General features: G+C 38.7%; 1 protein-coding gene across 1 annotated transcript; it reads left to right on the top strand.

The window, feature by feature from the left end:
• The first annotated feature begins 27,819 nt into the window (after window positions 1–27,819).
• Window positions 27,820–68,525, top strand: LOC140226264 (uncharacterized). The gene is made up of 12 exons (XM_072306755.1): window positions 27,820–27,898; window positions 37,376–37,491; window positions 40,954–41,004; window positions 44,817–45,488; window positions 47,332–47,535; window positions 48,085–48,227; window positions 51,674–51,758; window positions 57,802–58,057; window positions 63,595–63,788; window positions 65,430–65,595; window positions 67,106–67,212; window positions 68,112–68,525. The coding sequence occupies exons 1-12, from the start codon at window positions 27,829–27,831 to the stop codon at window positions 68,448–68,450; spliced, it is 2,403 nt and encodes an 800-aa protein (XP_072162856.1). The 5' UTR covers window positions 27,820–27,828; the 3' UTR covers window positions 68,451–68,525.
• The last annotated feature ends 3,564 nt before the right edge of the window (window positions 68,526–72,089 follow it).

Below are 72,089 nucleotides of genomic sequence, written 5' to 3'. Positions count from 1 at the left end.
AGATGTTCTAAAGACTGTTGGACTGAGTGTATCACAGCCAAGTCACTTCCACCTCTGCATCATAGGAAACATCCATGGCTCGTTGTGGCACACAAATTCACTGGTGGCCAGGAAAGGTTGGTCTGACAGCACCAGGACTTTCCTGGTATCAGGGTCCTAATGTCTTCTCTTGCCTGTCTGCACCTGCATCATGACTCAAGGTGCAACCTATGTACAAGACACAAAGAATGCAATGATAATTATACAGAACAAGGAATGTATTATGACTGTTAAAGCTCAAAGGTCAATAAACTATAGAGCAAACATTCATAATTCCATAAACACATGGTTAAAACCATCGGTGAGATGTGTAACTATGGCAATGTAACTTCAAGCCTCAATATTTTACCTTACTGGCTTTGTGCAACAGAAAACATAGTATAGAAATGATAAGGGTTTAAAGTTGTTAGTTTTTACAGATCTCTAGTTTGGAATACTGAACAGTCTAATGAATGTCTGCTGCTGTGCATAGCTAATGAGTACTATCTAGTACCACATTAGATTACTTTGTACACAAGACACACTTGCACAACTAAAAACTTTCATCATTTGGGGAAAGTAAGGAGTTTGTTCGCAAAAACCAATAAGTCCATTTTGTTCAATTCTTTTAAATCATGATTTTTCGTTACACTCTGTTGGCGTAGCATGTGAATGATGTACAGATCATATATGAATGTCGGTTTCCTACATAATAGAAGATTTAATTTTTAGAAATCTACACAAAGAAGAAAACTGGAAATTTTGTACTTTTCAATGTGTTTTGCGGCAAAAACCGAAAAGTCCACCGCTCGCAGTATAAAATTGGTGAGTTGCAAGTCTTCTCAAGTTTTAAGCAATGCTCATGAAGTTTAGCACACACACATTGGTTTTGGGATGGAGGTGTGCAAGAGATTGTATATTTTTCGCATGTATTGGAAACTGCATTGCCATGGTAATGGCATATTATGGCCATAAATCACGGAATAGCTTTTGGTAATCAAGGTACTTCCCATTTTTCAAACAATGATCATAAAATTTGGCATGCACATTGGCCTTTGGTAAATGTGAGAGTCACATTCTTTCATGGCTCAAAAACTGCATTGCCATGGTAACAGCATAATTATTACAGCGATTGATCGGGAAAATATAAGGGATTGAGAAAGTTCCTCATTTTTCACGCAAAATGCTTACGAAGCTTGGCACACATATATTAGTGTCTGGATGAAAATGTGCAAGACATTTTTCAAATATGTTGGAAACTACTTTGCCATGGTAACAACACATGGTAATATGTAAGCAGTGCAATATTATGGCAATGAATCAGGAATATATTGTAGATCGCAGAATTCCCTAATTTTTACAAGCAAAATGCTCATGAACTTTGGTACACACACATTGGTGTGGTGGTGAAGACATTTTTTGAATGTGTTGGAAACTACATTGCTATGGTACTGTAAAAGTGGATATTTTCACGCGACTGATTTTTTGCACTTGGCCAGGCAAGAAGACTTTCGCATGTTTTTAATTCCGCGGAATCAAGACGTCAACTACTAGAACATACGGGCAGCAAAAATATTTGTGTGCTTTTATTTTCGTGCCAGTTTCTGGTTGCGCGAAATGCGCAAAAAATTTCAACACCCATAAATTTCCACTTATACAGTAACCAAATATCATGAAAATAAATCAGGACAAAATATTTAGATCAAACTACTTCATGTTTTGTAGCAATGCTCATGCAATTCGGCACACGTGCTGTTCTTTGGAATAAGGGAAGCAGGACAGCATGTTTCGAATGTGTGGAAACTGCATGGCCATAGTAACGGCATATCTTATTTCTTGCACTCCCGTTTTTGTCCTGGGTTGGACGAAAGCTGGGCAGCCTGTAGAAGGTTACTGTCATACACAATTATTTAGATCAGCACACAGTAGCCGCCACGCTGGCTCTGCAGCCTGCCTGCTTATAGCGAAGTCTGTATCATGCACGTCTGTAGTTCTACATAGTTACTGTACAGCATGCATAACATAGCGTAATCAATGAAATCACCCGACACGTATACAACATGCTGATTGGTTAATGTGGACTTATCGGTTTTTGTCGCAAAACACTTTGATTCTAGATTGAAATAATCTGAGCTACAACATTGTGTTTTGTTATAAACTGATTATATCTTCAGACTGGACCAACAATACCTTAAATCACAGTAGTATATGTCAATTGATCTTTATGAAAAATTGACTGAGCGGTTTTTGCAAACAAACTCTTCATATACAATGTATATTGCACTGCCACCGCCAATAACAACAAAATCACAGCTTCAACCAACCTTCATATTTCCCTGGCTTGCTTCCATCAACCACTATGAACTGTCTCAAGCTGAATGATTCTTCTCTCTGATTGACTGCCTGTTCAGTGTTGCTTTGGGATGGCTGGAGCATAGATCTATAGGTGACAATGCATATCCAGAGTCCTAGTTCAGAGTAGGATCAGTCTTTCTGAGCCAGACCACTTTTTTGGGGCCTTCCTTGGCCACAGCTGGATTCTGAGTAAATTGTGCAAGCATAATTCCATTATTTGCTGTGATATCTAATACTATATGAACTTTTCTTTAGAATACACACAGCTAGTAAGCAATTAGTAAAATTATTCACTGTTGAACTACGTTAATATAAACACATTTTTTTATCTTTTATTTTTTTGCATTATATGCACATTTTAGAGCAAACAGTTCTGCAGGCATACCATAAACTCATTGATGTCCACGGTAATTAAACAATCATTGAAACTTGGCAATGTATCAATCTGGCCACCGACATGAACTGTGATGCGATATTGAACGTTGTGGCATCAATGCCTACATGCAAATAAAAGTGCCCAAAGCATGAAGTATGATTTTGGAATCTTTTATTGCCATACACAGGAAATTACTGTCATCTACTGTCAGTGAGAGCTACAGTATGTTGGGTAGTTTCGACAATTCATGCTAATCAGAATAATTATGTTTTTATTCAAGCGTTTTCATTTTCATTGGTAAATAAACATACATGTAATTCATGAATATTCTAGTTTGTGGTTCTAGCCTAGCGGAAGTTTGCTTTCATGGAAATTTCCACAAGCTTGGCCTGATTGGCATGGGTGTCAAATTTCTGTTATCTTCTGTCATTAATGTCCTTCCTATTCTTTATTAAGGACATTTTTCAATAAATAACAAGAGATGTACATTGCAGATATGTACTGGCTGCCAGCATGTGGTTTTTGTTTTGTGGCAGCGTACAGAACTTTTTTTTTCCCCGTCATTCAAGGGATCGGGATGGAGCTAGGGAGAGGAAAGATCAGTTATCTAAGGGGAGGAAAGGGGAAAGAGTAGAAGGAATCGTCTACTCATCAAGCTGTCTCTTACACCAGCAAATTGTCTCTTACACCAACAACTTGTTATTACCATCGTTAATCAAATCAATTGTTTTCGTCATCTGCCTAACAAGTAAATAACAAACACACGTACCAACAACTCTGGTGGCTGCAAATGCAAGACAAGAATGTGTGAACCACAAATGATTGGGGGAAATGTCCAATAGTATGCCACAGTGATGGAACTGGAATCATAACTTTGCTCAAAATACTGTTCACAGTAAACAGAGAAATTACTGATACAGAAATACAGAGGGCATTTGAAAGTACTTAACATCATGTATAAAAGGAACAGATGAAGTGACAAAGCAAGAGACTAGTGAGTCTTGCTCTCAACTGAGTGTCACTAGTTCACCTTCCATGCATTTTTGGAGACTCTTACCTAAGAACATTGCAACCTTGGGGAGCGGAGGACAGCTTTGAGAGCTTCTAATGGGGTATGGCTTCCATTTGTGACCCTGCACCACAAAACCAACAAAAAGTCGCCAGACATGGATTTTTAGTTAGGGACAGATTCTGAAAGAGCAGACTGTAAGCTTTAAAATGATGTATAACTCAATTCAAATTGACTCCCCTAACCGATCTAAATACTGGAAAGAAAGCACACACTCTGGAAAAGTGGGAACTGAGAAAAGAGGCTCTGAAGTACAGGGTCTTAATTCAAGTGCTTAATCCTTTACCAAGCTGTGCTAGCTGTGCAGCGAAAGGGACAAAACACAGGATGCAAACCACTGGAGCAACAACAATGAAGGGATTATCAGATTAAGCTGAAATTGAGTATGTTCTATCAACACATTATGTTCATGATTAATGCCAACTTTCAAAGCAGTAGCTTTATCCTTTCACAAGTTATTAGACTTGAAAGTGAAGAGTGTGCAAATGATTTTAAGAAATGAAAAGGGGCCTCTAAGACATAACTGAATAATCATTCTACTCTCCCCCAAAAAAGGTTGTAGAAAAACTGCTGAAAACACACTTTCCCATTCATGTAATGATCCCAAACTAAAGAATAGTGTAGAAGGATAGCTCTTTCAGAAAATATAACTCAAGATTGACTCGGTTGACTCATTTGACCTTTTTTTGAGTCCTCACGTAAAATCAATGGGTGCGACTTTTGTTTGTTTTGTGATGCACAGTCACATTTGGACTCCTCCTACCCCCCGGGTGCCAAGGGGGGGGGGGGGGGGGGTGATGGGTACCCCTTGATTAGCCATAAAAAACTTGTAACTACAGTCATCAATGTACTACATGTATCTCATAGTATTAACTAAGCTCTATCACTTCTGGTTCTAGAGAAGAAGATATTTAAAGATGCTACCAATGGGGGGGGGGGGGGGGTGGTGCATATTTGAACAAATTGAGATCCTATCCATCTAGGGGTGCTACCTGCCAAGTTTAGTAAAAAGCTAGGTTTGAAAAGTCCAGGTGAAAGGTCCAGGACAGGTGAAAAGTTATTGCATTCTGCCAGACAATTATTCTCTTGGGAATTTGGGGGTTATGGGGTAAAAGATCAAGGGTCAAAAGTCAGGTTAAATGCCAAAATTCTACTGAAATTACACTTTTTCTTCATAACTTGAAGATAACTCAATGCATCAACTATTATCAAACTACACGAGTATGTATAATACATGCATTACTGCACAATGGCTCTGCAGGAAAAGATTTTGGCCTTGGGGTCAAAGGTCAGGTGAAAATGTTAGAATGTCACATTTTCCCCCAATTTTGAAAACAGCTGAAAGCATTGTCATGAAAATGGATGTTACCAGTTTGGTAATTATATGAAGAATTGCGGGCTTGCTAACAAACCATCCCCAGGTCAAGTCTTTCATACAGAGGTATATTTGAAGATTTCTTTGTTTAAAAAAGAATATTGCAGGAAAGCTGAATAGATGAACAAATTCTGGTAGTTTTACCCTAGAAACTAGGCCTACTTTATATATTCTTGATATCATTCTACACATGTGACATCACAAGCTGTAGAACCCAAGTGGTTTTCTCGTCCAGCAGTGACTGAGTAGAAACATTAAAAATTTGAATGGATTGTCCAATTTTCCTCAAACTCTCACTGATGTGTTCTACTTAAAGGACACGTTCACCTTTATAAACATAAGGATTGAGAGAATGTAGCAACATTAGTAGAACACATCATTGAAAGTTTGAGGAAAATCAGACCATCGGTTCAAAAGTTATGAATTTTTGAAGTTTTTGTGCAGTACCCGCTGGATGAGAAGACTACTGCAACGCATGAATAACTTAGATGTCACATGCGTACAACAATATAAGGAAAATATAAAGAGAATTTCACAAAATTCCATCTTTTGAAAAAAGTACATATTCCCCTGACTCCTTACCGACAAATGTTATGGGTAATATCATTCCCCCTGCCTTTAGAAAGAGGCAAGTCAAGTGCTCTTTTATTATGCGAAAAAAGTGAAAATATGTTGAATTTTCTTTTACATTTTCTTTATACTGCTGTACGCATATGACTCACAAGCTGAATAGTCTCCTCATCCAGCGGTTCCAACACAAAAATTTAAAAAATTCATAACTTTTGCATCGATTGTCCGATTTTCCTCAAACTTTCACTGATGTGTTCTACTGATATTGTTGCATTTTCTCAATCCTTATGTTTATGAAGGTGAACTTGTCCTTTAACTGCATTCACTCAATCCACATGTCTATGAAGGTGAACTTGCCCTTCTAAGCAATCTCGGTATTTACGTGTGAATGCTCGGAATAATAATGGGGGGGGGGGTGAACTGGGACACAGGAGAAGTGGGATACCTATCTCATATATCTCGTATCTCATTGAAAAGTTTTGAACTAATCAGCCTTCAAGTCTTCCCTTATTAGCCATTTGGCATCAGAGTACAATCACATGGTAACAGCTCTGCAACAACTTAGCTTATGGAGTGTTTAATGACACATTAAAGTGCTTTCTGAATTCATTGCATAGCCTTAGCAGACACTATTAGTATAGCATGCGATTTGTAGGCCTTATGAGTTCAAAAAATTGCATCAAAGCAAAAGATTTTGCAAAAATTTGCTCAATTGGGATGTTACCCACAATTTTGAATTTTTTTGGGGTGCAGGGGTAAACTGGGACATCATCACTGTCCCACATCTTCCTTTATTCAAAGTTTGAATGTGATAAAAATATCACAGATTTTCTTATCATTTTCTTTAAATTTAAATGTAACTCTTTCTGAGGGACCATAATTGATATATCACATATTGCAATGAAACTCTTTGTGTAAATATTTACACTCTCAAACACATTGGGCCTATGCACACACACACACACACACACACACACACACACACACGACATGCTTGTAATATTGTCTTGCCTATAGTTACCGTTTGTACCACTTTACCCCAACCAATATCCCACTTCTCCCAGGGACGGAGGTAGCCCAATTCATCCCGTTCAGAAGCTTTAAAAAAAAAAAATCAATAACACCATGAGATTTGTAGGAATATGAAGCCATCATGTGGCCTAGCATCAGTAGTCTTTGGGTGTGAGGCGCGAGTGCCCCATTCTAAATATCAGAAAAGTTATATGAGAAAATTTATAAAATCACAATTTTTGTCCAACTTATCCCCACTCTCCCCTATAGTCCATGGGCCAAGGCCAAATTTCTGGTATATTGGTCTCACTTAAAGGGACAAATTCTGCTTTACGTATAAATGCATTTTTAAATGGCATGTATCTTTAGATGATATTTTGCTATGGTAGCAATTCCAGAGAGGTAGCTTAGTCTCAGTATCAGCCATTAAAGGTAGGGGATACCTTTTACAGAACTCCCAAAATGCAGCAAAACATTAACATGAACCTCAGGGGACTTGTTTAGGCCACTGCTTAGAAATTTGGAAGTCAACAGTTATCTACAATTTGAATAATGCACAAAACTCAACTACTCAGTAGTTCTGTGTGTCAGCCACACTTAAGCCTTTTTGTTGCAGTCTTCTGTATTTTTCATCTATAAATACAAATCTAAAAGTATAAGAGCTGATGTAATAACATATAGAGTGTGTGGCAAGAATGTATATAGAAATGTTTGTAAGTTTTGATAAACTTTATTCACAAAATATACATGATGGACACACATGCAGTGCATGGGTCTGCAAAGGTAGCCTAGTAATGTACTGGAATTTATGGTGAGCCCCGAAAAAAAATTCAATTCAAAATCTAACGGTCAATAAAAATGTACTAAATGTTACCTTCCACTTTCAATACTTTATGGGAGTTTCTAAAATGATACTCTCTGTGTTTACAAAACTCTTCATTTAAGGCATGCAAATGGGATTCCCTACCTTTAGAGGACAAGTTCACTTTCATTAACATAAGGATTGAGAGAATGTAGCAATATTAGTAGAACACATCATTGAAAGTTTGAGGAAAATCGGACAATCCGTTCAAAAGTTATGAATTTTTGAAGTTTTTGTGCAGTCACCACTGGATGAGAAGACTACTGCAGTGTATGATGTCACATGCGTACAACAACATAAGGAAAATATAAAGAAAATTTCACAAAATTTCATCTTTTGAAAAAAGTACACATTCCCTTGACTCGTTACTGACATACAGTATGTGACCCTGCACCACAAAACAAACAAAAGTCGCCAGACGTGGATTTTTAGTTAAGACTTGATTCTGAAAGAGCAGACTCTAAGCTTTAATATGATGTATAACTCAATTCAAATGGATTCTCCTAACCTATATAAATACCGGAAAGAAAGCACACACTCTGGAAAGTGTGAACTGAGAAAAGAGGCTCTGAAGTACAGGGTATATTCAAGTGCTTAATCTTTACTAAGCCGTGCTACCATTGCCATGAATGGGACAAAAAACATGATGTTGACCACTGTAGCACCAACAATTACGGGATTATCAGATAGGCTGAAATTGAGAATGCTTTATTACCACATTCTGACTATAATAAATGTAAACTTTCAGAGCAGTAGCATCATCCTTTCAAAAGTTATTAGAGTTGAAAGTGAAGAGGGTGCAAAGGATTTTCAAGAAATGATAAGGGGCCTTTAAGAAAAACCTGATCACAATACTCTACGAAAAAAGGGGTTGCAGAAAATCTGCTAAAAACCCACTTTCCCATTCAATTTATGATCCCAAACTCAAGAATAATGCAGAAGAATAGCTCTTTCAGAAAATATGAAAAACTCAAAATTGACTAATTTTACCAATTTCACCTTGTTTGAGTCCTCAAGCAAAATCATGGGGTGCGACTTTTTGTTTGCTTTGTGATGCACGGTCACATATGTTATGGGTAATATCATTCCCATTGCCTTTAGAAAGAGGCCAAGTCAAGTGCTCTTTTATTATGTGAAGAAAGTGAAAATATGTTGAATTTTCTTTGCATTTTCTTTATACTGTTGCACTCATATGACATCACGAGCCTTAGTAGTCTCCTCAACCAGCGGTTCCAACACAAAAATTTAAAAAATTCTTAGCTTTTGCATTGATTGTCCAATTTTCCTCAAACTTTCACTGATGTGTTCTACTAATATTGCTGCATTCTCTCAATCCTCATGTTTATGAAGGTGAACTTGTCCCTAAACCGTCATAACCCCAAATACCTTTTTTTTTTAAGCTCCGTAAACCATGGAGGGCACAATCTGTTCCCTCTATAATTTCAATATTTTTCCATCGATTGCTCTGAAATGTGGCACAAATGTAAAACAAGACATACTCTACAAAATGGAACCATCAAAATTTTACTGGGAAACCATGAAGAGGGAGCAATTTGTCAAAATACAAGACAAAGAGAATCCCATGAAATAATATTCAATTAACTAATTCTAAGACATATGTTGGGCAGTTGAGGCGAGAATACAACTACGTACATGTAGTTTTTGCTGGTGATTTCTATCTAGACATTTGAACTTCATTTTGACCTTTTCAGAGTATTTACAGGTCCAATTCTTAAGAAAAATGGTGTTTACCAACAGGAAAAAAAAAATAAGACAAAACACAAGATGGCACTGTAACTATTTCAAAAATAATTGAATACCGTACTTCCTTTAAAAATATACTCTTTTATGTTATGAATAATTTGGATACATTATTCTGAGGAAGCTTAAACTTTGTAGGCACGTGTTAAATGCACAGGCTGTTCAAAATATACATTTTACTCAAATATATCAATTTGAAGAAAAAAAGCACAATAGTTGCAGCTGTCATGTAAAGAATACTTGTACAAAGTCTGCTGACTTCATCAGTTATACATAATATCATAAATAACAAGAAACTAAGACTGGGTCAAAATGTGAAATAGAACTTGCTTATGTTTAACTGCTGCCATGGTAACCAGAATGCTTTAATAGAAATTAAACATATCATCTTATGCGTAATAAGTTCTAGGAAACAACATCAAATTTGGAGGTGATCAGAAAAGAGGTCAAGGACATTATGGTGACCTAAATTTGATTTTCGGTATCAGCGGAGCACCTCCCTCTCCATTCTTAGAGTTGAAATTCAACAATGTGATCAACACTTTGGGGAATATTGAAGGGAAAAGAGTTAATGATAAAAAAAAAAAACAGCATTCAAACACAATATCAACGGCAAAATTGTATCTGTCACCTTTTAAAAAAAAATCATGATTACTATATTCACGATCAAATAACTCCGTCCTCCAAATAACCAGAGCCACTATCATCACCAACATTTCGATATCATTTGACCAAGACACCTTAACAAACTCCCAAGTACCAACACGCCAATAGCGAGATATCTACATATCCAGCAAAGAGCGCAATGAGAGATACCAAAACATCCTTCTTAAATAAATAATACCATACTAGTAATTCTGCAAAACATGTGAGTTAATGATACTAAAACATACGAAACACTTATAGAGCAAATTTACTTCGACACTTAAAGGAAAAGGATAAAGTGACATGAAATAGGATAGATACAAGTAGGATAGACAATCATACCAAAAGATATATGAAAAACGAACATTGAAACAAAATAATGAGCAAACACAAAACAGGCACGCAGATGTATATTATGAGCGTTAATCCAAACCAGAGAGTTTGGGGGCGGCTTTATTCTTCTCTTTTGTTTTTGTTGGTCACTGCCATGCAAATTCAGAAAGTCATCAAGCCTCGATATAGCTGGGGAGTACCGTAGCAAATTAGTGTTTGTTGCGGAGTACTTGTCAGAATTTTCAGAGCAATTGCATTTTGGTGGAGTTTCATAAGTCTGGAACCGGGAAGAATTATAACAATCCCCTCTGACACGAGGTAGCTCCTCATCGTTTTAGATTTGAAAATTAACGATCTAATGCAAACTTTTGGTGATACTTTCAGAAATTTTGCAATTAAAAAGTAAAAAAAAAAAAAATCCAAGTAGATACTGAGGAACAAATAGTTACCACGTAGACCCATCTACTGAGAAAGAAAAAAATACTATAATGCTCAGCATGGGACTTAAAAAACAGCCCTAGATCTAGTAGATCGACTTTTTTTTTTTTTATATTAGTAGAGGCTCTAACCGCATTATTAAGACAACTAGTAGACAGAAAAATCCGCCTGTCCAGAGGAGTCTTATCATTTTTTGAAACTATCGCAATATCAGCTCTCCAAAGAGGGGATCCAAGAAACCACATGCAGTCTCCACGGAACACATCCTCCCCGACAACCAGATACAGACCAATCTTTCCGTCAAATATCTAACCTACTAGTAGACATCTAGATGTCTAATCCGGTCCGGTCTGTTATTTTATGTGTTTTTTTTTTTCACACGTTTCCTAAACAATAACAACTGGCACATTGCATAGACCCCGGACGGGCCACTCTCATCTGCATTTGGAACCAGTTGCCTGCCAACCATGACGGTTACTGCCCTAACCAACAGTAAAATTAGCTGCCTTCCAGGAGGCTGCCGATCCTGTCATCAGAGCCTTAACATTTAACATAGAATAACATAACAAACGTTAGTTCACTTGAGGGCTGAAACCTCCTGTGTGCCCCGTGCCCGTGGCCGTGGGTTCCATCACCATGGCATGTTGGTGTAAAAAGCTTACAGAATTTTTAGTGTGCACATCACTAATTTTATTGTAAATAGACCATGCTACGGGTACGAGTACGACAGCATCAGTGGCGTCACCTACACAGCACATGACCCAATTGCGACAAGCCGGCCCGAACGCGAAGCGTTCGCACAGTGTAACTACAAATACAGCACATGTAGATAATTTCTATGGAGCGCCCCGGGGTACACAGTCCCATACATGATTATGTGTGTAGCTTAGGCAGGTGATCCTCCGAGTTAGTGATTTGCTTGAAAGTTATGCTGGCGTAGTGGAATCTACGGTAGGTCTCATCCCGACTTTACTGCTTTATTTTTGTTATGGTCTTAGTACGGCCTTATCGCCGGCAAATATGGTATACGTACTATAGTATGCATGGCGTGCTTTGAGGAGAGTTTCCCAAACTAAGGGTCCCAGAGCTCTTTGGTGTTTCCCTAGAACTGTAGAAGCTAAACCATACAGTAGAACACGAGTGTCGCGTCGGAGGACGCTCGCTGGGCCGTGGCAGTACGGTAGGTCCTGGGTGGTGTTTCATCAACGATTTCGTCGGAGTTTTCACCGACAAATTTGCTATCAGCCAATCAGACGCAAGGATTTCATTAGCTTTTAACAGTTGTCAGTGTAAATCCTTGCGTCTGATTGGCTGATAGCAAATTTGTCGGTGAAAACCTCCGACGAACTCGTTGATGAAACACCCCCCAGGGCGGTGACACCTCGATCGTCCCTGCAAGGTCTACTAACAACAATAAACACGCCTTTTGTGGTCGGTCGGCGCTGTGTCACTGAAGGGAAACATGGACAGCTGACGGTTACTGAAAAGACATTTTTTTTTTAACTTACCTATAGCATGCTGATAGAAATTGACCTGACCAAGCAGTCTTGTTGAATAACAGTCAGTATAGACTTAATATTTGTCCGTACAGTACAAAATCACGACGTCCAACCTCCGATCATATAGCCTGCCCGTCGTCGCGCACGTGTACGTGTCACGGGCGATCGATCATCAGCTAGCTGTGCACGCGTGATACATTCTTGCAGCATAAAAAATGCATGCAGCATGCATGCATGCAGGAGGCAGCAGTGCAAGTAAAGTGCTGCGGCTTTTGGATTTCATGCGATCGCGATTTTTTATTTATTATTTTTTCTTTTTAATCGATCGGGGGATTCGACACTAAATATAAGTCGTATTTTGGCGGTTAAATATGTCATTTGCATATGTACGAACTTTGAACCAATCATATAGCGTTTATGAAAGGAGCTTTCCAATTGGCCTAGTGTTTGTTTATAATATGCATAGCGGTCTAACGTCTAGTTGCTCTCTCTCTGTCTCTCCCTCTCTCTCTCACCCCCCCCCCCCGAATTTGTGGTAATTGATTTTTTTTTTTTTTTTTTTTTTTTTTTTTTTTGCAGGGATCGAGTAGGTTACCGGAACAATTTTGGTGGCAACATTACCTAAGAAGAGATATTTGACAATATATTATTGATTTTAAGATATCGGATTTACAACGAACAATTTGGGAGACATTATAATTATCTAATAAACCCTGTATCACCGTGATCTCTAAACTATCCTTTCTTTTATTCCTCTGCTTCTTTTCTCTCTCCTTCATTCTGCTACTTACTCTTTCTGCTTCTCTCATACATTTCCACAGACTGAATGTGACTTGATATCTTCCATGCAGTCTGCATCACCTTGCTCCTGCCATTATCTATACAATCCTTTGGCGCACACTTTTACATTCATAATGTATTCCACCCATTATCTTTAGAGTGGTGGCTGCGAAGTAAAATTCACATTCCCATACACGTTAACGTACTTACCATGTTACGATACCAAACTAAAAAAAGAATAATAAAAAGTTATAAAAAATGAGAAAAAGAAAAACACCAACACCATATATATATATATATATATATATATATATATATATATATATATATATATACACACACACAAACACACATCCCACACGATAAAGATGCATAAAATCACATAAAACTGTAAAATCTAAGCACACACACACAACAACAAAACAGAAGACGGATTGTTGTTTTGCTAGTGTAGAATATGGCTGAATCTGCATTCTTGTAATCATCATTTCATGATACATTAACTAGGCCTACAAGTTTATTTTCTTGCTTTCTTTTTGCCGGGAAGTGATACACTGGCTTTAGGCAGATTGACTCAAGATGGGTAAGGTTCAAATGAATTCAGACAATGAAGATAATGAACGACATGACCAATCAAACGGTCAATCACAATGATGACTATCATACAAACAAAATGACACTTCGTCTTTTCTTTTCCCATCCTAACAATCAGTCTTTTCCTCCATTTTATGCAACAGACGAAAAACATTATATTGGTATAAGACTCTAATTTTGAAAATTTCTTTAATGAAGGGCGCATTTCAATTCCTAACTTATACTTGGCATCGTCCATATGCAAAAAAAAACAAACAAACAAACAAACAAGACAAAGCAAACAAAAACAACAAACACAAACACAAATCTATTTTTTTTTCTATATGAAAACTTTTTTTTTTTTCAATGACCCGACTGTCTTGGTGTATCATGCCTGTTTTGGGTATGTCTTCTTCTTCTTCTTCTTCTTCTTCTTGGCCGTGTAAGGGACTTTTTTTTTTAAATTGATGGTTGAAGGGGAGTCTTTTCGCCACAAACGAGTGACGTCAATTGGAAGGGCACAAAGTTTGTATTCGAGTCTTTATAACTAATGGAAACTTTTGTTCAGAGCTTTTTTTTTTTGCTCGAGATGACAATCATGATTGAGAAATAATTATGAAGATTAGACTCGGTGTCGAGACTGAAAGGTATGGTCATAGTGTTAGAAGGGATATCTTTCATTGTATCACTTGTATGTATATGAGCCGCGACTCGAGACAAGGGCCTTTATAGGATATAGAATACCGAAATTGAGTTTTCACCGCCCCAGTGTAGAATGAATTCTGACCTTCTTTAGATTGTGCAAACCACTTTTGAAATTCAACTCCTATATATCCCCACTGTTAGATTAAAAAGCATGTTTTGTCCAAATCCTGCCACTTTTGACCCGTTTATGCATCTCCCGCGTGAGTCATGGACAGGGAAAACATATATATGCAACTCATATTACAGTCCCAAAGTTTTGGTCCGTTAATCACCAAAGTTGGTGTCTTTCCCCTGTGTCTTATGGATGGTTATGATGCAATAATTAGGTATTCTATGAAATCTTCGTTGCCATGAAAACTTTAGAATTGGAGTTGTATTTCAAATTCTGAACGAATGTATAATTATGTTTTGAGTCTAAAACACGCATTAGATAAATTATGTTGCGGGATATGGCAACAGAATGTATCCGATTTAGAAGTGGATGTGTGTGTGTACGTGTGTGTGTAGATTGTGTCTGTCTGTCTGTCTGTGTCAGTGTGTGTGTGTGGTGAGTCAGGAGGAGGATATAGGGGATCATGTTGTTTGTCTTCCATATAGGGAGCCTAAACGGGTGCATACGCCAAGAGACCGACACCCATACGAGTCATACAGCCCACGAGTCATAACAGCTCACAAGTCATACAGCCCATTATTTTGTTCGACATTAAGCTATCAACAAGGCCCACGAGACTGACACTTTAAGCCCCGTGTTGTATCTGTCGAACTCGTGGGCTATTTAGTCGAACTAATGGGCATTATTTGCCTAATGTCTATGTGCTGTATGACTCGTGAGCTGTATGACTCATGGATCTGTTTTCAATGTTGAACTCTTGGGCTGTATGACTCGTGGGTCAGTCTAGTGGGATCGCTCCGCCTACACCTGTAAATAATAATGTTTGCATACGTGTTTGACTGTACGTGATGTTAAGCAGTTGTGTTTCACCATCTTCACCAATGTGTCTAGTGTCTTTAAAAAGTTAATTCATTTAGATAAGTTTGGATGTTTCCAAAAATATTTCTTAAGCACTTTATTGTTTACGAGAATTTTCAAAAAGCGGACATTGGAACAAAATAATAATGAAATTCATCACCAATCTGACCTAAAGAAAAAATTTCACTATTTTTTTCATTTCTTAAAAGCCAAAGAAGTTTGCTTTCATGTAGGTCCCATCATACTTCTCCTTTTACAACCCCATTTCGATTCATTTGACCATTTATCATTATAATTACTTTTCCATGCATGTATTTTTAATTGTTGACAAGGTAAAAGAACTTGTGCTGTTATTTTTTGATGTAATATTGTGTAACTGGATGGTTTTCAGCAATGCCGCATTCTCAGCACACTGGCGTACCTTTCACGCTCAACAACCACACGATGACACTTTGAAGAACTTCGAAGCAGACAGTGATGTACAATATGTACAAAGATGGTCGTTTATTGTCTTGTAGATGAAGTTCACAAGTCTTCCGGTGGGGTATAAGAGAGTGGGTATCTCCCACTCAATGAGTGACCGATGAATACATGAATGCTCGAATCAACTATAACTTCAAAGAACAAAATCATTCTATTTATAATGATTCTGAGGGTGCAGCACATGGTGCTATGGAAAATTTTGTCTAGCACCACCTAGCAACACCTAGCAACAACATAATGAATATAATAGCATTTGCATGCTCCACCCCTTAATAATTTATGCAAACCATCCTCCAATCAGTTGTCGGTTACATGGCTTTAGGCCATGATCATGCCTGTTCAAAAGTGACCATCAGGCTGACCACTAGACTACACTCTACTTTGTCTTAGCGACTGTCCACTACCATCTGGCTGGTCATGATGGAAAATCCCATGTATATATGTGTGGTGCTTCTCCCTCCTCTCTGGGGCTAGCACCCTTCCCAAAACTTTCCATAAGTTTCCCCAGACTCGACATTTCTTATATATTTGATTGTAACAGTTTGTACTGGGGAAACAGCCGAAACTTTCCACAAATTTCCAAAGACTCAACATCTTCTTTGTATTTCTTTATGTTATGGTTTGCGAACTCAACAGTTTCTTTGTATCCTTTAATGTTATGGTTTGCAAAGGAGAAAACAGTTTTCTGCTGAATGATCACCTTTTATACCTAGAGCCAATATGGCGGCTGCAGTATTGCTGCACTAACTATATGCTGTAAAATGAAATGTCATCCTTTCAAATGACTGATATTCAATATCATCAATTTGTGGTGCATGTATGACACAGGATTGATCCACTCGCTCTGTCACATATTGATATACGAGATATATGTAATGAATTTAAACTGAATTTAAAAGTAGGACATATTTAATGAAGACCGCATATAGCTATATATGTCATAACAAAACTACTATGGAGTATAGACATACATTGATTTTGTTTCATGTTGAATAGGCTACGTGGAGGACGAGGAGTTTATATGCTTCCAGGGAGGTGCTCACCTCCCTGTATGCTTCTTAGTCAGAGATGTAGATATCTTGTGAGAAATAGAGAACACCAACCGTGATTGTGTCAAGCAGTGCATTTTCCCAATATGACTTGCATCTGATTTTTTTTTTTAATATTTGGAAAATAAAAACTGAATCAACGATAAAAAAAGATAATTGTTATTAAAATTTGTATTGCGAAATAGGTCTAAGTTTACACTTTGTCGAAGTGCTTTTATCTGTGCAGACGTTGTTCTCATAAAAATTCCCGGATCACTACCAAAATTTAATCATCATAATTCTGTTCCGTAATTGTGTCATTATCGACTTTTCCTGTATATAGGGCCTTAGTTTCATCCAAATCCGTTCCCGACTTTTGAGTTATTTTGCAAACAAACAGACAAACCAACACCAACAAAAACAAACTCAGTCCTTGTTTGACGGAGGTAACAAACAAGCCAACGCCGATGAAAACTAGAGCACTCGCACAGGAGACCCGTTCGAGCGCATGAGGGTGTATCCCCCGAACCCGTCTCCCACACCCCATCTGGATTACTTTTTAGGCCAGAATGTTGTATAATATGGCAACTGTCGGAGGATACAATAAAATCTGATGAAAAATGAAGCTGGTATATAGCACATACAAGGAATAAGACACATGTCATCCTATAAAAGTTTGAACAATGAGAGCGCTATAGCAATGAAAACTTTTGTTACCTAGAATAAGTATACCCATAAACCTCAATTGCAAGTTCGAACAAAATACGACAAGAAATGTGGTTGATAGAGCATGCACAAGAAATATGACTGGCATCCACGTTTGAGCACTGAGGGCACCACCACCACAAACTGTTTTGTCCTACATGTACATGTAGAATGACCATCCGTTCACCGATCCTTAGCAAGTCTGAATAATATACCATGAGAAATGAGGTTAGTAGCACATACAAGAATATTATGACATGACATCCTTAAAAGTCTGAACAATGAGGGCGCTGTCAATGGAAACTTTTGTAACCTAGAATAACCCCCACACACCTCCACAGCAAGTTTGAATAAAATCCGACAAGAAATGTGGCTTATAGAGCATATACAAGAAATGTGACATGGCCTCCAAGTCGGAACACTGAGGGCGCCGTCACCACAAAATGTTGTGTCCTTCATGTAGAATGACCATCCATACACCTCCTTAGCAAGTCTGAGTAAAATCCAGTGAGTAACAATCAAGTTATTGCATAAGCATTTTTGCATATTTTGACATGATCAGGGTGACCTTTGACCATGTGAAAGGTGGAACAGTGAGGGCAGCATTATCAATAGGTATAGGTGTATAGATTTGACTATGATACATTTACATACCAAATAAAAAAAAAAAATCGGTCGCACACCCAAGCAGACCTTGTTAAATTGACCTTTTCATGTATAAAGACGGAACAAGCGAGGGCGCCACCACCAAAAACAATAGGCATCTTTATTTCACTATGATGCACCTTTTTGCCAAATTTGAAGAAAATCTGATTAGAAATGTGGCTGATAGAGCGCACACAAGAAATGTGACATGGCATCCAAAGTCGGAACACTGAGGGCGCCGTCACCACAAACTGTTGTGTCCTTCGTGTGGAATGACCATACATACACCTCCTTAGCAAGTCAATTTAATTTTATCAGCATGTAATTTCATGCGTTTCTCACCTAAAGGTGTAAATAGGGCATTGAAATTAAAAATTCAAGTGCAACGAATTCAAATTCACATCTGTCGCACTGCCGTGGAGAGCGTTAAGAAATTCATATTCACGATAAGGCAAACAACTACAAAGTATGGGCAGTCTTATATTCGTTGTTGTTTTTATTGTTTGTACTTACTCAGCTGTTTGAATATACAAACCTAATATACCTTGAAATGTGATTTTTTTTTTACTCATACTAACTAAATGACTCATCAAAACCCCACTTTCAGACACATGCATTTACACTTTATTCATACACGATTTTAGCCGCTGTTATACAATACAGAGTATGCGTGAACATCTCGAATGTGGACAGACTTAGTGGATGAAGCATAACCTTGACTACCAACAAAACTGGCGAAATAACCCTTTGTTGAAATAGGTCTCGTTACAGCTGATCCGATTGCGGCAACTTATGAGATGGACACGGGAAACTAAGGAATGGAATAAAAAAAGAATCAATATGGATTCGGACATACATGTAGGACCCCTAAGATATTGTGAGATATGGCTATTTCCAAAATGTTGCATCCATACTGTTAGGGATGAATTGAAAATGAAAGAAAGGTCGATAGGAAAGAAAATACAATATAGAAACATGTAATTAAGATGATTGAAATGAGATTTTGAAATGACAATGAAATTGTATCAACCAATATGAAAGTAAAAAAAAAAAAAAAAAAAAAAAAAACGGCCCGTAGAAATTGTGTTTGTTGATTGAATTCGAACGTTAAAAGTGCGAAGTTGTGTTCCTATAAATGAAATTGAAACTTGGCGAGAATTTGAACATTCTATCCAGCTGGCGCGAAACTGAATGACAACTTTGAGCCGTTAAAATGAATTGAATGAAATAAAATCTAAAAAGCATGACATGAAATGAAATTGAATACTCAAAGAATCAAAATGAACCGTGAGAGTAGAGCAGTGACCAAAATCGCTTGAATTTGAACGCCTTGTCATTAATTCGAATGCAAATCTTATGAAATTGGGCGGGAAAACCTGTAGTAATTGTGGTTACCGAGATACACGTGTACTAGCTATATCATGTTTTGTATATTTTACTCTGGTTTCCAGACCCTTTTCCAACTGGACTCCACGGTTTTGTCGCCGCCTTTTCGGCAAAGGCGCTGCAGGACACTCCAGTTTTCGACGTTGAGGGCGTCAGTATCCCGTATAGCAAAATAATACGAGCAGAGGGTCTGGAAGCCAGACTACTTTTGTACACACGTGCACGCTCATCCTCTCAGTTTCAAAGGTATATGGCAAACAATAAAGAGGCTAAACGGAATCCCTGTGAAACATAAAAACATGCACGCTAAGTTACACTCCGAAGAGGACATTATCGTTAGCGATAAATGTATAGCACAGATTTTTGGAAAATATTTCGGTAGCGTAGGCGGAGAAGAGGAGAATGATAAGAATTATCAGGATATGTGAAGTTTTGGGAAGGGTGAGGACAGATTCTGACAGTAGTCGTGAATTAGTTTATAATGAGCCTCTTCAGCTCCGGGAATTAGAGAGAACGCTTAGCTCAAGAAAATGCAATACGCCTGGATTGGACGGAATAGGATACTAGTGTGGTTTAGTGCAACATGCCCAAACCTTCTAAAGAACGTTTATTATTAATTTACAATCGAATTTGGGAAACTGGTATTATACCACAAGCATGCAAACACTCAACATTGATTCCAATTTTGGAAGCAAATACCCCCCCCCCACAGAAGTGAGTTCTTACCGACCAATTATATTATTACTCTGCTTCATGAAAATCATGGAAATTATGGCTAAAGAGAGGATAATTTTTTTTTTGTGTGGAAAAGAATAATTTATTATCACCGATGCAGAGTAGATTCCGTGAAGGTAGAAGCTGTGTGGATGATATAATTCACCTGGAAAATGAAATACAGAAAAATCTGAAAGTGAATATTAAAACAATCGCAGTATTTATTGATCTATAGTCAAGGCATATGATATAGGCTGTGGCCCGAAGTCGTCCTGGGTACCGTTTCATGAAAGTTGTCAGCACTGACAAGTTGTCAGTCACTGACAATCACCATGGTAACAGTCAGTGACCAGAGCATCTCAGCCAATCAAAACCAAGGATTTTGCTGAAATTGTCAGAGACTGACAACTTGTCAGCGCTGACTAAATTGATGAAACACCCCCTGGTTAAACTGTGAAATACAAACATTCGCGGGGATTTGCAATACTTTTTACAGCAAACATACTGTCGAAGCGCACCTTTCAGGTGCCTGTGGGCAATGCACTATATGAAAAAATGGAGATGGTTAACGGCTGTTTTGAGCCCAATTCTGTTCTACCTGATGCCCAGGGATGTTCCAGTTAGGCCCAGCCCCAAACTTCTATTACACCCCGACGATTGCGTAATGTGGCAATCATGCCAGGTAACGACATCGAGGTGACCTCATGCTTACAATATTAAGGACAAGATGGGGCATGCTCATCTCATCCCCAAAAACAGTTCCAATACTGTTTTCACGCTCCAACAAAGGAGAACCCGTTCTACTCTATCTAGACTGACAACAACTTTTTTTTTTTCCGAGAAAATTACACCGATATCTCGGAGTTATATTAGACACGAAATTAATGTGGAAATCTTATATACAAGACTTTGCATGTAGAAGTAAAAAGAAAATAAATATAATGTTTGGCATATGTAAAATGGAGAGGCGGAATAAATGACTTGATAACAGTCTATAAATCCCTTATAAGCCAGTTCGGAGATACCTCACATGCACATTTGGGTACCAAATTTAATGACCTTTCATTTTTCTCAGTTGGTTAGGCACTTCACTCAATTCAAAGTGACATAATGCATCAGTTTGCCTAACATAGCAATTTATGGAACTCGTCATATTCAAACAAAGAATCAACCTGCGTAGATGAAGTGATCAGAATGGTTCGTCAACCAACACTCTGGGAAGCATCCATTTCATTGTGCTGTTTTGAATGCATTAACACTTTTTTTTTTCTGTTAACATTGCCAAATACCAGGCTTGCTGTCAGGTGGATGTACTGGCAGGCACAATAAATTATAAGGATTACATGAATAATCACAGCATTACAGATGCTTATCTCAGTGAATTAAAAAAACCAACCTGTCTCTCAGTACAAATGACCCTTTTCTGCTCATGCTCAAACTGAACCCCGAACTGGCTTATTCTTTCCTTACTGAATTATGGATGCGTAGGCATATGACTCGGCATCTGATCATGTCAAAAATATACCCAACTCAGTTCAATATCAGGCTCTGTCAATTTGTCTGGGTAGCTAAGTCGGAAACTCCTTGAGAACTCTCCAAACAGAGTCAGGAGAGATGCCTTTAGATAATAGAGAAAATTAATAGCTGTGTGCAAGGTATAATCACTCCCCGACCACCCTTTGCTGGAAGATGTCAGGGACTGTTGGCAATACAGATTTTATGATAACAAAACTTGTTCAAGTAACTATTTTGGAAACAGGGTTATGCAGTTGAAAGAGGAAGTTTACCTCGATATGCCGGTCGAGCCGGTAACTCCCTTAACCCATCCCATACTGAATTCTGAAACCCCCATAAACTTGATACACAGGCCACCAGGTTCCCGTATGGAATAGGTTAACTATCCCACTTTGGCATATCCCCAAAATGAATGTCTCAACTGAATTAAGTAGGTTAATATCGAAGTCAGACTGATAATCCATTGTTTCAAAATCAAATGAGCTTAGAAATTATACAAAAGAAATGGAGTTATCATTTTGCATGTATACGGATGGATCCAGAAGTCAAACAGGCATGGTGGGAACTGTTTACTGCGCTCCCTATATACATGTATTACAAACTGAATCGAAACGACTGCAGGATTTCACGTCATCATAGGTCGGAACTTGCTGCAATTCTTGTGGCGTTAACCTGGTTGAGACAACTATAGGCTACGGTCACAACCCCGAAAATCAGCCTGCTCGGCGACCGGTCGGCGAGTTTTTAGCCAAAACCGGTCGGACAACGACCGGTGACCGACTAGTGATCGACCAGGCGCCAATGATTTTTAGGGCATCGGTCGGTCGCCGCTGAAGTTTTAACGCGGAGTTAAAATTTCAGCGGCGACCGACCAGTTTTCACTCGCTGCCCAAAATACGTTCGGTGTCCGAGCGGGAACTGCCCAGGCACTGACCTAATCGAGCGGTCGCTGCCGAGCGATTTAGGGAACAAAAATAATAGAGACAAAAATGACAACAGTTAACCAAGAAAATAGATCGAGCGGTCGCCGTCGAGCGATTTAGGGACTAAAAATGTTAAGATAAAAATGACAGAAGCAACCAGGGACTAGATGGAGAAGGTAATCTAGCGCAATGTGGAAGAAGCAGGGAGAGGCATAAGAGGCGAGGAAACCCCACCAACATCTCAGCATCTCAAGATATCGGCAACCATCATGAGGGACATGTAAGTCAGAGGCAACCACTTTGGGGCAAAAGAGATGAAAGCTAAAAGTTAGTGTCGATATGTTGACGTAGTAAAATATGGTTTGATTACCTTATCATTCATTAAAGGCCTATTGATTGAAGAAGAAATGAATGACAAGAGATGGGGAAAATTAAAATATGAAATCAAATAGGAATAGAAAAATAGTGTGAAGTATAGAAGCAAACAGGATATTTTGGAAAATTCTATTATAATCTTTGTTCCATCTTGGGTGTTCCTCCCTTTTGTTTTATTTTCTAATTTCTAGTTATCTGTGGTATCAATAGCTGCATGAGGTTTTCTAGTTGATAATTTAACTCTTAGATCTTTTTCCTCGAGTCTTATCTTAATTCATTGATTAACTAACACATCACAAATCATATAGGTACAATAATAAACACAGGTAGCTCGTGAGAAATTTCCGGCAGAGACCGGCGGGTGGCCGCCGGTACGCATACGGGTCACCGGTAGATGACCTATCGATCACCCGTCGGTCGCTGAGCGATTTCGTAAAAATCGGCCGGTGGCCAGTGGGAGATCGTCGAGTTGCCGATGGGGCATCGCTCGGTGACTGCTCGGACTCTGCGTGTTGCAGATCCCCATATTTCGCCAAAATTTTACTGAAAATCGATCGGTGACCGACGGGAAATCGACATGGCACTGCTCGGTCATCACAAGGGTTTTACAGCCTGCTCAACATCTCCAAAAACTGCTGAGCGGTGCCGAAATTTCAGCAGCGACCGAGCAGGCTACAAATCGGTCGGTCGCCGCTCTGACTTGTGACCGTATAGCCTAGTAATGTGTATATAATTATACAGGAGTTGTAATTTTTGCTGACAGTTTAAGTGCTCTCCGGGCCCTTGAAAATGTAAATTTGAGGGTGCTTTGTGAAAGAAATACACATTCTTTGGATGCACTTGCTGTTCCCGGGTAGGATAATGCATCTGTGCCCGGCCACTGTGGCATCATGGGCAATGTGACAGATGAAGCGGCAAAAACAGCTCTCTTATACAAGAGAAACATATCGGAATCAACAATGAGCTCAATATACACCAAGACGGAAGTACTTGAACAAGAAATGGCAAAAAAAGATGGGAAAGTACAGAAGTGTGTTTTTGGAAAATTTGAATGCAGATTAAAAAGAAACAGTAATGAACAAATCCTTATGAATTGGGCAGCCCGATTAGTGTTTCAGGTTTCTAGGGACTACCCATCTCAGCCACTTCTGAAGTCGTTGCACTGGCTTCCTTTGAAGCAACGGATAATTTTCAAATTAGTTTTGTTTGTTTATAAAATCCTTAACGATCAAGCTCCGAAATATTTAGACGCCTGTTTGACTTTATATACACCTACTAGAAATTTGAGGTCATCTAGTGATCCGCTTCGTCTCACATATTCTGTTACTCGCACCTTATAGCCGGTGATAGGACATTTACTGTGTCTGCTTCAAAGCACTGGAACAATTTACCACTTACCGTTAGACAGTCTCCATCAGTCAGTGTGTTCAAAAAAGCCTTGAAAACACATCTTTTCACTAGCAACTAGTTCGTAGCTGTATATATAACATTTATCCAATTATACATACTGTCGTACATGTTTTGAATTGATTGTAAGCGCTTTGGGCCTTGTGGGAAAAGCGCACTATAAATAATAGTAATAATAACAATAATATGAATTATGAAAAGTAAATTTGCATGAAACAGGCAACTGCTCCAATTGCCCGGAAAGAGAAAACTTAAGTCATTAACATTTTATACTTATATGATTGTCCAAAATATTTGAGAGAGATCCATATTGATTGCAGACATTGGAGGCAAATATCAACGGGATATAAGAAAATATTATTCACAGGAAATTAATGACAACCATTTAAAGACATTAATTTCATATGTGAAGAGAACCAGAAGATTTTCCAAAAGACCTAAGCCTGATAGATTTATGTAGATAATTATGTATTCGAGTTTTATCTAATTTAAACCTGCACATTGCACAACCGGATGTTTGCTTATTACATATATATGACATTAGAAGTATTGTAAATTATACATTATGAAACGTATGAAGATTGTTTGTAGACATCTTGCGGAGTAGCTGGATTGGGCCAGGTCGGGTGGTGGGTAATTTACATCTACATTTACATTTACAGGGTATGTGTGTGGGGTGTGAGTGTGTTGGGATGAGGATGTCTGGGGTGTGTGTGTGTGTGGGGGGGGGGGGGGGAGGTGTGGAAGTTCAAGTTATGTTTGGGTAACGTGGATCTCCGGCATCGCCCCCTGGTTTTGCTTGTTCCAGTCTCTGCGGTATACACATTTTTGTTGCTTGTCGTGCGTGACCCGTTTGACGTTCGCTGTATCCGCTAGCTGTTAGTAGAGATTCGCAGAGATCCGCCGGAGCCAAATTTTGATTTTGGACACCGGTCCAAAATCCTGAGCGGATGACAAACGGAATGACAATCCGCTTTGTGTTCGTTAAGCATCCGCTGATCGAAAGTTATAGCTCGGCTCTGTATGCGTTCGTTTCTCATTCGTCCGCCGTTCGTCCAAATTCGCCCAGAAAGTCTGCACAGCAACACACGTCAATTAAACGTGTCACAAAAATGTACACACTAGTAGTTATGTACATGTATGATGTACTGCATGCATGGTTGTTTTAATGTGTATACGTACACAGGTGGACCAGATTAATGGAGAACATTCTATATGATATAGATATAGTACATACAGGCTGACCAGATCAGTGGAGAATTTTCTAGGTGGTACAAGCTGTATACAATGTAACTACAGCACATGCATGTGACAGGAAATACATTATAGCTCACTCAATCTAGAATTATTTATTCACCCATTCCAGAATATTCTAGGAAGTGCTTACCATATTGGCTGAGTGAGGCACTGTCCCTGTAGCCCAATGTGATTGGTACTTATTTTTGGCAATGATGTTATGCACATAGTTAGGTAGTGAGTCATCCAGGATTCCTGGAACGAACTTGGACTTGCTAGTATGTTCAAGTGTGTAGCCCCAGGTTGGAGAAAATTACAGAATGTACTAGAAAGGGGTGAATGGATAGTATATAAGCCGGAGAAATTCTGAGGTAGGCAGAGTACCCAACACCTCTCAGCTCTGCTCTGAGAGTTACGTCACTTCTGGCTCTAAAGCGACTTGTTATAGTCAGTCCTGTGTTACCTGCTGACCTGTTACGTTTGTGGAGATACGGCCTGGGAGACATTTTGCCTGCAGAGAATTAATTTGCCTACATTGGAGATAGACTCCATATTTTAGTGTCAACGGACATTGTTACGGCAAGGCTGTGACGGGCTGGATTCCTTGCTGGACATTTATTTGAAGAATCATCATTCAACGCATCGACTGGACGTGGTCGTCATAACGTTGGATTCTGCACATTTCGCTCAACGTGGATTATTGCAACCAGTGTCTCTGGATTTACGTTGGAGGAATCATTCATCGGTGCATCATAGGATCATTCATTTGTGCATCGAACATCGTAGTTGGACATCACCAAGGGACTATATGGACCTTGTGATTTAAGATGTGGATGTAACACGTGTAAGTGATTTCATTACCGATTCATGATTGTTTCTATTGATCATTGGATTGTACTGATGTAAAAACCGATTACGAGTCTGTACCCACAATATCACTGTTTATAAATCGCCTGAACATTAGTTGATGGTTTCTTTTGTGCGATCATTCTCAGAGGGATTTTGGTCGTAACAAACGCAGTAGAAAAAAGAAAAAAAGAAAAGAAAAACAGATATATTCATAGCGCACATGACATGTCACTACACGTATTCTGGCATTGAGTAATAAATGATAGATAATAACCTCACTTGCAGTGCTTGTATCGAGAACATTCTAAACCGCTGCTATAAAAGTAAACATGTAGTAAATGGGAATGTAATCTCTGCATGGAAATTAGGAATTGTGAAAGATCGACTCCCGTTATCATAGGATGATTTATATCAACTGGTGAATTTAATGCTAAACGTGGTTAAAGGACTTTACCTTGTACAAATGGTATGCATTCGATGCTTAAACCTACTGATTCTATTGATAAAACTTACAAAAAGGTGAGTTTTGAAAGATATGGACTCTAAGCAATAAACATTGAATCTCCGATGCACATTATGTGCAATACAACATATTAACACATATCGACAATGTTACTGTGATTTTTCCATTGTTATTGGTGCTGAATCTGTCCTGTAATTGATCAGCAAGGCCCACTTTATTCATGATGCGAACAAGCATGCTGAAAGAGCTCTAGCGGGATGAGATGAATTACCTGCGAGGGAGCTATATGACTGTCGTGAGGAGACATGAGGTCATACCTTTTTTCTTCAGTATAGACCTAGTATTTATTTTGATGATCTTTGATTATTCGCCCAGTTATCACCATCAAGCTAGTGAGACGGGGCCTGAAAATCTGAAAGGAAGGCTCAAACTTACGCGCCTCAAGCACAACAACAGCAACAACAACAACAACAACAGTCAGTCATGACAATGGAGCGGCGGAGCGAGCGGTCCACCAATCACACGTACGCTTAGATCAGCATGAGCATGTACATGTACGTACTGATACGGTACCGTAATCCGGAGCATGGAGCTGGAGCTCCATGTCCGGAGTTTCGATGGAACAGCTGCGCACTCTCAACTAGACCGCCTATAATGCCGCGTGTACTCCAGTGCAAAGATCGTGCCTGGCTGCTATGTGTGTACACACGTGCGAGTGTACATCCGTGCTAGCTAGTACTTGATTGATCCCCCGTGAAAATGGCGGACGCGTTTGTGCGGGACAAATTGCGTCGATGGAATCTCGGAATACTTTTAGACGCTTTCGAAGGTGAGTAGGAATGTATTACATGTATTGGGAAGAATCGCAGGAGTTCTTTCATACTAATCAGTATCGAATAGACTCACGTTAATTGTACAAGGCCACGTCAAGGGGATTAAATACGGTAGAAAAGAGTTCTAATTTTGAAGTCGCTCGAGATCGCGAGAGTTGCACCAGCACTGCAGTGTGTGTTGTCAAATGAACTGCATAACTGCATGATGCGAAGTCCGCATCAGCACTGGCGTATCGTACACGAACGAACGAAATCGACCGTGTTTCAGTTTAGTCCCCACAAGATGTCAGTGCGTGCAGTTTATGATCTAGCTACAGGTGTATTAAACTTAAAGTCACACTGTTACTATTATAACAGAGAGTAGAATGGTCGCATTACGAAGTAGAGGTCTAGAATTCTAGACTATACATATAGGCCTAACGTTTAATACGTCTTTCAATCTCCGCTTGTATTAAAAGTTACTCAGTATCGAGTTCTGGCACGGCGTTAGCCGATAGTCTAAATCAAAGAGTATAGAAGCTACGCTAAAAGGGCGTACTCTCGCGATTTCGCACGCTAGGGTGTAGTACGCCATGGAGCCCCACATGGCTGATGGAGCCCAACAACGGCGGCCATTTTAGTAATATTATAATACCGCGATCATGCAGGCGAGGCATGCACCTTCAAAGTGGGGAACCACAACACAACTACAAAACTTATGAAAATTTATACGTTTCTTATAAAAAATGATACGTTACTCACCTTAAGACTATAGTGCATGCTTGTATTACAGAAGGTTCGTAAGTCCATAAAGAGCCCTCGTGATACATCAGTGGAACAAGAAAATGACACTTTCTGGTGGAATCCCTGACTGTCGGGTTCATTGTTGCAGAATTCAAAATGGCGCCGTGACCTCTGCAAATTATGCGCATGTGTGACCAGAAGTGCTCCAAAGCGAGCACGGCGTATGCGCTTGAGAATGTATACTGAACCTATATTGTATGGAGTACACTATGTACTGCCCAACGTATATTTTTGAAAATATATATTTTTTTCGTACAGTTTTGGAACGCCGAATACTGTATGTTAAAAATATATTTTTTGAATATTTTTTTGTCATCATGTTGTGCTGCTACAGCAAAAAAAATACTGTAAAAATATGTTTTCTAGCTATTTTTAATGCCCTTATGATTTGGGGCGACAAAAATACTGCAAAAATATATATTTCAAATATCTTTGTTTTCCATGTTCGAGCTTGGACAAAATAAATATCATTTTCTTGAGTTATGTTGATATATTTCACTGTATCCCAGAACATATATTCTGTATATGTGAAGACATCATCAATATCCAAATTAACCTTTCACAATCATACCCCTATAGCTAGTCTTAGAGCCTACATGTAGGCCTACTGTATGTAAACCTATGTATCTACACCCTATGGATACCTAGGTGGTACCAGACACATCACACTCACTTATATAGTGCGATTTTGTTATAATGTTTTAAGGCATGGTTACCACGTAAATTACACTTTTGATATTGAAAAATTAAAATGCCGCCTCATAACACAGGTTGAAATTATGAATAACACAATAATATTGAGTGAACTTTTTAACATAGTACAAAGCTTATTGTAATCATAATAACAATACAAGAAGTATATATTTCTTTTTTCCATTCCAAGAGAATTTGAATAGCTTATGAATGTATGACCAGTAGAAACCAGTAAAAACCAACTGGAATCAACTGGCATTATGGTTAGTGGGTTTTAATCTGGAATGAACTGGCAAGCAAGCCCAGTCAGGTACATAGCTTTCAAGTGTCAACAAACTGTTTACACACAAATTAACACACACAAACACACACAAGAGTATTATACATACCTGGGCCCTGTTTCATAAAACTTGTCATCAGTGACAAGTTGTCAGAGATGTGACAAGCTCCTGAAATCCTTGCATCTGATTGGCTTAGAGCAAATTTGTCATAGAAATGTGGCAGTTGTCACTGATAACAAGTTTTATGACAAGGGCCCCTAGTCTACATAATAGTTTGCTAGTTGGAATGTCACCTGACTTCATTTTGTACCAACTGAATCCACTTTTACCCCAATTTTAGCACATTTTAAATTAAAGCTTATTTTAATGCTTTTTTATTAGTTTGTTTAATTAAGCTGAAAAAAAATACAGAAAAATATAAATTGTATTTCAAATTTGACAAAAATATCCCAAAAATATCCTATTTTTAGAGTATTTTTACAAACTGACAAGAACGTTTATAGGGAAGATGAAAAAATATAGAAAAAATATTCATCTCATCTGAAGACTCGAAAAAATACCCCCAAAATATGCTATTTTCAGAATATAAAAAAAAAAATGAATGAAATATGCTATTTTTAGAGTGTTTTTCCAAAAAATATCGCAAAAATATGCATCTTTAAAGAAAATACTCAAAAAATATCCGAAAGATGTAAAAAATATATTTTTCAGTTGGGAAAAACGACTGGGGTACAGCCCTGTCGCACTATGTACAGCGACTGGGCTGTGTATAGTTAGCACATGCGCACAAAGGGTCGATTTGGTATTCTGAAAGTCTTCCCAAGTCTTTTCCTACTGTAAGTCAGAAACTTGGGAAGTGCCTAGGAATAGGTTTCTTCATCCTTGGACTTCTTAATGCAAATTAGGCCATCCTTAGAAGAAACTTGGGAAGATTTTCAGAATAGGTACCACGTAGGAAAAAATCCTGACTTAGGAAGAAATTTCTTCCTAGGGAGGGTTTCAAAATACCACCCTTGGTCTGAATGTAGCCACACAACGGCTTTTGTATGGTGTCATTTAAAAGCTAAAATTTGTTTTTCTCTTTTCCTTCCCCAAGTCTTACATTAGCTATTGTAGCTTTGATTAAGCCTGTGGTTGAGCGCACATTTGCGAGTGTGTGCTGCCATGCACTTATCTTGCTTTCTTTTCTATCTTTTCTTCTTTCATTTTCAGATAATCTAGGCCTCAACCTCAATTTCCCCTTCCTTCCTATCAATCATATCTTTGTGGTTTTCCTCTTGTCTAACTTTCTCAATTTCCTATTTAACTGTACCTTCTGCCTAATTGTTCTTTGTTTCCTTCATGGGTTGTTTTTTCACTCCAACTACAAGGGTCTGTCGTTTCTTTCCTCTCCAATATCTTTTTCTTATTTGTTGTTCTATTAAATCCTTTTCTTTATTACTTTTTCAACCCGTATAATTCTTTCTTTTCTTCCTATTCATCTTTGCTTTCATCCAGTTTTGATTCATCTCTCATTCTATTTGTATCTAAGATAGTGCTTTTTTTGTTTTCAATCATATTTTTCTCTTTGCTTTCCTCTTTTCTTTTCAAACATATAGATATCCATCCCTCCCTTGCTTTCCTTTATAATGCAAGTTTCTCTTTTTTTTTTCTTCCATTATCTTTTAGTGTACTCTCTGTTTTGTAAACCTTTTTTATGTATCCGCCACGAAATGTCGCCGTAGGCATTAAATGTTTTCGGGTTGTCCGTCCTTAAATCCGTCCATCCGTCCATCTGTAATCAGTTTTGTGGACAGCATAACTAAAAATCCATTTGAGGTATAACCTAATGAAACTTGGCAGGTATATGTTTGAGGGGTGAAGTTGTGCCTATCAGCTTTTGGGTCCAGATGCTCAAGGTCAAAGGTCAAGGTCAAATGCTCAAAATTTCACTATTTCTCCCATATCTATGCAATGCCGTATTAAAGGTATTTTCTTGAAACTTAGTGCATACATGTATTACCTAATTAAGATTCTCTAGTGAGAGTTTCTGGTCATGAGGTCAAAGGTCAAGTGAAAAGGGTTTTTTTTTTCCTCCATATCTCGCAAATGGCTCCAGATATCTTCATGGAACATAGTACATATTTGACTGGCAGTGATTATCTAGGGAATTTGGGGGTCATGAGGTCAAAGATCAGGGGTCAAAGGTCAAGGTCCACTCATTAAATTTCACTTTTTCCATCATATTTATGCAATTTTCTCAAAACTTGGTGTACACATGTATTACCCAGTAGAGATTCTCTGGGAAGTTTTTTTGGCTGAGAAGGTCAAAGGTCAAGTGAAACTGCTAACTTTCACTTCTTCCTCCATATCTCGGGAGTGTTGGAAGGTATCATCATGGAACTAATATTTATGCATGTTCTGTCTCACAGTAATTCTCTTGGGAATTTTAAGGTCAAAGGGTCAAAGGTCAAGGGTCAAAGGCCAGGTAAACATTCTAACAATTACAACACTCCACAGAAATTACACTTTTTCTCTATACCTTTAAATTGCCCAATGCATAGACTTATAAAAGGGTTAAAAGTCCTCAAATCCCCAAATACATGTTCTCGTAGGGTGCGTTCGAGCACTCTAAAGCGAACCAAAGCGAACTGAACCAAAGCGTACCATACCGAACTGTGCCAGATTTGAAGTGTTTGAGCGCTCTGTCGAGCAAGCGTACCTCATGAGTTATTTTTAGAAAAGGTCACACATTTTGCAGCAAGAACGTCATCCACCTGACGCTTGAACTACTTGCAGCTGTTCCAAACAAAGAGAATTATGTTTTTTGCATTGTGACGTATGCGCATGATACATGTACGTGCATGCTTTATAGCGAACTTTTGGTACGCTTTGGTACGCTTTTGGAGCACATCGGGAAGTGGTCCACTTTTGGCTCGGTACAGTACGGTACGGTACGGTACACTTTAGGAGTGTTCGAGTGCTCCTCTAGTGTGGGTACGGTATGGTACAGTTCGCTTTAGGAGAGCGCTAAAGCACCCTTAGAAAATGTAGCCATTCATCCAATTAAATCTTAGAGTTCAAGGAAAGTGAATACTTAACACATAACATGTCATTTTAATATTTTGCTAACTAGATGAAACTGTCATCACACATTGTCAAGATGTAATATAGACCTACATTGTATTAGGAGAATCATACATTATGGTGGAGGCATACCAGTCGCCATAGCGACATTTCTAGTATTTTCATTTTTCCAGGGTTTTTTAATATAATAATTCTTTCAATCATTTCCTTTTCCCCCTTTTCCTAGCCTTACAGGCTTTATGTTTTTTCACCCTTGTATTATAACCACATTTTTCACATTCTTTCATTCACACACACACACACACACACAATTTTACCATTTTAAAGATTTGTACCATAGAAGAACTTGCTCTGATCGCTACGTCTGTATGAGACAGCTACATTCAGATCAACGGCCATGCTCGCTGCCGTGAAGGTGTTTTGTACACTGTGCTGCACTGTCTGCTCCTGTGCAACGCGGTTATCGCAGAGCGAACTAGCTGTGATCGACATATTCTGACAAGTGTAAAAGTGTGGAAAAGGTGAAAATTCCTCATCTTCTGGCCATGAATCTCACTCAGATGCAAATATTCAAGGCTGTTGGATATTTAGAGTGAGTTTGTGCATGTTTGGAGATCATTTGATAAACAGGTGCGAAAGTACACTAGCGCCACCCAGAGAATCTGCTACAACTGTAGACCACTTCTTCTTCTTTTGTTGACTTGCCTCCAGTCCTGGAGAACTGCGTTTGATTCGCAGAAAGAAATTTTAGTGATACAATAAATCGTCATATATTAATGTGGTCAGGAGTTTATCAGAGACAACAGACAAGAACCAACAGAGTACAAGTAAACAAAAGCAAAGAGCAGAAAAGATAAGGAAGACAGGGGTTTGATCACGCAGCAGGAATGAAGAGGTTGCAACATCATAGATGAAGGAATCACATGTATACAAAGTGTATCAACAAGGAAGCGAAGGGGAGTTGACATGGAGATACGCAGATTCTTCCAGGGAAATATTGAGGTCACATTGACCCCGTTTACAGTGCGGGGCTGGGCCAGCCGCGGCTGAGCCCAGCCTCAATTGCGGGGCCAAGCCCTGCAATTTTGTCCGTTTACACTGCCGGGCTCGGCCGCGCTTTTAATTCAAACCTTTCAATATTTTGTCGTAGTGGCGCTCTGCTTGTAAACAAACGCAATTTGGTATAGCCTGGTTTTCAGACCCTTTGCCAACTGGATTCCGGGTTCGGGCAAAGGCCTTTGCCGAAGGAAAAATCCTTTGCAGGACAAAACCACCTTAAACTATACTAGTTTTCGACGTTGAGGGGGTTAATATCGGGAATAGCAAAATAGTACGGGCAGAGAAGAGGCAGAGAAGAGGCCGGGCTCAGCACTAATTCATCACGTATGGAATAAAATAATAAGTAAAACACGCTCAAATGAGTTTGACAAATATGGAAAAAAATTGTATCTACTTCTATTATTTGCATTGTTGAATGAGAAAACATTAAAAGTTTCATATCACTGTTTGGCTAGAAAAAGAAAAAAAGAAAAAGGAATAGGCCTAAACTATCATTCCACAAACTTTTTAAAAATTGTTATTCAGGGAATAATTTTCCTGGTATCGCATCGCATTTCGCTACGCATTTTTATACTATTGCTACACAAACTAACTTTTGTGTAGCAGTTTTCTTCCATAGAAGTATCAGCTCAAATTGCTAGTCAAATTTGAGTTGGAAAATTATTCCCTGCTATTACAGTAACAAATTACCCCTAATATAAAACAACACAGATCTAGAACTTAATTAAGGACTTACTCAATAGATACTACAGGTATATGATCCCACAGAGTCTGATTGATTCTAACTTTTCATGATTATGTTTACTAACTATAGTGTAGGCCTATTATCGCATTTGCTTTCTTAAAGAGATAAATCAAGATAGATTATAATTGAAAAATAGAATTTACCATTAAACTAGGCCCAATGTTGTAGGCCTATAGACCGAAAGGCCGATGCAGGTTGCCTACATATGATGCACTACAGTTTGACCTCGATTATCTGGCCATGTCGGGACCAGCACTCATCCGGATAAGCGATTTGGCCAGATGTGGGAGACACAATGTTAAAGGTGCATAGTCCTGGTAGTGTAGAGGGCACTGTTATGATACTGCTGATCACCGTTAGCATTGATACTCGCGAAAATTACCGAAGTTGAGCTGTCATCAAGAGTAAAGTGCTTTGGTGTTGCTAAGTAATGTTGCCTTCATTGTCTTCTCTGCGCATCGCGCAGTCTGTAGTAATGCCAGGGTGAGTGCATTATATGTGCTTCTTATTATGACATCACAAAAGAAGTTTGCTGAAGCTGTCATCCCCCTCAGCCAAATCATGAGCCGAACTGTAATCGGACCACTGACTACAGTGGATCGGACTTCTTCGGACTCGGGGAATTGGGCCACAGCATGAGCGCCAAAGAAGAGTCGATAGCATAGGTCTCTTATAGGAAACTTGCGCCGTGCGCCCGAGTATGCATTTGATTAAAACACCGGGACCATGCACCTTTAAAGCCCAAACAAAGTTCTGGTACGCCTGCAGAAGTTGTCAAATTTTGCTCCAAAATGTGAACGTATGCCTAGGAAATGTGCAGAATAACGCTGTAATAACAAGATATTCGATGGGTAACGACGAAAATGGGAAATATTAACCAAAAACGTTCAGTCTCAGAACTTACCCGAACGGGGTCAGGCTAGACTCGGACTCAGGGATAACTCGGCCTCGCTTTGCTTGACGGCGGGATGAGTTGTATTGTCCCTCTGGATTGTACAGCGTTGTACTATGCATATAAGTGGGAGCGGCCTGTATAAACTACATTGTAGCGTTCTGGCTACTCGCAGTAATGGTCCGAGTTGTTACAACGCGCGCATCAAAAACCTCTTTGGCGCGCATGCAAAATTAGTGTGCGCCTCTCAAGCACCTCTAAAAACAGTCAAAGACGCTTGATAAACAACAACAAAAACTTCAAACACCACGCGTCTCAGCAACTGAGGTGATGTGCGTATACTATATAGGCTTGAGGACCGTGCGCTGTCCATTTGTTTTGTACAGGATTAGCACGCACTTTCCTGTCTGCTCATCAAGGCCTCGTTTGGTACCCGTAGTATAGAGTACTGATGAACAAGGGCGATCACGAACTGTGTGTAAATTGTCTGAAATAGGGTTGAGTTTTCCCTGAGACCGAGTTAGTCTGGAGCCTTGTGGAATAAAAGTCGGTCTACCGACTTTTATTATTTTTCTCAAAATACTCCAAAACGACTCATCATTCCGGCAAACCGCGTCAGGCAGGTAAGTTTCTTTGTAGACTCTTTCGATATATTGCAAGCAAATATGAAATGGTGCCAGACGGGTTTTCAGGCCCTTACCAGAACTTTGTTTTCACTTTAATGTATAACGATATAGCTGCCGTCCAAGCTACCGTCCCAGTGCACTGGCAGCTAGGCAGGTAGTGTACCTCACAACGGTGGTGTAATCTACTGTACGAGCTGAAATTTTCGCGGTGGTTTTATTTTCGCGAATTTCGCGAATCGCCTTTGAACCGCGAAAATAACAACACGCGAAAATAACAACGCGCTAATAGCTAAGTTCAGTTAGACCCTCGCAACCGCGAAATTAACAACATGCGAAAATGTCCTCCAAGTAGCAATTCGCGAAAATATCTGTACGCGAAAATTTCAGCTCGTACAGTATGCTAACCTGCACAAACTTGTAGTCCCTTCTTCACAAAAATAAAGTATATCTTTATGTGAAAATCATACATGTTTTACCTCAGTAGATATTGAGAAACCTATTATTTAATTGAGTTTAAGTCACTGTTTTTTCTCAATTTTTGGATGAAAAAAAAACCCAGTCCTTCACTGCGTGAATGCGTCCGGATAAAAGGAGGCTGGATAATTGAAGTCGAACTGTGTTTATGTACAAAAGTACATGTATGTAACATATGTTTGATGTAATCTATTCATTATATATGACTTTTGAACAGATTTTTCAAATTTTCATGAATAGATTGTTTTAGTGGAGTTGTATAGTATATATGTGAGAATTCTGATTTAAAATTGCTTTTATTTTTTGTTTTGTTTTTACTCTGCCCAAATGCATTGAAATGTGCACAGTGTATACATGTAATGCACTTCAGACTTTTTGTTTTTGTACGTGTGATTTCTTTCAGATTTATTTATTTTATCATCATTTTTTTTTTTTTACTGCACATACTCTCAACATCTGTTCATCAATGAGTGTTTCATGAATATTTTTTGCATACAACTGGTATACATGCCAAAATGTTTAGAGTATCTTGTGAAAATAATCCTCATGTTTACATACACATAGCTGCACATGAGATGGTAGATCAGACCCCTAAGAGATAGTATGGCTCTGCAAGTAGCTGGTCAGTGCTGTCAGAAAAGTTTTGAATCAAATTGGAGGGATGAATGTTTATAAATGTTTAATAGGAGAAGCACCTTGAGTTGGTTCCATTATCCACAAGTCAAGAGTTCCATGCCTGTGCTGTCATGATATACTTGCACTGGGTATTCTCCCCGAAGATCCCTCCTATCTGAATTGTATCATACTATAGGCATATTCACAACAGACTGCTTGTGATTGATTGAATTTTGCAGAAAATGCTATTGATTATGAGAGTTTTCACCTTCTGGATTTTGAGTCAATCAAGGAGATGATCCCCAAAGTTGGGCTTCGACTGAAATTTCTCAACCATCACAAGACTTACATGGAGGTAAGTGACATTTTGCCTAACATTTCATTCGCTGGCAAGTATTAATAAAGAACCTTTGACTTAAATGTCAATTTGTGTTGTTGTAGTTGTTATCATTTCTCATTGGTTTTTGGTTTTCAAAGGTTGATTACATGTAATACACTGTACATGGATTAACAAGTCACAAGTAACAAGTTCATGAACTATTTGGGAAATTATTTTTTCGTAATGTATTTGTTAACAATATGGAGAACATCTCAGTTGATTGTGCATCATTTTATTCACACAATTAATGTACTGTACTGTTGTAACAGCTATATTTTGTCCGCGAAGTTGCTTTCTATATCGTATATATCAAAATATGATTTTTCAGGACAGCAAAAAACAAAACAAAACAACCCTTTCTCTCATGGCATCACTGCATGAAGTAGTGTAGAAACATCATTTTTGAATCTGTAGATGATAAGCACGATCAGGGTGTGCAATTATGGTTTTCTCACTTTAAACTGTTGTAACTTTTAAAATAATGTACCAACTGACTTCAAAATTCACATGCAGCATGTTTAGACACCAGTTGTCACATGTGGACAGAGAATTGATGATTTTCTCTCATTTACTGAATGTTAACTACCAAAAAGTCTCCAAAAACCCATGTAATGCATGACAAACAAACAAACAAACAAACCTGTTTTACGACTTACATAAAATGAAGATTTGAGGTCTGAATTTTAAGACTTCCCATATGAGTTTGGTATCAAATTAATGGATTTTTTCCTTGCATTCCTTAAATGCATTCAAAAACAGTGGGCCCTATTGCTGGAGAAAGTTTTGAGGTCTAAAGTATTTCATGGTAGGGGTGTAATGCTGGCTAATTTACATGACCTTCTGACCTTTTAATCCATGCTGTGCAGCTATACATGGAGAAACAACTTTTATTTCTACTTTTTCTGAAAGTACTGAAGACACACTACCATTTGGTGTGCTGTTTGCCAATAAAAGTTCAGCTGGCTTTGAGTTTGGAGCCATCTTCAAATGCTGAGGAAAATAAGTGCAGCCAGTTTTTAGTATTTTCAGTGAGGTACAATCCTTAGTTGACAATCATGAAAGAGTCTGTTCCTTTTATTCAATATCCTTTGCATTTTATCCATGGATTGTACATATGTAGTAGTCTATTGTGTGAAAATTTTAGCAAGTTTGAACAATGAGAACTTATATATTTTTTTTAATACAAGTACATATGAAGTGCTGAGGAAAAAAAAGACTGGTCGGGGCCCACTCTCTTCTGCATCAAGGTCATATGATAAGTGTGTAGTGTTCTTATTTCAATGCTTATTCACTCTTTAAATATGTCATAAGCAAAAATACATTATTTGGGCTAAATATCAAATTTTTCTATTGTCACAGCTTGGATATCAACTCAAGTCAACATAAATCTCATATAATTACTCCATCTTTGTTTACACACATGAGAATGGACTGGAACATTATGCGCATATATGAATACTTTAGGTCAATCTTTAGATATGAATTTTTGATGAAAAATATCATATCTTCCCCCATACCAGCTCTAATTTCGTGAAACTTTGTAATAATGGCTGACGTATGTCTGTTATTTATTCCTGAAAGTTTCACCTCTGAACTCTTTGCCAAAAGTGAAATATTATCAAATATATGAAAGTGGTTTTAAATGAATTCAAAGTTATGCCTACAAAACCGAGTGTCCATTTTGAATACTTAAAATATGGCATTAATTTGCATTTTATGATATGTCAAGGTTATGTACTAGTGGTGAATGAAAGAGGTAGTTATCAAGAGTATATAAAAGGAATTTCATAATATAGAAAAAAAAATCTCCTTTCTTTACATGAATTTTTGCAATATATCAGTCATTTTAATGTAATTTGACACCCTAATTATTAAAAATGCTAATTTATGCACATATAAATTCATTTTTTTTTTTGTACATGAAATGAAAATTTGTGTACTCAGATATAAAAAGCATTTTCACCAAGATTTTTCATTTTTCTGGTGTTATGCATTTGCATACCCTGATTGTGCTATTGACCACTACAGAAGTTTTTAAAATGTAAATTAGTATTCTTTATTCAGAATTGAGTTTCAAGAGGGTTATGCCTGCCAATTCTAAGTATTGCCATTACCTAGGTGCCGTGCGCAGAGCGGCATTTTAGATGCATCCTGGGATAGCTCTGGGGACAAACTCACCCCTGTTTTGACTGCAAATTCACTCAGGTCATGTCCTGTCTTTATCCAGGGGTATTTTGTTGTTGTCGTTGTTGAAAATTTCTATGCTTTCCTTCAAGGACAAGTTCACCTTCATTAACATAAGGATTGAGAAAATGTAGCAATATTAGTAGAGCACACATCATTGAAAGTTTGAGGAAAATCGGACAATCCGTTCAAAAGTTATGAATTTTGAAGTTTTTGTGCAGTCACCGGTGGATGAGAAGACTACTGCAGTGTATAATGTCACATGCATACAACAATATAAGGAAAATATAAAGAGAATTTCACAAATTTCATCTTTTGAAAAAAGTACACATTCCCTTGACTTGTTACTGACATATGTTATGGGTAATATTATTCCCATTGCCTTTAGAAAGAGGCAAGTCAAGTGCTCTTTTATTATGCGAAAAAAGTGAAAATATGTTGAATTTTCTTTACATTTTCTTATACTGTTGTACTCATATGACATCACGAGCCTTAGTAGTCTCCTCATCCAGCGGTTCCAACACAAAAATGTTAAAAATTCATAACTTTTGCATCGATTGTCCAATTTTCCTCAAACTTTCACTGATGTGTTCTACTAATACTGCTGCATTCTCTCAATCCTTATGTTAATGAAGGTGAACTTGTCCTTTCATGTGACCAGCACATTGAAGCCTTGCAGTAGAGAATCATGCCTCTAGTGACTGCAAATCAGTAAAATTTTGAAATTTTAAACTCTTTTTTTAGTTGAATTCTAAACAAAGAAAAGAGCAGAAACAAAAGAAAGCAGATGAAAATTGCGTTGAATTTCATGGGAACCAAGCATGCGTGAGACAACAGGAAGTGACAATGGCACTGAGGAATCTTACAGTGCATCTGTGACATGGCTTTTTAGCATGCGCAGAAGTTTCCTGCCCATTCGAGAAACTGAAAATTGAGATATGAGATGTCTTTTGTTACCCCAGGGATGAAAATGTGATCAATGCATGTTGTACTTGTATGGCAACTTGTATTCATTTAGATTTATGATTATTAAGAAGGTATTTTTCTTAGCCAGTACTGTTATATTTACAGTGTATTTAATAAGAGCATCAATCTGATCTTCAAAGTTGATTTATTAAAAAAAAACACAATACAAAGGATCTGTCATCCTCATGAGAATTGAAGTTCATTTTAATAGATACGAATCCAAGTTGATTTGATGAACAAAATGTGTGTTTGTTTTTTTTTTTTCCTAATGTTCATCTTTCACCACAGAAGAAGAGCCATGTGATGCCACAACCACACTTGCCCAAGGAAACAAAACAGGTACTGTAAAAGTGGTTTCTTTCGCGCTTTGACATTGAACCGCGAATTTAACATCACGCAAAAATGTTTTGAACTCGCTGCTTGTTACAATACTATTGCGCACATGCACACACGAAGATTCCGTGCAAGGTAGGTACAAGCATGTTATAAAGTACTCGAGAGACGGGATTTCAGGTAAACCTGCATTTAATTGTAATTTCTATTTAATAAATAAAAGAATAATTGGATTATAGTTTGGGTTTTCATGTGCAAAATAAAACAGTTTTGACCGACTGTGAATTCACAGATTTTGCCGACCGCGAATTTAAACACACACGAAAAAGTCGGCACCGATGGAAACTGCAAAAGTATCTGTACGCAAAAGAAACCACTTTTACAGTATGTGGTGATGTATGTCCTTTAATGAGTTCAGTATTAGTGTTGATATCATTCACCAGGAGATTAATGAATTAGGTAAATGGTTTTGATTTAATAAGATATTTTTGAAGTTTGATTTGTAACAGAAGAAAAGAATTGCAATGCCTTGTAATTTTTATTTTTAGTGTTTTAGTGTTTTTAATTGTGATTCTGCAATTAGCCATTTCAGTTGGGGATGAGGTTTACTCATAGAGATAATATGCTGACATCTCTGCAGGCATAATACACAATCCCCAAGTATTCATAAAACCTGCAATGTCCGCAACAAATTTTGCATATCAGTTGAATTTGACTGATGGACAGTAAGTAAACTGTATGGAAATTTCTGGTTTTACAGTATTTAACAAGAAGAGGGCATTCATTAAATTCATCATTATATACACAGGGGAATCCCGTTATAATGAAATCCGATACGAGATGGGGTTGCTAGCCTGTATGGATGAGAAAACACTGAATCTGATTCAAATAGTCCTACAGTAGTAGTGAAGAGTGTGAATCTGAAAATTTGTGTTATGTAGCTCCCAAATTTTCAGCTGTCAACATTACAGCCTTCATCAGTTGAATGACCCGTCTTCACATTGATCGTGTGACTGTCAGTAAGCAGGTCATATTAGACTTTTGGAAGTTTGTAGCGCCCCTGTCTTTATAGAGATGGTCCGTTGGCCCTGATGTACATTGCTTCCTAAACTTCCCTTTCAAGATATTGAGGTTTCCAATCCAAAACCTAAACCTTAGTTAGGAGCATGTGATGGTCTGGAAAATTTGATGTGAACGTTATGTGCAACTTCAGAGGAGTCGGAGCTAAGAGACATCTTTGTTTAAAGACCTAATAAAATGCTTTAGAAATTTTTTTCTTAATGATGTAATAATATTAAATGTTAAATTCTAAGTAATTTTGTGGTCGTACGGGTTTTTTTTTTTTTTTACTGTTCTGAATTTTGTTCTATATTTGTTAACATAATGGATGCAATTTCCTCGGTTTTGGAAAACTTTCTATACTTTCGCCCCATGCGGGGCACTATCACTTCTAAATTGTGATGACGTCAAAGATCGGAGTCGTCGATATCGACTGTCCGACCAGCCTAGCCATAGCCAGCGAGCTAGCAAGGCAAGCGCAGCGCAGCGACAGCACCGGCTGGCGGCTAGCGCTGGCGGGAGAGTGAGCTAGCGAGCGCATAGCTAGCGCTGTGCTGCACTATTGTCATTGGCTAAGCCTTTGGACAAAAGAATATTAATGAATTGTATCGGATTTAATACTGCCAGTAATACAGATTACAACTGTGGTACGCTTGAATATCCATTATTTTCACTGTTAGACCATGAAGACTGTGGCGAGAAAAGGATACTTCGCACTCGGACAGCGCTAAGCTTACGTATAGATTTGTAGGCAAACTCGTGAAATAGGCCCCACCACTGCGTGGCTGTACTAATAGTACTACGGCGACTCGCCTGTTTATACTCGTGAATTCAGCTCCACAGTGTGGCGTTCATCGGTAGATATAAGCACGGCAGTGGGGCTTCCTTCCACTGTATAATACTTGTGAATGGGGCAAAAAGGACTACCGAATATGTCCCTCGACCAATTTAACGGCCAATTTAACCATAAATACAACCTTACTTAACCCTAAGCCCTAACCCTGGGACCTACCCTTGCTTGCTATAAAGGCACGGGTGCACACACACTGTGGTAGGGCCTGTTTCACGATAGCCCCACCACTGCGTGTCTGTACTAATACTACGGCGACTCGCCTGTTTATAGGCCTAGGCCTACTTGTGAATTCAGCCCCACCGTGGCGTTCATCGGTAGATAAGCACGGCGGTAGGGCTTCCTTCCACAGTATGATTTGTATCATAAAACAAAAACTACTCGACCAAAATTGACGATCATTCTTGGTATCGTTTTTCTTAGAAAATGGCACATCTAAATTACTGATAACAGTTATTGCAGAAACTGACCATGGGAAACTGGTTAGGCTTTTTTTTTTTTTTTTTTTTTTTAGCCATGACCCACCCTGTGACATACTCTAATCCCCCTAATGTATAGAGTGTAGCCTCTGTGCTACTACCAAAGATTCTGCTACTATTACTACTTTCTAGTCTACTAGACCTAGTGGTACTAATACTACTACTAGTAGTAGTACGAGTAGACTACTACAGTACTACTAGTACACTACTACTACCGGTACTAGTTTAACTTGTTAGCGCCGGCCGACAGTCCAGGCCACGGCTGTGACGCTCCCGCTTGTGGCGGCCGGAGTAGCGGCTCACTTTGTGAGCGAGCTGGGTCTGTTCTTCTACTACTTACTAGACAAACAGTTACAACTTACAGTGTCAATCATGTATAATACAGTATATCCTTTCTAATGTTAAACTATGGGGGCATACCACACATACCACTCTGTATCTCCCAGGCAATTGTTTCCGTGAGGTCTATTCAGGCCAGGCCACGGCTGTGACGCTCCCGCTTGCGGCGGCCGGAGTAGCGGCTCACTTTGTGAGCGAGCTGGGTCTGTTCTTCTACTACTTACTAGACAAACAGTTACAACTTACAGTGTCAATCATGTATAATACAGTATATCCTTTCTAATGTTAAACTATGGGGGCATACCACACATACCACTCTGTATCTCCCAGGCAATTGTTTCCGTGAGGTCTATTCTCGGACTTGGTGCCATGTTCATACGCTCTTGCACTGGCAGCGGGAGATGCAGCTGGTTCATATCGGTAAGGTGCAGCCCCATGATAACGTTCTGGTTCATTGGCCACCTCTCCCTCCCCATCTTCCCCTTCAACTTCATGTGCCTCCTCTTCTTCTCTGCTATCGTCAGAGCTGCATTCTTCTTCATCATCATCATCATCAATGTCAAAGTTTACCCATATAGGGGAAGACATTATGCTTGAGGTACCAGGTATTTGTGCAAGCTAACCTAGTGATAATGTACGTGATATGCGTACATGTCGACAATCGAAAGTCAGTGGGTCGATCGGGAGCGCACATCCCAGGCGCCGGGCCTGGCCGGGCTAGCTTATGTGTACGCGCGTGTACCAAGCTAGTAAATCTAAATGCTAGTGCTGAGCGGCATCTGCTAACTGAGCACAACTCCGTGCTTATGCGTCATCAATCGGTTCAGGGGTGTTGGTCACGTGACATATTTTTTCGCAATTTCACATTTGTATCAAAGGATTATATAGAGAATACAAAGTTTTGTGGTGTATTTTCTTAAGACTTTGTAAAGAATAACAAATACCGGTACAGTATTCAGGAATTTGTGTCAAGATAAGAGGAGGCTCTCATGATTTGTTTTTATTTTATGAGTCAATCATGAATATATGAATGTTATTACAGTAGACTAAATCACAGATTTATCTTTTATTTGATACAAAATGAATTCCAGCACACCGCTGTACGAACATCACCAGCTGCCTCCAGCCGGGCAAGCCCTGATTTGTCAGCCTCACTTGTTACTACGTCCAGCTCCTCTAGTACCCCTGCACAGCGGTTTGTCCCTGTTACTCCTGTTACTCCTGCTCCCAGTGCTCCAACCACCAGTGAGCCCAGCTCAGTGATCTCTGCACCAAGCACTGGAGGGAGAATGCTGGCAGGTCGTGGCACTAACTGGTCTGATCGTGAGACCCGCTTCCTTCTGAAACAGTGGAGCAGTAAGGCCGTACAGGAGAGATTGGATGGTACGGTACGAGATGCTCGCGTTTACCAATCTCTGTCTGAAGCCATGCATAGAGCTGGCTTCCCTCGCTCAGCTTCACAGCTCCGAGTCAAGCTCAAGCAGTGCAAACAGAATTATCGCATTGCTCGCTTAGAAAATAAGAAGAAAGGATGCATTACAGTTGGACCCTGTTACCAAATTTTACACTCTGTTCTGGGAGAGGAGGACCCAATCTTACTCAGGAAATTAGCCCTCCAAACTGGAGCAGACTCTGATGTGAATGGGGAGAACTTTGGACCCAACATGTCCAGTTCAGGACAGGCAGAATTTGACAACTTTCCCCCAGATGAAGATCAGGAGGATGATAGTGTGGAGGAAAGCAGGAACAGTTTTCCAGCCGGGGTAGGTTACAAAATCACTAACACCTCGCTATATCTCTGGCGTTAAATAGTATTTTTGGCTGTCCCTTAAAGGGATAGTATAGTTTTGGGTGAGACCTAATTTCAGGTTTCTAACATTTTTTGGTGAGATAATGAGAAACCTCTTATGAAATGTGAAAGAGCATGTAATATCCGTGAGGAATTCAACGTTTATTTGATGAAAATTGGTTTTGAAATGGCTGAGATATCCAAAACGGAGCGATTCTAATAAGTGTGGGACCCACACTTTATTGCAATCGTTTTGTTTTACTTTGTTTTTGGATGTTTCAGTCATTCCAAACCCGATTTTCATCAAATAAACTTTGAATTCCTCTTAAAATGGTATGCTTTGTAGTATTTCATAAGTGTTTTCTTGGTATCTCGCAAAAAGTTAAAAGCCCAATTCTCATCTCCACCACTACTGTACCATCCCTTTAATTTGTGCTTAAAATTCTGTGATTTTCACAAAAAAAAACCTTTTAACGAATGTAACTTTCCTACATTTAAACTATATACTTCATTGTGAGAGCTAGGCAGGTGCCTTGATCATTATGTAAAATGTTACCTTGAAACCACGATGACTGAGTTGAAATGATGATGAACTACAACGGAAAATGATTGCAATTGTACTACCTGATATGTCTTAAGGCAGTTTGAATTAATTACTGTATGATACAATGTACATCTGTGATGACAAATTCTGTAATTATAAAGTACCTGCATGCAATTGTAATCTAGCTCTTTCAAAATGATTGATGCACTAGCAAAGGTTGACTGTAGTTGTAGACACGGCTCTTGTTAACATCAACTACTTAGTGAGCTAAAAACAAAATCCCCAGTCCATTGAATACAGCAATAAACACTGCTACTACAGATTTGTTTACAGTGTACATAAGTATGTACATTATGAGCATCTATTTAGTCATCGTTTTAGTGTACACTCTGTACAGATATGTTGGAATGTGATTCAAATGAAATACTTCTCTACCACATATCACCACTGAGCATACAAATCTTCATTAAAGGGGATGGCTAGTAACTGTTTCAGTGGGAATCAGTGGGAATGCTGGGGGATGATTGTTCCAATTCCTGTGGGATTCTTTAAGAGTATATTATGTATCTATTGTTGTGTGAAAATTATTTGCTTCAGAATGGTCTCTCATTCAAGTAATGTGCAGTTTAATGTTTCCAGGTTAGCATGCCTGTACAGTGACGGGGCATTAAACTGCACATTATGTGAATATAAGACCATTCTGAAGCAAATAATTTTCTCACAACAATAGATGTATAATGTACTCTTAAATGAATCCAACAAGAATTGGAACAATCATCCCCCAGCATTCCCACTGATTCCCACTAATCAGTTACTAGCAATCCCCTTTAATGAAGATTTGTATGCTCAGTGGTGATGCTCAGTGGTGATATGTGGTACACAATATGACACTGAAAAAGCCAGTGATGTACAGTACGTCATGTTTGTATTCGTTGTTATTAAAGTCCTTGATGTAGATAGATATTCACAGTGTTTGTTTATTCAATGCAGACATTTTATCAGTGATGACATGGTATTATAGCAAGTGATGTGTGTAGCTTCTTGTGTAGTGTTTCATTCATCTTGATCAAATCAAAAGAGGAAATGTATCTTGTGACTGTGCTAGATCAATTTTTCATATCCCTGTCACCAAACGTATTTCAGTGCCACCAAAGTCTGATAACTCACACCATCTTTTATGAAAAGTTGGAGCACACTTGTACATGTACTTCTGCCTCAAGACAAGACACACTAGGTATAACAACAGGTCTCTCTTCTCTTGTGTGTGTCAAAGGTCGTCAAATTGGAACTGCCGGATGGGATGACCTACATGATGGAAGAGGTGAATGACCTACCAAGTCCTCCCAGTGACTCAATGTGTGGAGACTCTCAATCTCCCCAGTCTGACCTCAATGCTGCCCCGTCTCCGGGATACCCACCATCCAGCTCTCTATCAACCTTGGATCGCTCGCTCCCGCCAGACCCTGTGCCTGAGTTTGTAAGTTTGGGAGCTTCAAATTGCTATTGGGGTGACAAAACTTTGTATCTAAAAAATGTCAAATACTCAGGAGAGCGAGAAAACATTGCAGCCAAAGCACTGTAACAAATGGATTGCGTTTCCTTTGACAAGCTGTGGTGGCTTCTTTTTTTTTTTCTGGATGAGACAGCTAGGTTTTGGACTAGGCGTCACTTATTAACTGATCATCTGACAATTAATCCCCCCAAAAAGGGATTTACCAAAATATGAGATACAAGTTCTTGTCATCCCAGCTGTGAAACATAGATTTATCCCTATAAGAAAATTGTGGTGTTGCAGCACAGAGTGTATTATTCATGTGTGCTGATTACATAGATTCTGTTTCTTCTTTTCTGTAAGTCTGCTATTCCTTTATGTGAGATATTGTTTGAATTGTGGATTTGCAAGATTAACACCCTACTTTCAAGAGAAAATTTGAGCTAAGAGCAGTTTGCATGTCTGAACTGATAAAGGAACACACTTGTGAGATAACTCCAACTTGTCAGCACATTTCTCCTGTTTCCATACCAGGATATCAGAGATATTCTTGGGAAGCACTCTTCCGGGCGAAGTATTATGCATGAACTGGACACAGAGGACAAACCATCAACTGCTGTCAGACATTCTCTGGTCAGAATTCTGGTCGATCATCTTGTCAAGAACTATGGCTGGTAGTAAGTCACAAGCTGCATGGCTCTGTATTATTTCTTATGGAGTTGTTTCAAGTATTTAGTAACCTGAAATTTGTAGTGAGAAAACAAAAATTAAAAGATTAAAATGATGGAATGCAGAAATCGATGAGCTTAAAGTTTGGTATCACGATGAATTAGTAATGAACTTGGTTTACCAGCAACTGATTTGCACTACCCTACATTCCTATCTAAATATAAGAAAGTTGAAAGATTCTTGAAATCTACCCAGGTATTAAATTTGCAACAGCGTGTTAACCTAAACAATCCCTATGAGTGTCATGTTTTTTTCTGCACATGGATTGTCTGGCGTGGAGTTATATAGCTAGCTGGTAATTGTGTTTGTCATACCAGCTGTTCTTTACTTTCCCTTGACCAGTTGAGCATCGTCAGGGTGAAATTGCTTCATTTCAGAAAGGAGAATATCCATGGCATTCTGAAGGACCCAGAATTTGCCTAGACTGGAAACTTATCTTACAGAAAACATACTAAAGCCTATCATGCCACACAGAATGACTAAAGGAGAAAAGTAGTGAATTTGTTACCCTCTACTGTCTCAGCTACCCATGGAAAAGGAATCATAACATTGGGCAAAGAACGATTTCGGTTATAACGAGGAACCGCTTTTAATGAGGTGATCTTGTCGGTCCTATTTTCCTTTGTGTGTAAACCTATGGCAAAACGAATTAGTTATAACAAGCTCGGTTAGAACGAGATTCCGGTTATAATGAGGACATTTTTGGTGCACCATGATAAAGAAAAACATAAGCAATCTGATTGGATACAATGAGGTTCAATTTCTTGACCTGCCGCTGGTAAACACACGATTAACGAAACATTGAAAACCGAATTTTCACTATATTCCATTCTGCAGAGTCTGTTCTAAACGCAGTAATTTGTGTGCACACATGTGCATTGTATGTTGTAACGGTCCCCATGCCGTCTCTCTACATGAAGTATCTGAAGCGGGAAGAGGAAACAAACATGCTAGGGTCAGTCCCCCCGTTATCCCTCTTTGCCATGACTGACTTCAGGGCCCAGATGATTTCTGCTTTCTTGACATCCTTTGAGGTGGCATATTGTGTGATTGTGTTTCTTGCAGAAGTTTGAGGTGCATTGACATTTGTTTCTGAGTGTTCATAGTCTTGAGTTAATGTAGATGGCACAGCATCAGCCTGATCGCTGTTACTGCAGAATGCTTTGATGGACTGGTGTGGGGTTGCTCCTGATTTCAGGGAAAGAACTTGTATATATGTTTTTTCCCCTTTTATGTGAGATGTGAGCACTGTTGTCCCATGTTGCTTCAGTCTATTGTCTTTTTACGCATGTGACAGTAAGCTTTAGTTGGACCATCAGGAACTTCCCGAATCCAGTCCTTGTATTTCTTTTTGTCCAACCAATCCTTTCTGAGTTTACAAGACATGATGCTAATTCACAGGTTTACAAAAGGTCATAATTAGTCACTCTAGCAGATGATGCAATAACCCAGGACCTATCTAAGAAATACAGGGACGATAATAAATAAACATAGTTAACTTTGTCAGCCATTTTAACCCAGTTGCTGAGGCATATACATGTTTTTCTTCTGCATTATACATGTATTTAAAGCTCATTTATTGCTATGAATGCAAGCACCTGAAGCTGGGTCCTCAGTAACTGGGTAAAATGGCTGAGAATGGCTGAGTGACAAAATCCCCAGTTCCCCATCATGGTGTGAAAGGAGAAGCAGCACTGGAGGCAAGGGGTGCTACTCCCTGTTGGCTTAGTGTACACAATCATTTTAAAGTTAGAGGCCTTATTTAGATCATGCACTACAGCTGTACTTGTACTGCAGTCAAAGAGGCTACACTAAAAAAACACCATAGCTAGTCATCCATTGGATATTGTTTTGATATGCAACAAAATATAACAGAGTCTGACTGACTTCTTTCAATTTTTGGACCAATCAAAATTCCTGGACTTTTCCCTGATTTGAGGCATTTCTATCAAATTCCCTGACTGGAAAAAGGTAAAATAATTTTTCCTGATTTCCCTGATGGGCTGAAAACCCTGTGTATGAAATGGGACCCTGGTTTCCAGTAAGGATACAGCATCCTGAAGGCAATTTGTACTTTACACTACATCAGTGGCAGCCCAAAATAGTCACATTGAATGATATTAGGTCACCATGCCCTCACAGTATACAAGTGGACACGTTTGTGTAAATGATTCTTTCTTCTTCTTTTTTCGCTCAGAGGGGCAAAATGAATTATTGGTACGCACGTTTTTAATTTTTCAGAAATAAATATAGTGTTATTACCTGTCGTCAAGTTAAAATATTTTTCTTTCTTTTTGTAGTCATTGAAATGTATATACAATTTATATAAACATTAAAAACCCCAAAAACATGGGGCATTCATGTACATGTACAATCACACATTTTGTGATTTCAAGCACGTAGACACCTACCAATCACAAAACATATTAAAGGGAAGATAAACCCCAAGAACAATGTGGATTGAGTGAAAGCAGCAACATTAGTAAAACACATCAGTGAAAGTTTGAAGAAAATCGGACAATCGATGCAAAAGTTATGAATTTTTAAAGTTTTGGTGTTGGAACCGCTGGATGAGGAGACTACTAGAGGTTATGACGTATGAGTGGACTACAATATCAAGAAAATATAAAGAAAATACTACAAAAATCCATTTTTCATGAAAATTACAAATTCCATCAACTTGATATTGACATATGTTAAGGGTAGCAATTATTCCCCCTGCTTTCTGAAAGCGGTTGGGCCACTGCTCTTTCATAATTCTAGAAAAGTGAATTTTTGTTGAATATCCTTTATATTTTCTTTGTATTGTTGTCCACTCATACGTCATATCCTCTAGTAGTCTCCTCATCCAGCGGTTCCAACACCAAAACTTTAAAAATTCATAACTTTTGCACCGATTGTCCGATTTTTCTCAAACTTTTACTGATGTGTTCTACTAATGTTGCTGCTTTCACTCAATCCACATTGCTCTTTGGGTTTACCTTCCCTTTAACAAAAGTACTTCTTGTGAATTTGTCCATGAAAAGTAATTGTTCATCTTGTACAGGGGATTAATCTATAGAGAACATGGACCTTTTTTCAAGGCGGGTTCCCAATTTCCCCTTCTTTTGGGCTGTCCAGTACTCTGTTTTTGCTTACATTTTACCAAGGCCAAGGAATGTTCAAAAACTGAATTTACTTGGAATTTATATCTGTAAATATAAAATTTAAAACAAAGAAATAAAAAGTTTACACATGCATAGGGGTAAAACCAGGTTAAAATATTCTTGCTCTTTTTTTGTGCATACTAGTTTAATGTTGCGTGATTACCTAAAAGTTTCCACACCGTGGAAATTTCCACTTTCACAGCACGTGCTTCTTTTAATGTTGTATGTCATGTTTCTCTTCCTTCCAGTCCTGCCAGTGATGTGAAGTCATCTCTTGCCAAGGCTTTAGTCATACAGTTTCCCAGCCTCAGGGACCACAGTGCAGAAGGCTATGTAAGTTATTTTATAAAATAGCCAGCCGATTTCAAGCATGGTGATTGGTCAAAACGTGTCACGTGGCATTCAACTTTTTTCGCGCACTGCACAGGAGTGCAGATGTCACGCAAAAAAAGTGATATACCACGCTCGTGAAGTTGCGTTGAGTTCGTGTATTCATCTAACATAGTAACCGAACGCTTGCGATGCTACATGCATCCCATCGTATCACAAGAATTGCAGTGTGAGGTGGCCTTTAGACTTCCGTTACCTGACGTTATCGCGTTGCCAAAATTTGTGTATCATTCATCGTGTATAATGCTGTTTCTATTTTTTTTTTTTTGGGGGGGGGTATTCATAAAAAAATAGCTATTTTATAAAAGAAATAGCGCACTTCTTCCGTTGTGCGACAATGTAAGTGCAGTGGACGCTCATTTTCTTCAGATGGTGCCCACTCCGTACTCACCTAGCAGCTCGTATGCAGAGGTGGCACCAATCTAAAGAAACCTTGCGTGCACTGGACTTACACCATCGCACTCTGTGCCGTGCGCTATTTCTATAATATACCTCATATTAACCCCGTTCCTCCTGCAATTCTCGGACAGCCTTTAATGCCCTAAAGCGTGATTCTTTTTGCAGGTTAATGGAGAACGAACAGGTTGGTAATCCACTTGTGCAAAAACAATCAAGCGGTACATGTATACATCCCATTTCCATGGTCAACTACATGTGCCATCCAACAATGGAAATATCGATCAGTTGCGAGGTGTGAATAGAGTGTACGCTGATGAGCAAAAAAACTTGTTTGTTCTACTCAAAGCAGGTACCTGAATAGGATCAGCAGAAGCAAATTTCTACTGAGCTCAGTTATGATTCCTGTGTACATCTTCTTATGAGTTTTACATCAAAATAAAAGCGCACTACATCAGAAAAAAAGGCAAATAATACTGAGATAAATGCAGTTTTCATACAGAAAGAAAACTGATATTGACATCAGAAACTCTAATCTTTCTATCAAGCATTTTACTGGGCAGCATAACACAAATAAAAATGAATCTAGGCCATGAACGTAGGCACTCTAGTCTACATTTTGGGAACCTGGTATACCAGGTTCCCAGAAGGAACGGGTTAAGATTCTTGTCACTGATTGGTCAAAAGTATATCATGTGACATCATGGTGCAGTTCTGCCTATCATTGCCTTAGGGTTTTGACGTTATGTCACTTGTCACTTGACCTATTTAAGGTCAATTGATAGAAAGCCAAAACCCTCTGATAGAAAGTCAAAAGTCTCTGATAGTATATGTATTAAACCCCACCGCAACTTTTGCACACAATATACAGGTAGCCCTTTGCACGCAGTGTCCGCAGCCTACACAAATTCACTTTTGATTTTCCAAGGACGTTACATGTTCTGGTCTATCAGGTACATTGCACGCGTCATACATTCGCGCAGCGTGCAGGAATGTTTCATCATGTTAAGTGCTAGTGAAACTGAGATTCAAAGAATACGGAGAATTTGGAGCAGTTACTTGAGAAAGCAGATAGTAAAAATACAAAGATACATCTTTGAGGATTACTGCTCAATATGCAATAATGGAAGCAATGAGGAGGTGGATAATCTTTTGGTTTTTTTTCAGAAGCTTACAATAGGCGAATGAGTTTTACTAAAATGTTAAAAAGTTTTACTAAAACGATGCAAGCAATTCTCTATAGCCTGCTAATTTACTTGTACTAGACCAGATCCAGAATCTAGTCCTTGGGGTATAGCTAGTTATACCTAGTCTAAGACAAAGAGGTGTATAAAACAAATATCAGCTGCTCTATATGGTGATGGTGGTGGAAATTATCACTCCCTCGGTGCTTTTATACCGGGCCCTTCTATCACCCCTCGGCCAAGGCCTTGGTTTGAGAGAAGGGTCGATATGAAGAGCATCTTAGAGTGATAATTTCCACCACCATCCTCATGAGGAGACAATTTTTATGCTAACATGTCAGACATTCATATACATTCACATACATAATCTTCTGCATACCTTCACAAGGAATCTGGCCCATGAATTGTGAGTAGGTTTGAAATGAAAGTTCATTTTACCAATGAATATGTTATGGGGAAGATCTGACAAGTGATGAAGGTAAAGTTGTGAGAATATAGATATTAGCCACTTCTAATAACCCATAAGATATACTGAGATACAAGATTTAGATCAAACTGCTGGTATGCTTTATTACACACACTGAATGGGAAAAATGTTCAGTGCTTTAGCACTATGTTTGCACACATGGGCCCGAATTCACGAAGGTGGTACAAATGAAACCATGGTTTAAACCATGGACAAAAACTATGGAGCGCCAAGTGTCGCACGGAATATTTCGTTACGAAATTGGTCATTTTGTCAACAAAATGACCGTTTCGCTAACGAAATTATCATTTCGTGGACAAAATGTTCGTTGAGTTACAAAATAACAATTTCATTGACGAAATTACTGATTTCGTAATGAAATATTCCATGCGACACTTGGCGCTCCATGGTTTTTGTCCATGGTTTAAACCGTGGTTTAATTTGTACCACCTTTGTGAATTCGGGCCAATGTGTATATTGATGACCATGTTATATTGATTTAATACAGGGCCATGAAATCATTGTATTAGAGTGACTTTGCTTTGTTTTGGTCTCCCCCGCTATAAAGCAAAAGCAAGACATAGGCAACACTTTTTATATGTTGGCAGCAACAGCATCTTCAACAATTTGGTGTACTTTCTAACTTTCCACGACTTTGTGTTTTGACCACCAAACTCACACCATTTGAATATGGGTGAAGTGCTATGCGGTGAATTTAACCTGATGCCATAAGCACTGCACCCTCAGTTATATGTGACCGTGCACCACAAAACGAACAAAAAGTCGCACGCACTGAATTTGTGTGAGGACTAAAAATAGGTGAAAAGGGTCAATTTGGTCAATCTTGATTTTTATATATTTTCTGAAAAATCAAGTCTTCTACTTTATGCCAAAGTTTGGGATCATAAAATGAACAGGAAAGTGTGTTTTTTTAACAGTTAATCTTGAACACTTTTTTTTAGAATAGTGTGATTAGGTGTGTCTTTAGAGCCCCCCTTTCATTTCTTAAAAAATCCTGTACACACTCTTCACTTTCAACTCTAATACAAATGTACCTTTAGAAAGGATGATACTACTGCTTTGAAAGTTGGCATTTATCGTGGACAGAATGTGTTAATAGAACATGCCCAATTTCAGCTTAATCTGATAATCCCTTCATTGCGGTTAAACCGGTGGTTTTAAACCTGATTTTGTCCCATTCATTGCACAGGTAGCGCGGCTTGGTGAAGATTAAACGCTTGAATAGACCTTGTGCTTCAAAGCCTCTTCTCTCAGTTCACACTTTTCTGGAGTGTGTGCTTTCTTTCCAATATTTAGATAGGTTAGGAGAGCCCATTTGATTTGAGTTATACATCATTTTAAAGCTTGAAGTCTGCTCTTTCACAATATACTCTTAACTAAAAATCCATGTCTGGCGATTTTTTGTTGGTTTTGTGGTGCAGGGTCACATATGGTGTACTACCAATACATTTACACAATATTGAGCTTTGACCAGTAATCACATATCACAGGTGCTGACCTAAAGATGCTGATCAAGTTCGAATGTTGGTGAAGTCTGACGCGGTCAAAGATCAATTGATCAATGAGATTATCCTGATAAACACTGTACATGTGGTATTTCGGTGTACTCTCAATATCTTTCCACATCTTTGAGCTATGACCACTGAAGTTACACTACAGGTTTATCACCTAAAGATGCCAGTCAAGTTTGAACATCATTGAATTCTGACAAGGTTAAAGGTTAAAATGTTCATGAAATTTCTGTGATTTGAGCACTATATATTGTGTGCTGTTCATAATTTCCCACTGCTATGACCAAAGAATTCCGACTACAGGTACGTAGCCTACATCTCCTAAAAATGCTAGTCAAGGTTGAATATTGCGTAAGTAGGACAAGGTCAAAAGGTCACTGAACGTACTTTGAAAAACGCTGTAGTCACAAATAGGGATATATGGGTGAGACATTGCTTACTGTTTGCCTCATTTCTGTATATGGCATTGAGAGTGTTTGATGTCTACTCCACTGAGAAGCCATGATTCTTGCTGTGTGGAAAATGGTTGGGATGAAAAATTATGTGTATAAATCCAAGAATTGTTGTCTTTGTTAGCTCTCCTGAGCCGAAGGCTCAAGTGAGCTATTGCAATCGCTCTTCGTCCAGCGTCCGACGTCCGTCGTCTGTCGTCCGGCGTGCGTCGTGCGTAAACTTTTTACATTTTCATCTTCTTCTTGAAAACTCCAAGACCAATTTTCACCAAACTTGGCAGGTAGCATCCCTAGTGGGGTTAGGATCTCAATTTATTAAAATGGGCACCATTCCCCACCCAGGGGGCCCCAGGGGGCCCAAACCCCCCAGAATTAATGTATCTTTAAAAATCTTCTTCTCTAGATCCAGAAGTGATAGAGCTAAATTAATACTATGAGTTAGTACATTGATGACTGTAGTTTCAAGTTTGTTCATGGCGGAATCAGGGGTGCCCCCCCCCCCTTGGGACCCAGGGGAGGGGGTGGGGAGGGGTCCTAATGGGGCCTAAGTTGTACATTTCCATCTTCTTTTTGAGAACCCCGTGACCCATTTTCACCAAACTTGACAGGTAGCATCCCTAGGGGTGTAGGATCTCAATTTATTCAAATGGGCACTGTGTCCCACCTGGAGGGCCCCAATGGACCAAAACCTCCCGAAATTAAGGAATCTTTAAAAATCTTCTCTAGAATCAGAAGTGATAGAGCTAAGTTAATACTATGAGGTAGTACATTAATGACTGTAGTTTCAAGTTTGTTTGCAAGCAGATCCAGGGGTGCCCCCTTTTTGGGCAGGGGGAGGGGTGGGGCCTAAATTATACATTTACATCTTCTTCTTGAAAACCTCGTGATGGATGTTCACCAAACTTGGCAGGTAGCATCCCTAGGGGGTTAGGATCTCAATTTGTTAAAATGGGCACCATGCTCCTGGCCCCCCCCCCCCCCAAATGAAGGAATCTTAAAAAAAAGTGTTCTTCTCTTGAACCAGAAGTGATAGAACTAAAATTGATACCATGAGTTGGGGGAGGGGGGGGGGGCGTCTGAATTTGGGCCCTAATTGTACATGTTCCTCTTCTACTTGAGAATGCCTGGTCAAATTTTGGTAGAGCTGTGTGTAATTTAGATTAGTGACTGCATGAAAGGTGAACTTGCGATACTCGGGTGAGCGCTAGACCCGCGGGTGTCTTGTTCTTAACCTTTTCTTTTCGGTGCCACAGACATTGGACAGTGTGTAATTGGGATTTCTACGCCAGTTCTCGGTATTGCCAATGCACATAAAACTTCTGTGCATGCTGCAGAGCCCTGTGGGATTCCTCAGGAGCATTGTGGTTTCCAGCTGGTTTGCCCATGTCTCAGTTCCCATGCGATTTAATGCACCTTTGTCTGCTTTTCTTTCATTGCTACTTTCTCTTTGGTTAAAATTAAGCTAAAGAAAAAAGAAGTTAAAACTCCTAAAGTTTACCTATTTGCAGTCACTAGAGTCATGATTCACTCCTGCAAGGCTTCAATGTGCTGGTCACATGATGGAAAGCAAAGAAATCTTCAACAAAGAATACTCCTGGATAAAGACAGAATGTGACATGAGTGCATATGCAGCCAAAACCGGGGCAGGTTTGTCCTTCAGCTATCCCATAATGCATCTAAAACGGTGTTCGACACAAGACACCCAGGTATTGGCGATACTGAGAATTGGCAGTCAAAGCACACAAAAGATTCAAAGAGAGGAGCTTGAAGTGGTACTAGTAGACATTGCATGTTAGATAAGTTTAGTATGTTTGGTATATGGAAGGTATTTTGTAGGGAGTAAAAATGGTGGTTAGGTTATGTAAATTGTGAAGTCTACATTCAGTAGACACACATGGGATTTGTGAGGATGTCAAGTCATTGAGAGGTGCATCAAACCCTGTGTCTTTTAAACAGGAATCATTTTACACATGGAGCAAGTCAAGCGCTGAGTCTCAGATAAACTACACAGCGTCTGGTTCACTTGAAAGTCGCCTGCGGAACTGGCGTAACAAGCACCATGCTGAGATCAGAGGCCAGAGAAGTGATTTGAAGGCAACACCTGCAAAGAAGGGAAGATATGAGGGCAGCATGACAGTCAGTGGGGCTAGGGGTGACTACGAAATCTGTGTGGCGAAACAGATTGAGCTGAGGGAAATGGCCATTAATCCAGGTAAGTAGTCAGCTGACTTTTGTCTTAGAGTGTAGATTGTCAAAGGGATAGCTTGCCTACTGACAGAAGAGACCATTAATCCTGGGGGGGGGGGGGGGGCATTTCATGAAGCATTCTGTCATAGTTTTTTCTTACAATCTGTTACTAGCTACTGCACGGCTGGTGGAACGGGGTTCTGGGGAGCTCGCCCCGCCCCCCCACTTTTTTCGATAATACATAGGATTACATAAGGTCTAACCACTTGGCCCCCCCCCCCCCCCCCACACTTTCACCCTTGAAGTGGCATGAGAGAAAAAACAAAACAAAACAAAACATGGTTGTTACTCCTTTTTCTGTGTTGTACCAGACGGCGTAGAAGTGTGGGTAAGGCCTTTTTTTTTTTCTGAAGGCCTTTTTTTTTTTTTTGCTTGTCAGCTGAAGAAACCCAGAAGTGGCACTAAAAGGTGCATTGAGGGCCTTTTTTTTTTTTTGCTTGCCGTGAACTGATATATTTGCATCTGAATGGCTGAGAGAAAATATGTAGCAATTAACGCTTCATGAGATGTCCCCCCCCCCCCATGATGTATATGTGGGGGCATTTCATGAATCGTTTTGTCCGACAAATTTGTCAAACAAATTTGCTCTCAGCCAATCAGATGCAAGGATTTCAGTAGCTTACAACAGTTTTGCCAGAAAAAAATATCTGACACAACGCTTCATGAAATACCCCCTGGGGGAGCAAGTTGAAAATGGGGGCAGTACTTTCCTAGTGAGGGCAGTTAATGTTGTGTCCCCTGAAAGTAGCCAGTCCATAATATCATAATTAACAAAATTGGACGTCTAGAGCAAACTTGAATATTTTGACAATATAGTAATAATCACATCTTAACCTGTTGAGGACGAGTCCCGAGTATTACTCGGGCAAGTGTCTTTGGGAAATGCTTCTAGCTATTTCTTTTCTTATTTTGCTCTTTTCAGAAATCATTTCCATTTGAGGGATTTTTAATGGTTGCCATTACATAGTACATCATTTTGTTCAGTGCAAATGTGACCGCCCAGCCCGAAACCCATAAAATGAACTGGGTCGAAATGTATTTTTCATTTTTATACTTAGTTCAAAGTACTAAGCAGTAAGCTTGAAGAATAAATTAATTTGTCAATTCAATTCAATTCAATTCAAGTTTATTTCCATTCGACATAAAATCATTAAACAATTCATACAATGAAAACACATAGATACAAATACAAGAATATCAAAAGAAATACACTCACATACACAAAACAATAACAAGAACAAAAACCGATGCATAGATTCATGTGAATGGGGGGTCAACAGAGAAGAGCAATAAGCCTTGTAAATCGCTCACCCCTAGAAAACATAAATACTGTGTACAATATATCGGGAGTATAGAAAAGAACTAAGAGAGGAAAAGAAAAGGACAGAACAAAAGAACAAATCAAAAGACAATTTTAGGTGCAATTATTAAAGATAATCATTCTAAATGAGAATATGAATTCAGGAGTAAAAATTTATAATTCTTTTAAAACTATTCAAAGACGGTTTCATTTTCAAATTGAATGGTATTTCAGCCCATATTAATGGACCTTTATAAAAAACTGTATTAGAAATATTTGTTCTCACATGACATAAATGATAATCATTAACATGACGGGTGTTATAAGCATAAACATTACTATTCAATAAAAATTTAGAAGAAATATTGGAGGGCAATAAACCTTTTAACACATATACATAAAAATTGCAAGATTATATCTATTAATATCATATATATTTAAAAGCTTCAAATGAAAAAATAAAGGTGAGGTGTGGGCATTAAAAGATACATTGGAAATTATTCGAATAGCTTTTTTCTGTAATAAAAAAAACATTTTTTCATACGAAAATCACTTCCATTGGACCAGGCCACATTACAATAATTGATATGGGAAATAAATAAAGTATGGTATAACATAATCAGAATATATCTAGGGAATGCCTTAGATGATAAAAAATACCAATACCTTTGGCAATACGATTGCACAGGACACCAATGTGTTCATGCCATGAAAGCTTGTCATCTATATACACTCCTAAAAACTTAACACAAGACAAACGAGAAATTGCTTAACCATTAAAATACAAAACAGCATTCTCATCAAATTTCCTCTTACTAAATACCATAAACTGAGTTTTACTTACTTTTATCACTAATTTGTTAATAATCAACCAATTACTCAAACAAATCAATTCATTATTAAATAAATCCATTAAATAAATAAGATTGTTATGTGACATGAACACACTGGTGTCGTCTGCAAATAAAATTAACTGTAAAATTTTGCTTGAACAAACAATATCATTAATATAAATAGAAAATAACAATGGATCGAGAATGGAACCTTATGGCACTCCACATCGAATGCGTTTATACAAAGACTTATAATTGTCAATCATTACAAACTGAAAATGCTTAGACAAATAATCTGTAAATCTTAACAAAACTCCACGAATACCATAATTTTCTAATTTATTCAGTAAAATTGAATGATCAAGAGTGTCAAAAGCTTTGCTTACATCAAGAAACAAACCAATAGTATACTGTTTCAAATCAATTGCTTTCATTTTGGAGGTTGCCGCCAGAAGTTCTGCGTTCTGCTTGGTGAGGTCCTCAACTATCACCCTCCCAGTGCCCCTCAGTTTGCACTTGTTTTTCATCATTGCTTGCTTGCATTTATTTGAAGTGAACTTCAAGATGAACGGGGGGGTGGTAGTTGAGCGTGTGGCGTCCGTGTAAGATTGACCACTATGTGCGTGCGCATCCTGATCACCTTGGCGAGAGACGCGATGAGACCTGTCAATGTCAGCTGGTGTGATATTGATGCCAATGCTTACACTTTTCGCATTGGGGGGGGGGGGGTGGTGGTAGTTGAGCGTGTGGCGTCCGTGTAAGATTGACCACTATGTGCGTGCGCATCCTGATCACCTTGGCGAGAGACGTGATGAGACCTGTCAATGTCAGCTGGTGTGATATTGATGCCAATGCTTTTCGCAACTTCACAGGCAGTGGCATCCGTATTACAGAGACTCCAACCCAAAGCACCTTCTGATCTGGAGATTCTCCCGCCTGAAACCCCTAGCAAATGGGAGACTCCTACTAGATGTGTGCGAAGTTCCTAGGGTTCTAGATGCTCTCTGGTGCTATCTAAGGCTTATTTTTTTTCAACATACGATGGAAATAAGTAAGAAATCCTTTCCAACAGGAGACAAAGAACCAGGGCGGGAGAAATTAAATCTCAAGCGGGAGAACGGGAGATTTTGCAAAAATGGGTTTTCGGCGGGAGATCTCCCGTCGAAAACGGGAGAGTTGGAGTCTCTGGTATTATCGTTCGGAGACTCTTTGATGCCTAGCAAGCGAATGTTATTCCTGTGTGAGTGTTGTTCCATATTGTCGACATCGCGGCATACACGCTTGAGATCCTCTCTGGTCCGCTTGACTGAATCGGCTACCATGCGAACCTCACAAAACTTGGCGTCCACTAAGACTTCCAAGTCGTGCATGTGAGCTAGCTGCTCTTCAATCATGCTGGATACATGTGAAAGATTGATTCCATGCTTTTTCACGATGTTTCCAATCGCTCTCTCTACAGCAGACTCAACGATGCGGTCAATGTGCTTCAGAAGATCGGCTTTTTTTTAGCAGGTGGTCGATTTGAGCCATTTTAGGAGATTTAGGGGGCACGCGGGTAGGCGCATTGTTTGGTGTCTCTATGGAAACATTGCTTGCAGAATCTGCTGAAAGGGGAATGTCAGATGGTGTGGATGGTGATGGTCTCGATCCTAGGTTGGGCATTCTGATTAGTTAAGAGCGTTATGTAATAAAGGCTGTACTTGAGCACTGCAGAGCAGTATATGACGAGGTAAGAAAAATGGAGGCCAGTACACCATATAGACGTAGATGCAGTAGGCATATGGCGAGGATGGATTGATATCAACACACACAGAAAGCAGAAAACTGACGGAAATTCAAAGATCTATGAGTGTGTCGAAATATATGAAATATATCCCATGGCGGGTGATACAAAGTGGCGTCCAGTGATGATAAGAAGTGATGGACAGTTAATTACATGACGTATATAGGAGCTCCAACCTCAATTTGTGAGCATAGGGCTACACATACCGGTCAAGTCTTTACCAAAGGACCAATGGACTTGAAGAACTAGCAGCCAAAACTCACATATACATGTCCAAAACAGTCCAGAAATGTTTCCAGTTGACGCAGAATATCCTTGCAAAAACTTGAATCACCAAAAGCGATTTTCTTATGCGTAGGAGAAGGGGAGTAATCAACACCTCTCCGCACCTCTATCTCACACACACTCACTTCGCCACCACCTTGTCTCATCTTTCAACCATATCCAGAATTGGGCCAGAATTGGACCATCCTAACCCATTTAAAAATTGACTGAAATAAGAGATAGTTAGGAGATGCAGTTTTCATAATTAAAAGAAGAGAGAAAGAGAAAAGTGAATTTTCAGATTTTGATCACTTAGGCATGCCCAGCAGAAGCATCATAGAAAACATATTATATTTCACAGTCAAAGAAATGCATGTCCCTGCCCCCCCCCCCCAATGAAAAAGAACAAAATATATGGTCCATAAATTCTGCTAATATCTCTGTTTCGGTTTTGCTTCGATTTGTATAAGTAGGTAGAGAAAAGATTATTCTTCCAGATGAGACAAACTTCAGAAATTGACCTGATAAGACAGATTTTGGTGCATTGAGGGCCAGGACCAGTGCTATCTGAGCATCTCTCTCGGCTTGTATTTGAAGCAGTGAGGCAAAGTGAATTTCGACTAGTGTGACCTCCATGACGGCAGGCAGTCAAATGAGAAAAATCAAAAGTCGGCACTGAATATATAACCTTGAATTTTTTCCCTTACATTGTCTGCATATCTAACTTATGTTCTTAGAAAGTCATCCTGATTGTCCTAGTTCATGATTTTACCACTCCTAGTAGTGTGATCCTAGATGTGTCCTTGCTGTTCGGCTATGATCAGCATATTCTGAGGCATTTCCCGCCCTCCCAGAGTTATTCCTAGGACACTCCTAGGAATGTTTGCAGTTAGTCCCAGGACAAGCCAATGTGCACTCTTTTCTCCATGCATGCCAAAATGACAGAATTTGCTTCGGCAGCCCTTCCTAGTCTTGTCAGGGCTCTAGTGGACGTCAGCCCGTAGTGCCCAAACACCTGCCAAGTACAGTGTGCGAACTCTTTTGCTACAATTTCGCATTGGAATGTTGGAATATCCCATTAACTTTTCTGAGCATGCAATAACAAAATTATTTGAGTGGTGAATAATGATGGTCAAGACTTGGGCAATAAAGTATTAGAGCTGCCCTTCTCATATGTCTCATGCAGTTGAAAATTTATATTATACTTAAATGATTTGTACTTGTAAAAATAATATGATTCATCAAATATATATTTTTTTGTTGTTGAACGGTCATAAAGTATTATAACTTTTTAACTTAAATTTGACATCCCCCTGACACAGAAATGGAGCTGTCTTCAGAGGAGTTAGAGGCCAAGGTTCAGTGGCTACAGGAACACACAGAGCCCCGGGAGACGGTGCATGCCTTGATGCGGGCTACAGCTGGCAGCAGACTCCGTTGGAGGACCAGGAATCCTTCAGCTCCCATCACAGAGCTGCTGGACCGATACCCTCGGCTGCTGGATTCCCAGGGCATTGTGAGTGGGTGTTGTCATATCGGTCCTCACATGCTAGGGGTGATGGGAAGTCAGGTTTAAATGACACAGATTTTCACAAGAGTGCAAGCTTTAGTACAAAGTTAGGCATGTTAGACCCAGCAAGTTGGTAATGAGCTGTGATAAAGTGACGTAACCTGAAGGATGAAAATACATTTTTTGGATAATTGCAAGGGATCACCATAGTCATACAGCTTTTTGCATGTAAATTTGAATATATGAGGAAACTGATCAGAAATATGAAGAATTTAAGGAAAATCATGAGTGGTATTCTGAGGATGAGGTCGTAATTAAGTGGGTTATTAACTTCGTAATTAAATCTAGAAGTTAATAGTCCTTTAAAGGTAGGGGATACCTTTTACAGAACTCCCAAAATGCAGCAAAACATTAAATATGAACCTCAGGGGACTTGTTTAGGCCACTGCTTAGAAATTTGGAAGTCAACAGTTATCTACAATTTGAATAATGCACAAAACTCAACTACTCAGTAGTTCTGTGTGTCAGCCACACTTAAGCCTTTTTGTTGCAGTCTTCTGTATTTTTTATCTATAAACACAAATCTGAAAGTATAAGAGCTGATGTGTGTGGCATGAATGTATATAGAAATGTTTGTAAGTTTTGATGAACTTTACTCACAAAATATACATGATGGACATACATGCAGTGCGTGGGTCTGCAAAGGTAGCCTAGTAATGTACTGGAATTTATGGTGAGCCCCGAAAAAAATTCAATTCAAAATCTAACGGTCAATAAAAATGTACTAAATGTTACCTTCCACTTTCAATACTTTATGGGAGTTTCTAAAATGATACTCTCTTCAACATACCACTGTGTTTACACAACACTTCATTTAAGGCATGCAAATGGGATTCCCTACCTTTAAAGGGGATGGCTAGTAACTGATCAGTTGTAATCGGTGGGAATGCTGGGGGTGATTGTTCCAATCCTTGTGAGATTCATTTAAGAGTACATTATATATATCTATTGTTGTGTGAAAATTGTTTGCTTCAGAATGGTCTCATATTCAAGTAATGTGCAGTTTAATGTTTCCAGGTTAGCATGCCTGTACAGTGATGGGGCATTAAACTGCAAATTACTTGAATATGAGACCGTTCTGACGCAAATTATTATGATCTGTGTATAGTTTAAATGTCTTTATCTTTTCTGGCAATTTTATCAGTTCATGTTTGTTCTTACATCATAAAATTTAGCCCTTTCTCGGAAATAAGAACTGCATTTATTTTTCCATATTGATTTTAACTGCTTCCTGAGGCCTTATGGCTATCTTCTATCTTCTCTTATGTGATTCTAATCAACTGTCTACCCTTGCTTGTGATGAAATAGAATCTCTAGCATTCACCAACATACTCCTTTGATTAAATAAAAATTAATTTGAGACAACACAGTCCAAGTGTGGCTTAGCATATTTACACATAGTTGTTTCAATGGCCAGCAAAATGAAGTTGAAGGAGGAAGTTCACAGATTTTGAAAAATTGTGCCATCTATTATTAGCTTTTATCACCAGCAACTATGCCTGAAATGAAAGAAGTTGATACATGTAGTATGATTTGAATGAGCTGTAGCTGTGAGACTGACAGTCCTTGTTATTACCTCTTCCTCAGATTGATCAAGATTTCAGACTGCTGTTTCCCAGCCATGCAGACAAACTTTCTTCAACCTGGACTGACACTCTAGTGAACATCATTCTCCAGTATGCTGACATAGCTCACCGAACTCTGTCAAATAGACTAGGCATCAATCAGTCTGTAACATCTTTAACTGATTCAGGTAAAAAGACATTTTTTTTTCTCATACATTGTAGTGCATTGTGTTAGTCTTGGCACAGTTTAAAAAGAGACCTCTGATGGAAGTGTTAATATAATGTGACTGTGCATCACAAAACCAACAAAAAGTTGCGTTCCCAAATTTTACATAAGGACTAAAAAAAAAAAAGAAAAAGAAAGTGAATTAATGGGTCAACCAAGTCAATCTTTGAGTTTTTGGTGTTTTCTGAAAGAACAATTCTTCTTGTACAATATCCTAAAGTTTGGGATCATAAAGCAAATGGGATATTGTGTTTTAGGCAGTGTGTCCAGAACACTTTTTTTCCTAAGACTAGTGTGCTTTGGTATGTCTTAGAGGCACCCTTTCATTTCTCAAAAACCATTTTCACGCTCTTCACTTTTCAATGCTTAAAATGTTTGAGAACATAATGCTACTGCTTCGAAAGTTGATATTAGTCATGGATAGTGTGTGCCAGTACAGCATGCTTAATTTGATCTTTATCTGTTTATTTCTTCATTGTTGTTGTTAGGGAGTTTTATATTTTTTTTTGTCCCATTCATTGTGCAGGAGATTGCTTGATAAAATTAAGCACTTGAACAGTTCCTGAACTTCAGAGCCTCTTTTCTTAGTACACACTCATCCAGAATGTGTACTTTCCCCCCAATATTTAGATAGTTTAGGAGAGTCTGTTTAAATTGAGTTTTGCATCATTTTAAAGCTTAAAGTCAGCTTTTTCAGAAGGTGTCCTTAACTAAAAAAAAAAAAAAACCCAAACCAAAAACCATGTCTGATGACTTTTTGTTGGTATTGTACAGCAGGGTCACATGTGTACTATTCAGATGCTTAATCATATTATTTGTCAAAATCCATGACGATGCAAAAGTTTTAGAGATGGCACAAAGGTTTCTGCATTGATCTTGTGGTCAAGTTGGAAATTGATATCAGTTTCCTGGAGATGACTGAAATATGGAAGTAAAGAATGTAGAAGAATGGATGGGTCTACAAAAACCTGTAAAAGTTCTATCTGGCCTTAATTTCATGTTCCCAAACTTATACAAGAAAAGAAAAGGGTAAACCTGTCGCAACACCAAAACTAAAATCAGCCAACTGCACTTTTAATGCTAATCAAAGCATGCTGGAAAAGCAACCTTAATGACTTTTAATGTTATGATTATTATTATTATTATTATTATTATTTACTAAGTCAGGGTCACAAGTGGTAATCCCACCCTCCATTAAGTGACAGTTTTCACTCATCCTGGTGTACACACTTAAAATGAAGAGTAGAGGTATAATGTCTTGTATAATGATTGTATGATGTCAGATCAGAAGGTTGGAAGCGGGACTAAACCTTTCCTAGTGAGCCTACCACCAAAGACACTACAATCGATGATCATACAGACACTCACATAACACAAAGATGCTTCACTAGGAACAAGATCTTGCAGCTTGACTGAATCCCCGTGTGATTCGTTTCATATTTCTCCCTTTTTCTCTTTATTTTATGTTTTAGAGGAGCGTAGTAACATTGCCTTCCAAGTCTTGCCCTACATTCTTCCTACAAATCAGAACATCAGAAGTGCTAATCAGAGGGCATCCTTCTTCATTGATATTCAGCCGGTAATTTCTTGTATTCTTCTCTCTCTTTTAAGCACTGAACCAGTCATAAACCATAGATCTGTTCTAAATCCATGCAACACTGAATATGTGAATCTGTAGACCATTTCCCCAAAAGAGAACATAGTATGTGTTAGTATTGAAGTATGGTGAATCATAGTTAGTATTGAAGCAGTGTATATGTAGAATGTTGAAGGTGTTGAGCAGCAGATTTCCACTGGTAAGGGTGACACTGCTTCCCCACCCCCACCATCACCCCCAATCACACAACGCACACAAGGTAGAAAACAATGATTACATAGAATGCAATTATGCTAAACCTTACAATTTATTTCACTTAGTAAAATCTTTGAATTGGAAAAAACAATGAATATACCCCATAGATCAGTGAATGTTATTTTTAGTTGGTGTTAATTTTGCCTGTGCACCATCAATTTGCATCCATTTTTAAAATTTTTAATATTGTCTTAAGCCTCCAACTCTCAGAATGACTGTTTCTGCAAGTAACAACAGATGTCATAGTGATATTAGGTTTCTTTTCTGACTGAAGTACCATCAGGGTTAATATTTACTCCTTTCTCAGGAAGTTTTAGTAGCAGGGCTCTAAAAATTGAAGAATCTTGCTGGTTATCCCTTGTATTCCCGGTAGATATTGTTCAAGTTTACACTTCTCAGAACAGGATAAAACAGGGATTCCAAAACTTATGAAGCTTTAAAAAAAGATGCAAATTGTAATCAATTTTGCATACTTCAGTAAAAATGGGACACTGTCTACATGCATTCTGATATAAAGAGTCAGTCAAGGAAAGTACATGCAACTGATCTAATTAAACATAACTCCTTGGCAGCAGCTCTGAACTAAAATTCTGGTTTATGCTATTTCTACTAACTGCAATGTACAGGATGGAACGGATCCTCAACACTACCTGAATGACATTGAGACCAGTGAGTTCCCCTTCCTTCTCCTCATTGGCTCTCGGCTAGCCCCTACTGAGATCTACGTTGTCTTTCAGGATAATGCCATGATTGAACGCAACATCGTGGAAGCTGTTGATGAGTGCTTTAAACTATTCCACATCCTGGGAATTCCCTACCCCAAGCAGTGCATGGGAACGTGGGAGTTTATCCAGAAAATCTTGTTTCAGCTGCCTGACCTGGACGGCTGGGAATCACCTGTTGTAGAAAAACTTCATTCACACATACAACAGCAAATCTTTGAGAGGTGCACGGAAAACACGTGATGCAAAGATATTCTCTCGTATTAATAAAATCCTTGTTTGATCCAGATTATTGCCAGTCATCAGATATTCTGTTATAAATGGATGCTCAAAGAATACTACAGTACATGATAGCTTCATTGCTTTCAGTGTGAAGCCCAAACAACTTGTGGAATGTAGTTACGGGACTGAAATAGGGGCTTGACGTATGTTTCTCACGCTGTGAAGGAAGAATAATGATATCCAAGTGGCGGAGTGAGACTCAACTCCCTCCCCACAAATCCATGATTTGTTTCCAGAGAAGGAGTAAGCTGATTAGCCAAACTAGATCAAGCACATTCATGCTTGTACTTGGCATTTAAGGCAGAAGTCTTGTGCTCCCCTCTTGATTTCAGATGGCTCTTGATTTTCCTCTTTAGTTTTAACATCTTACCAACTTTACCTTATCACCTTCCATAAAATCTCTTTGGAATCATTTCAGTGCCCTCAAATCATCCCTAAATGAGAGAGATTAATGCACCGCCATTGGTGATGTCAAAGAACTTGGGGCCTTAGTATTAAACCTCTGCCAACATATGGTGTTTAAGGGCACATAGGAATCACTCTGAGGTTTATTAGCCCAGTCAGTTGGTTGATCAATTTCAAAAACTTGTGGATCAAGCCACTCTTAGTATTTGAGCAATTAAGCTAAAATTTGGGACATAAATCACTACTGCAGGTAGATTTGCAAGATACCCTGTTATGACCACGATTATCTGGCTATGGCAGGACTGGTGGACGTCCAGTTAACATATTTGGGTGGATGAGAGAGATATGATGCTCAAATGCAGCACTTTCTAGCATATCATGCTAGGGGTATGCACATGTTATTACAATATTACTGTTATGCTTATTGCGACTCTTCAAATACTCCTGCTGCATTGTACCGTAACCACTGCTGTGCACTCAGTATCAATGACAATTGTGGCACCAGTCTTTGACATCATCTCCCGAACTGACTTAAAAGTGACAGTCCACCGCGATGATTGGCATATTGTAATGTCCCAAGCCAAACTTTGAGTATTAGAATAAGAGTAGTACTGAGGATGGGGAATGAGGAGGTGTATACAGAAGACAGGGACAGACTTTGTGCAATTCATAGTTTATTTTTCAGAATCAAACTCACAGGTCCTTTTTGGGGGATACTGCTCTGCTCTCACCACAAGAGTTCATTGTCCAAAAGGAGATTTTATCATTGCCGTATCTTGGTTATGATTTAAATCTTTTCTTTGATTATCATATGGAGGTTATAACACATCTGTATTCATACAGAATATCCTTAGAATCCATGGATTGATGGGTGTGGTTTAGATTGACATGTAAAACGAGAGCTACAGTGCACTCCCGTTTTAACGAACACAGTTATAACGAATAACGAAGTAAAAATTCAGGTCCCAAAATAATTGTCATAAACGTCTATGGTACAAAATTTGGTTATAACGAACACGGTTATAACGAAATTTTTCGTTATAACGAAATCTTTTTCAAGCGCAATAAACAAAAGAAATGTGCTCCGTTATAACGAAATGCGGATTGCTTACGAAAAAAAAAAATAGCGGAACAAAGATTACAGAGCGTCTGCATTAGCAGATGCTTCAAATCATTCTACTTTCACTCCATGTGTCACGCACAGTTTCTAAAGAGAACTTACGTTATTCTTATGAGTTAATCCGAAATGAAATAAGGTTTGTTGTTTCGAAGGTTCATTACTGTAGTATGAAACACAAAAATTCTAATAACCTAATGTTCATTAATTGAAAAATGAAATGGGGTTTGATTTTTCGAACATTTCGGCATTATTCCGAAGGTTCTTTATTCGTAAGGTTCGTTAACCGAGCATTGGAATAGAGTTAAGTTATTACAAAGTTTAGTTAATTAAAAAATGATAGGAATCTTCTTTATTCTATTATATTCGTTAACCTAAAAGAGAATAAAAAAGGTGCAAGGTCCTAGGTGTGTTCACTAACAAAACATCGAAATTACAAACCATGTATTGTCTTTTGATAAATGAATCTTCGCAATAGCGAACTTTCTCATTTTTGGATTAACAAACCTTCGGAATAACGAACCTTGTTCGTTTTGGCATCAACGAATCTTCGGAACAATGAATCTTCGGTACAACGAATCTTATCTCATTTCCGCAATTACGGACTTTTAGAATAACGAATCTTCAGAAGAGTGAAGCTTCGGAATAACAAACCTTATTTCACTTTCTGATTAACAAACCTTCGGAATAACGAATCCTGAGAATGATGACACTTTGGAATAATGAGCGTTCAGAATAAGGAGCCTTCAGAATTGGAACTTTACTAATAACGAAGTTTGGAATGACAAACTGCAAACGAATCCTAAACCATCACATTTTATACATTTTGATTTTGTTTTCAAACTAGACATGACAGTGCGAACAACTTTATGCCCTGTATAACCAAAATTAATGAGGTAGCAGCCCATTGGCGTAGCTTATACCAGCGTATGATGAGTATTAGATAAACAATATAGTTACAGTATAAGCATGGTTTGTGGGTTTATATTGTATTTATTGTATTTATTCTTTTTTTTTTTTCCAACTGAAGCATGACTTTGTATTATTATTATTTTTTTTTTGCCAGTATGCGCTCTTATGTTTATCGATGTCATTTATCTATTGCAAAGGCAAATGTTTTTGTTTATGATGTAATAAATTATTTATCTTGTGTTATTTTTTGTTGGAAAAAGAAGAATGAAAATAAATGAATTGAATTGAATAACAAAATTTAGTATAACGAAAGAAAACTGCCGTTCCCAAGGATTTCGTTATAACGGGAGTGCACTGTATAAGGAAAAATGGAAGAGAGGAATAGCACTGGTATTATTCCAAGCAATTCTGGTTTGCAAATTCACATGATCTGCACACAAACTCCAGTAACATTTCCGCTGTGTCAAAAAAAAAAAAGAGAGAGAAAAAAAAAAAGAAGGATTTCTCCCACTGGAGGAGAAAACCTCACAAATTATACCTAACCTTCGTTGGCGAAATAGCACAGATTCTTAATGTAAAATGAGAAGGTTGGGATGACAAGTTGGCAGATGGTGGTATCATAAGCAGGTCCTGGAGTATGAAAATTTGCACCCTGAACTTTTTCATGCTGGGATCCAAGCACAGTGGCGAGAGTGTTTATACCATCCCTAAGGTCGTTCTGGAGGTGCTGGGCATATTTATGACTGTCATCTTTTCCCTCATCTATCCTGTCTTCTAGACCAGCAAGAGCATTCCAACCGTCGTTGGCGAAATAGAGCAGATCCTTAATGTTGAATGAGAAGGTTGGGATGACGAGCTGGCGAATGATGGTATTGTAAGCAGCTCCTGGAGTATGAAATTTGCACGCTGAACTTTCTCGCACTAGGTTCCAAGAACAGTGGCTGGAGTGTTTATCCCATCCTTAAGGCTGTTCTGGAGGTGCTGGGCATAGTCATGACTCTCATCGTTTCCCGCATCCATTCTTTCTTCTAGACCAGCCAGAGCATTCCAGAGACTGGCTTCCTTGGTACGGATGGATGCCAGCTCCATCTTGAGGCTATGCTCCATGGTGCTTCCTGCCTGAAGAATAATGCTTTCAAGTCCACTGTCCGCAGCCTCTCCTCCTG

The sequence above is a fragment of the Diadema setosum genome, chromosome 3 (assembly GCF_964275005.1).
Source record: "Diadema setosum chromosome 3, eeDiaSeto1, whole genome shotgun sequence".
In the NCBI taxonomy this organism is placed as follows: domain Eukaryota; kingdom Metazoa; phylum Echinodermata; class Echinoidea; order Diadematoida; family Diadematidae; genus Diadema; species Diadema setosum.
Note: the sequence above shows the minus strand (reverse complement) of the source record. Positions and strands in the feature narration are given on the sequence as shown.

What these genes read in the sequence shown, in the direction of transcription:
- LOC140226264 (XM_072306755.1), top strand. Translation starts at nt 27,829, where the DNA reads ATGGCGGACGCGTTTGTGCGGGACAAATTGCGTCGATGGAATCTCGGA. An exon ending in TGCCCAAGGAAACAAAACAG is followed by an intron (nt 41,005 to 44,816) that starts GTACTGTAAAAG and finishes AATGAATTCCAG; the next exon opens with CACACCGCTGTACGAACATC. An exon ending in GTCAAGAACTATGGCTGGTA is followed by an intron (nt 48,228 to 51,673) that starts GTAAGTCACAAG and finishes TCTTCCTTCCAG; the next exon opens with TCCTGCCAGTGATGTGAAGT.